Genomic DNA, 72,089 nt, shown 5'->3' on the forward strand with positions numbered 1-72,089 from the left:
AGCAATATCACGGCGGGGAACACCAGAAATGGGTTTCACACATTGTACCCATGTCGGGAATCGAACCCGGGTCTTCGGCATGACGAGCTAACGCTTTAACCACTAGGCTACCTGACCGCCCCACACACTGACTAAGATAGCGGTGCCCTACTAATGACATGATCAGAGCAGCTGCTTGCTTCATGCCTGTATTTTAGTGCTGTGCTGTGAGATAAGACAATGTGTGTTAGGACTGGAAGTTCACTTCAATGACTCAACAACAATGGCTGGAAGCTAGGCCAATCTCACTACACAGTTCGAAATAGACATCCACCCATTGACCCGTGGCCGACAGATTTGTTCTCGAGATGATAGTCTTAAATTTCAGCAGGCCCTCAAGTTTATTTAGCATTATTTAAGTAATGTGATAAACATATCATATTTATAAACAGTAGGATTAGACCTTTCAAATGGTGTTGACAAGCTGATAATGTCCTGATAAATGTAAGGTCAAAATTTAAACTATTGCTAAAAACAGAACACATCTCTCTCCTCACTACCCATGTACCAAATTTCATTGTATTTTGAAAGAACAAGATTGAAAAATGGCCATGTAAAGCTGCAACTGAAAGAAAAAGACTCTACCACATCCCCCGGGTTGTCACCAAGAACAAGAACAGGAGCCCCTTCCACAAAACAATCGTAGCACTACGACAGTCGTAAGTCTATGTTAAAGTATGGGACTTACGATCACCTTAGCACTATAATCGCTTTGTGTAACAGGGCCCAGGCGATCTTAGCGCTACGATTGTCGTAAATCAGTGTTAAAGAATGGGAGTTATGATCGACTTAGCGCTAAGATCACTTTGTGGAACGGGGCCCAGGCGATCTTAGCGCTACGATTGTCGTAAATCAGTGTTAAAGAATGGGAGTTACGATCGACTTAGCGCTAAGATCACTTTGTGGAACGGGGCCCTGAACCCAACTGTACAGAACCCATCAGTGGAAATAGATTTTTGAAACTTTTGAGATGCCCCCTCCACCTACATCAGCACACCTCAGTGTAAATATACCCTCAAAAGAAACTGGGCCAACAGTTCGCAAAACTTCTCCAGCAGTTTGAAATTTGATGACTGATAATGACTGATAAATATCACTGTTGATGTATCAGGAAACCTGAGTGTCCCTAAGTCCAACAGACATCTAGCCACATATAGAGAATCTCATCCAAGTGTCTTTTGATATCAAATATATCAACACGAGTTGATAAAAGTGGGAAAACGCCGAGGCTCGCTGAGGATTTTTTCCACTTTTATCAACGACTACCCGACTGCCCCTGGAAAGCTAACATGAGGCTTATTATCATTGAATATTATTATTGTTAACATGTTTTAGCTTGTTTCTTTAAAATATTGCTCAACAGGATCAGCAAGGATTGATGCAGGATGTTCAACTACCAAGTATGTGACAAGTTGAGTTTTTAAAATCATTATTTTAATTATATAATTTAATTATTATTATTTTCATTTTCTTCAGAGGTATTTATTATTGCATTCAAACCAATAACTGAAACCTTACATTCCTTTGTTGGTCCTGTTATCAATAAAATACAAAACACCAAATAAAAAACATTACTGGATATTGGAAGCATAAATCATATTTACCAGATGTTTTTTATACAATTTTCTGTGTTAGCCATCAGCACAATTTACCTAACAGGATGATCTTATTATTTTCACACATAGATGAATATATTTTCATTCAGTAAAGACCGCCTCCGTGGTCTAGTGGTAGAGCGTCCGCCCGGAGACCGGAAGGTCCGGGGTTCGATCCCCGGGCGGGTCATACCAAAAGACGTTAAAAGATGGTACTTGTTGTTACCCTGTCTGGCGCTCGGGATTAAGGGGCTAAAACAAGGACTGGTCGGCTCGGAGTCAGTATACTGGGTCTGAGTGGGGTATTCATGTTAAACTGCGGCATGGTATCTCAGTGAGCTAGCACTATAAATCAGCATCAGTCCGGACTAGTACAAGCAGCCACACACACACACACACACACACACACACACACGTGCATGCACGTCACTATAAAAGTGCAATAATCTTGGACGCGACGTTAAACCCCATTTCACCTCACCTCCTCAAGCCTCAGCTGTTCATTGTAAATACTGCAGTTGTGGGTCATGCTGTTCAGATCGCCTGAATGGCTTCTATAAGATACAGTATGACAACATGATAATTCATCAACATATGTATAAAAATCGGTGCATATATGCTGTGTTGTGTGTCATAGGTCGTTCAGACTGGTTTTGTATGCTAAGTTGTATATGGTGTGATGTTTGTTTGTTTGTTTGTTTGTTTGTTAATTAAGAGACAGTATCAGAATGGTAGAATGGTCAACAATAACTTTCAATTTATTTACACATGTGCATTTTAGCGATTGTCATTGCTGACTGGTCTGTCGTCACGGTGCATCATTTTGAGAAACATATGACATGCCATCCATAGTTCATGACAGCACACATTAATCATATGATATAATATATAGCACAAACTACTTGCAACTCAGAGTAATGTATTCTCTGTCCATCATGAATGAAAGCTGTAAGCTCTCACCAAAGCCCCGGGATTAACATCTTACATAAATCAGGACAAATAATCCATAATTCATCACAGTTCGTTTGGTATTTTCTTCTTCCGTATTCGACGTAATAAGCGCCCCTCTCTAATAAGCGCCCAGGGCAACATTTGCTAATATATTGGCTAGTGAACAATCCCAATTAGCACCCCTTCCGATTGATCAATGTACACAAGACTTATTTATTCGCGTATAAGACACCCCCGTGTGTTATATGCACACTTAATTATGGGCAATTAATTCTGGAAAAATATATCTGTCGTACATTAACATTTCAGGGTGTCAGCATAAACCACGAAATTTATCTTTTAACTCTGTTGTTTTTCACCAAAATAACATTCTAATAAGAGCCCCCTATTGCTAATTTTGAGAGTGCCCTGGGCGCTTATTACGTCAAATACGGTATATCTTTAAGGAGATATCGCTGTAATGAAATTGCATCACAATGCCTTGCAGAACATTGTGACATCATTGGTTACCATGACGTCACAATCAAATGACATCACAAATCTCTGAAGCTGGATAGCTGTACTTTTCCATTCAAAACAGTGCTTACAGTGGCGTAGCTACCACGTAGCACAAAAAGTAAGTGCTTACACTTTGAAATTGTTACAAAAATAAAATAAAATAAGTAATTTAAAAAGGTACATTAGTGTCTTCTTCATTCAGTCGTTTGTTATAGCTACATGATCGCCTACCAGTGTCAAAATTGACGTTGAGTTAGTTCGATTTTGATGTTTGTTTGTTACTTTTCCTTTACCCTTTAAGCGAACACCAGGGCCCACTTGCAAGCACAAAGCGATCTTAGCGCTAAGATGATCGTAACTCCCATACTTTAGCATAGGCTTACAATAGTCTTAGCGCTAAGACCGCTTTGTGCAAGTGGGCCCTGATGTCATAACTGATTTTCAGTGGTCCATTCATTAGATTTTCACAGCTTTTTTGCCCTTTAAGCCAAATGGAATCTGTTTCGATGGATAATCTAATGTGGTTGTTCTCTTGCTTTGACAATTCATATTTTATTAGGCTATCTGGGATTGATCACAGTAATCAAACTGTTTTATATATACTTAAAATATGTTATGTACAGAACATTGTAAGGATATTTCGTTAAATCTCTGTTTTCGATATGTCGTACTGGCCGACTTGTGTTTGTGTTTGATAAGCATTATGAGTGTTTAAGAAAAATAAGTACTGCAATATGATTGCTTACATTTTAATTTCCCCTAGCTACGCCCTGGCTATTTACTGTTTTAAAATGGAAACTTTAGAAGACTGATTTTGGAACCGATATAGAATCTAAACAGTCTTTTGATATTAAAAATATAAAGGACAAACGGCAATGAATGTTACATAATATGGGGGGGGGAAGGGGGGGGGGGGGGGGGGGGGGGGGGGGTGCAGAATTCGATAGCCCTAAGACCAGTCTCCGTGCATCTGCCCTACCCACGGCCCAAACCCACCCGAACCCCCACCCGAACCCCCACCCTGCCACAAACTACGAGTGCTTAACTAGTCCAATGATTGCACAACACTATTTGAGTAGCCGATAAACCCATTTTAACACACCTTGATTAATACTCGGATGATTACGTACTGTCAACGTATTTCTGGGGCATAGTAAACTTTTTTATGACTGGAAAACACAACTAGGGTTGCTAAAAAACAAGAAACATACACAAGTATCCATGTACCCATTTTCGTGTCACACGAACCTTCACATACGGGTCAGGTCGACAGCCGTATTCGCATATAGGCTTTTGGCCTATCGTTACAAAACTGGGTCGGCGAGTTTCTCCAAGATGCGCCTAATTAAAAAGATCGTCAACACAGTCGAGTCATGCCAAATGGTACATGAAAGTGCAAAACAGCCTAAAGTGAGTTATATATCGTATGACAAATGAATACTCACAAATATTGCTCCGCCACAAAAGGCTTCGAAGCTGTCGTTCTCAGCCATACCCAGAGAATTCTGGTATGAGGAGAGGGGCCGAGGAGAGTTACCTCCCTTCCTGGTTACAATGACATAGCATATCTCACTGAGTAGGGTCTGGAAGATGTATTATGTGTCAAAATTGCAACGAATGTTCCCGATAGTTCACTGCGCAATTTAGAGGCACTTTTGGTATTATTGATGACGGGTTTAGCATTGTCAGCATAATCACTATTCAACACTTTAATTCAGTTTTTCTTCCAAATTAAACTAACACGCCGTGATATAACTGGAATACTGTTAAAAGCGACGTTGAACCCAACTCACTCACTCACGATCACTCATCACCGTTATTAATGGCGATGTGTTATTATGAATATTATGAATATTATGAAAATTATTATTATTATTATTATTATGAATATTATGATTATTATAATAATTATTTATTTTTTATTATTGATGTGATCATTATTAGTCATAGGTCAGGCTCACTGACATGGTTGATGCAAGTCATCGTATCGCGTAGATCGAGGCTCATGATATTAATCACTGGATTGTCTGGTCCAGACTCAGTTATTTACAGACCGCCGTCATATAGCTGGAATATTGATGAGTGCGGCGTTAAACAACAAACAAACAACCAGTATGCTGACTCAGATCGATGTTCATGATGTCAATTAATGGATTGTCTAGTCCAGACTCGTTTATTTACAGACAGCCGTCATTCCGCACTGGAATATTGCTGAGTGCGGCGTTAAACAACAATTAAATAATATCCACCAAGGACAAATATATCGGGGTTGATAAAAATCATATTTGCCCTAGGGTCATATCAAGTCACGAGACAACAGTGTATTGTTTCCGTCATCCGAACGGCATTGTTGACGTCATTCGAATCTTATTGCGACGTAAGGTGGGAATGACGTCACACTAGAAACTACGTCATAGCTGAAGATTGTTGACGTCAATCGACAAATTGTGATTCCGCTGCTGTTGCGACTTGCTGTCCACAAAATTCGTCTCTGTATGTAGTAGACATCGTCTTCGGTAATAAATAGAACATTATATTCGTGTTCATATCATAATATACGACACCCGTGCCTAAATTATTGTACAGAATTATTGTAATACACAACAGGTACATTTTTGTTTTGATTCACTGCATTTGTTTTCATTTTTTGCAATGGATTATGTTTGACATCTTTCACAAGGATTACTTTATATTTGTATCAAACATCCACACAATGGGTCTACAGCCAATATCATATTTCAGTGAATTGAATCTGAGAAAAAGGATTATTTTCTCGTAATGTCGATTATTTTCTCGTTTCTTTCCGTTTTACATTAAAAAACTTGAAATTTCCATTTTGTTCTCGCTGCTCCGAATATTTTCCGGTAATTTCGATTATTTTTTTCGAAATTTCGAGTTTGTAAAATAAAATTGAAAAAGCGAGAAAATAGTCGAAGTTACGAGAAAATAATCAAAGTAACAAGTAAAAAAATCTTAATTTCTATGTTTTCAAAATAAACGAGGGAGAAAAATCGAAATTACAAAAATGTGACGAGTAAAAAAGACCAAATAAACAAATAATTAAATTAACGAGAATTTTCAAAAAATATAATCATGCTACCAATTTTGCAACATAAGGCTTTCGTACCACCACCGGCTTTTTCTGAATGCAACCAAGCCAGTAACAGAGACGACTTCCGGTTGACTTAAACATACCCATCGAGCGTTCATTCCAAACACTGCTTTGTCCCCCAAACAAGACTTGGGGGACATTTCTAAATTTGACGCATCAGTGACCAAAATGATGTCCGATGCAATGTCTTATTTTGACTTGTGCCATATGTTGCCGAGTTTCTTCAGGTAAACACTTGACTTGCCTGTGCGTGTGTTTATGACAGGTGCCTCCAGTGGTGCAGGATGCGCTCATCTTTTCATTCCTATGTGCCAGTGGTTCATACTGTTAGTTGTGGTGTCTTTAGTTGCTGTATACGTTGTCGTATTAGGTAGCAGAAAAATATTGGGCGGGGAGTGCTTATGATGTAGTCGGAATCGTACGATGTGCTCTACTTTTAGAAGTAATTTCTTATGTTTAAGGAAATAGTTTTGTCGCTTTTATTTACAATATCGTGTTCTTTACATTACCCGTGCTCGTGGGTTTCCCCAAAAGTGGTAAACGTCTGAGACCTGCATCACCTCGGGCTTTCCTTCAACATTAAGCTGACACGCAGTGATATAACTGTAATACTGTTCAAAGCGACGTTGAGCAAATTTACTCACTCACTCATCACCGTTTTCAATGTCGAAATGTTATTATGATGATGATGATGATGGTTATTATTTTTATTATTATTAATAATAATATTATCATTATTATTATTATTGATGTCATTATTAGTAACTGGTCAGGCACAGTGACTTGGTTGATGCAAATCATCGTATCGAGTTGATCGATGATCACGATATCAATCACTGGATAGTCTGAAATACTGTTTAAAGCGACGTTAAGCCCATTTCACTCACTCACCCACTCAATCAATCTTTTCACTCACGTTAAAATGAGTTCTGACCCGTTAAGATTCCGGGGTAGAATAGGTCTTCAGCAACCAATGCTTGCCGTAAAAGGTGACTATGCTTGTCGTAAGAGGCGACTAACGGGATCGGGTGGTCAGGCTCGCTGACTTGGTTGATGCATGTCATCGATCCCAATTACGTGGATCGATGCTCATGATATTAATCACTGGATTGTCTGGTCCAGACTCGATTGCTTACAGACCGCCGTCATATAGCTGGAATATTGCTGAGTGCGGCGTTAAACAACAAACCAACCAACCAACTAAAATGAGTTCTTTCACACGCAAGTCGTCAGTGATAGTTACAACCGCGATGTATTGTACAGATAGGGAAATCCATTGTGATGTATTTAGGCCACATGTAAATTGTCACGCCTTTGGTAATCGCTCAATGGCTTCCATTCATGATATATTTAATTGCGCCTCCAGCCGTAGTCCTGCACCATGACCGTGGAATATATTTATTTATTTAATATTTTAGCCAGCTCAAGCTAGCTTTATTCCATTCTGAAATCAGCATAGGGAATTTTTTTATTTTTAGAGTCAAGAAGGATATTGTGTCATATAAGATTTCAGAGACTAAATGTTAGTCTACTCCAGCCGGTACACCTTGTTTTCAGAAAACACATGACCACTGAATTAGGACTCGCCGTGATGTCGCTTGAATATTGCAAGTGCAGTACAAGTCATACTCACTCACTTGTTATTTACAATGAAGCACGGGACCGCCTCCGTGGTCTAGTGGTAGAGCGTCCGCCCGGAGAGCGGAAGGTCCGGAGTTCGATCCCCGACCGCGTCATACCAAAAGACGTTAAAAGATGCTACTTGTTGTTACCCTGTCTGGCGCTCGACATTAAGGGGCTAAAACAAGGACTGGTCGGCTCGGAGTCATTATACTGTGTCTGAGTGGGTATTCATGTTAAACTGCGGCATGGTATCTCAGCGAGCCAGCACTATAAATCGGCATCAGCACAAGCACAAACACACACACACACACACACACACACACGTGCATGAACGTCGCTAAATAAGTGCAATAATCTTTGACGCGACGTTAAAACTAATCTTACCTCACCTCCCATTCATGATATTTAATTGCGCCCCCCAGCCGGTACAGCTTGTTTTCAGAAAACACATGACCACTGAATTAGGACTCGCCGTGATGTCGCTTGAATATTGCAAGTGCAGTGCAAGTTATAGACTAACATATAGTCTCTAAAATGAACATATCGTACAGAAAAAACAGTTGCTCAGTTATCTTAATAAAAATATAATAAAAAGGGAGCCCAGTGATTCTCTTCATTTTCAGAGACTAAACAAGTCTGCAGTGCTATAATTTCTTGGAATTTTACGACACGTGTAAATGATCCTATCACCCATCACTGGCATGCTGGCATGCCATTGAAAGTGTGTGTGACAGGAAAATTGATTGCCCCCACCACATCTCCCCAAACACACACCCCTCCCACTGGAAGCTGCGGGGGGTCAGTTTAGAGGGCAGTAAGTATCAAATGTCCAGAAATCTATTTTGAGAGCGAGCTTGGGTACAAGCTTTGGGGCAGCATTTAGTGTCATCCCCATGGCTAAACAACTTGACCTCTCGAACCCTGATACTGCAGTAATCTAGACTTGCCAAACATTATAGACTTGCATGGGCTGTAGTTGATATATTTGTATCAGGGTCTGTAAGACAGACTATACAAGTCATACTCACTCACTTGTTATTTACAATGAAGCACAGGGTCAACTCCCTCCCCATTAGAGTGCAATACAGGTATATGTTATGATTGTGTTTGTTTGTTTGTTTGTTGTTTTACGCCGCACTCGGCAATATTCCAGGTACATGACGGCGGTCTGTAAGTAATCGAGTCTGGACCAGACAATCCAGTGATTGACAGCATGAGCATCGATCCACGCAATTGGGATAAGATGACATGTATCAACCAAGTCAGCGAGCCTGACCACCCGATCCCGTTAGTCGCCTTTTACGACGAGCATGGGTTGCTGAGGACCTATTCTACGCCGGATCTTCACGGGTCGCAGCGCCTGAGTCGTTGTCGGATCACGTAGAGGACCAGTATTAGGCATGCCCTCCTCCTGCCCTCCTTGGTGTACTGATGAATCCGAGGACCTCAAAATATTCTAATATCGCCCCCCCCCCCCCCCGAAAACCTGGGAAAAGGATTTACCAAAAGTTTTAACTCCAATAGCAAATATTTCGAGGGATGTTCTAAATATAAACCTTGTCGTGTATAGTGTTTAGTTATCCTTTTCAAAGTAGGGAATTGTATGTTTTGAAGCATTCTGAGAAAAATATCCCGTCTCTAACAAACACAAAGAGAATTCCAATCTGATTTAAACCTGGTCGAATCAACAATCAGTCACCAAACATACCCTGTTATCTATACACCCTTACGTAAAAATAATCACCATGCACAGATGTTGCGTGTGTGTGAACTCTTGGGAAAAACCTCTTATGAAGACTTTCACTCCGGCAACAAACATATAAATGACAGTATTCATACATTTACATATGTGTACACCAAAACACTCAATCATTTTTGCATGTAGCATTTCTTCACCATAACCGTCATACAGCTGAAGCTGTTTCGCCCCCTTTCACTCTACCACTCTCAACGCCCCGTGGGTTTCCGGGTTAGAATAGGTCCCCAGTTACCTATGGTGGTCGTACAGTCGACTTTGTGGATCGGGTGGTCAGACCCGAATACTTGGTTCATTGCGTGTCATCGTACTCCGACGGCGTGATCACAACATCGATCACTGGATTGTCTGGTCCAGACTCTGTACAGGCCGCCGTCATACAGCTTGAATATAAATATTGCTGATTGTGGCGTAAAACGACAAACAATCAGTCAGCAATCAATAAAGTGTCAACGGAAGGCCAACATCACCTAACAATCTATCATTAAACGTCTTTTAGCCTTTACGTATCTTTAATAGATACAAGCGACAAAACCCTTTCCATATTCATAGGAATTCTCTGCTAAAAGCAGATGTACGATTCCGACTATATCATGATCATGTGTTCATGAATCACTATGAAATAGTAATGATACTAGGTTTTCGAAGAAAGGTGATAGAATCCTGCCCCACCGGTAGCACCCGTAACAAACACACGCAAAGGCAAGTCAATAGTTCACCTGAAAAAACACGGGAACGGACATCCCTATGAAGCAATACTCTTATGTGATGAACGTTTACTGCATGAAGACAGTGACTGTGATCGATCATCCCAGCAATGGTGTCGCAGGGACTTACCGATGCCTATGTAATTGCGAGTCCTGGGGACTCGGTAATGAATGTTGGGGGTCCCGGGAATTTATTCGGGTACCACCTTAGTGACCACTGTACCAACAGCAAAAGAATATTCAAATTATGTGTGAGGCCTTTTGCTTCTTTCGGAGGGGGTTTTCTTGTTTGAAACGGAATTTTAAACGGACTGAGTAAAGAAATCTGACAAAAATATCATACACATTAAACTTATAGTTTCAATTTAATCATCCCAGCATCCATATCCCTAAGTGAGTGAGTGAGTGAGTATGGTTTTACGCCGCTTTTAGCAATATTCCAGCAATATCACGGCGGGGGACACCAGAAATGGGCTTCACACATTGTACCCATGTCAGGAATCGAACCCGGGTCTTTGGCGTGACGAGCGAACGCTTTAACCACTAGGCTACCCGACCGCCCCTATATCCCTGAGTGTCCAACTGATATAATTTGCGTCCATTCATAATTGTTATGAGTACAGGGCGCAATATTTTGCCCCCAGTAAAAACCCTGGTGTTTCTACAAATTTGGATACCAGAATTCTGATCCGATTCTGAACATCGTTGCCATGTAAACCACACAGAACATGACATTATTTACTATTACTTAATTAAGATTTTTTATTACTTATTTTTTAATGCAGCATCATGACCTCTGAGTTTTTGCTTATAATACCAGTATGGGTTTCTCTGGAATATGCATGTTGTTTTGATGTATTGAAACTTCTGTTAATAGTTTTGGCATTTTCGTGATAATGTTGTTTATAAATAGTTTTATTATTTTGAAAATATTCCCGAAAAAACAGGTGAGCTACAAAGCTTTGTGCATGTCGCAGTATATTTGCATATATCATTATAATACTGATTATTAATCCTAGCTCATTTCCGTAACTCCAGCTTGTTTCCCCTTTTCGCCATATCTTCTGGGTGAGTTCGGTTTTACGCCGCTTTTAGCAATATTCCAGCAATATCACGGCGCCCGACAGGAGAATGGGCTTCACACATTATACCAATGTGGGTTTGTTTATTTGTTTGCTTGTTTGTTGTTTAACGCTGTACTTAGCAATATTCAGCTCGACTCACCGACAGCATTGTATATGTCAGTTAAGTGAGTGAGTTGGGTTTAACGCTGCTTGAACAGTATTACGGTTATATCCCGGCGTGTCAGCTCAGTGGGGAATGAAAACCCAAAGTGATGCAGGTCTCATACATTTACAACATTGGTAAAACCCACGAGCAGGGCGCTGAGAAACATCGAAACATAATCGGTGCGAACCGGGATTCGAACCAACGAATGCCTAGGGAACTCTGCACAGCTAATTGCGGCGCCTTAGATGCCTCTGTATGTGAAAAAGATTGTTTGTTGTTTAAGGCCGCACTCAGCAATCTTCCAGCTATATGACGGCGGTCTGTAAATTATCGAGTCTGGACCAGACAATCCAGTGATTGACATCATGAACATCGATCTACGCAGTTGGGATACGACGACATGCATCAGCCAAGTCAGCAGCCTGACCACCCTATCCCGTTAGTCGCCTCTTACGACAAGCATGGGTTGCTGAAGACCTATTCTACCCCGGTTTCCAGCTATATGACGGCGGTCTGTCAATTATCGAAACTGGACCAGACAATCCAGTAATTAACATCATGAGCATCTATCCACACAATTGGTTGGTTGGTTGGATTGTTGTTTAACGCCGCACAGCAATATTCCAGCTATATGACGGCGGTCTGTAAATAAATCGAGGCTGGACCAGACGATCTAGTGATTGACATCATGAGCATCGATCCACGCAATTGGTTGGTTTGTTGTTTAACGCCGCACTAAGCAATATTCCAGCTATATGACGGCGGTCTGTAAATAATCGAGGCTGGACTAGACGATCTAGTGATTAACATCATGAGCATCGATCCACGCAATTGGTTGGTTTGTTGTTTAACGCCGCACTCAGCAATATTCCAGCTATATGACGGCGGTCTGTAAATAATCGAGTCTGGACCAGACAATTCAGTGATTGACATCATGATCATCGATCCACGCAATTGGTTGGTTTGTTGTTTAACGCCGCACTCAGCAATATTCCAGCTATATGACGGCGGTCTGTAAATAATCGAGTCTGGACCAGACAATTCAGTGATTGACATCATGATCATCGATCCACGCAATTGGTTGGTTTGTTGTTTAACGCCGCACAGCAATAATCAAGCTATATGACGGCGGTTTGTAAATAATCAAGTTTGGACCAGACAATCTAGTGATTGATATCATGAACATCGATCCACGCAAATGGGTACGATGACATGCATCAACCAAGTCAGGCTCACAATATATACAATTTAAGGGACCGACTATAGGAATAGACTATAGATATCTTTGGTATCTCATCTTAAAAATGAATAACTTTGCTCTTTTCGGCATAAATTAATAACATTTGAAACATGTTAGGGGTCACTGTGGTTGAAAGTTCATTTCCTACCCTAGTCTTCATCGAACTAAAATATTTTAACACAAAATTATTCAGCAACAGATTACTTTTCACAAACTGTTTCAGGAATGAGTGATGGTAAAATAGACATAATCAAATTTAACATCAGTTCTTTCAATAATTTACACGTGTGGTACTTAATACATATTGTTCATAATTCTTTAATCATTTTTTTCATAATCATCTTTATGATTAAAATGCATTAAAATATTAAGGCGCTTGGCAACTCATGGTCGACCATCCACTGTATTACATCTCCATTCTATTATGATGAATACCGCTAAAAATTACCATTTACTATTACAAAATCATTTGCGAAATTTGGAACAAAATCTAAGCCATACGACGGAGAGGGGCGTCACAATCAGCTCTACATGGCGAATTGGTGTGACGAGTCGACGCTTAGACCTCGCTAGACAAACCCCACCGCCAATGGCTTTGTCGATTAAGATTATTTATATAAACAAAATTAATGTCAAATCAGGTTAGAAGTGTTGTATATTTCATGCAGGTGTTCACCTGAATAGTCACGTGATGTCATGGTGGCGGGCTTAGCCAATCGGGAATCACTTCCGTTGCACGCGACTCTATGGATCGAAGCAGACGACGCTTACTTGATCAAATGCACCGGTGCATTATAAATTAATTTCAACAAATTGTTTAGAATTCATTTATAATCGAGATTACAATGGGTTTAGACCCCAATTTCCTATGTTTATATTATTCACGCGCTACTTTGAACGCTGCCTTTCAAACTTTGGTATGGCATGTGCATTATGAAGACTTTTCACGAAGAAACATTTTTCAACTTGATTTCCTGGCCTGCCGTATGTTTTCACTCTGGAGAAGACGTTGAACAAAACGACAAGGTAAGTGCAGCAATATGTAATTAAGCATTCTGTTGGTGAACATATAATTATGTAAACGAATAATCACTGTGGCTGTAACGAATCGCAGATGATGTGATGTTATTTTCGATACAAAACAGCACCAGGGCACCAGGCCCGTAAGAGCGTTTGCCTGTCACTGTGCGTGCGTGCGTGCGTGTGTGCGTGCGCGTGTGTGTGTGGAGGGGGGTGGAGGAGATTGTCCAATGTCGTCAATGAATGAAACATGTTATCTAATGTAAGAATACACCATGTACATGAATCATATTGATTCTAAATTCTGTTTATGTTCTTACACCTATGTCGTTGGTGTTTACTGAATGAGATGTTTTACAGTGGTTCATGTGATTAGTGAGAAAACTATGAATGTTTCTTCAGCGTCCGAAAACCCATAACATGGGACTATATGTTGTATCAATGTCTTATGTTTGCAATGTTGTTGGGGGGTTTTCAATAAAAGGTAAGTAAGTACAAGGTAAGTTTTTTTTCAATATGCTTCAACATGGGAAAAGGGTCTGACATTGCACGCTTGTGACAGTTGTCATTGTGTCTGGGGGATGGGGTGCGGGGTGGAGGGGGAGGGGGTGGGGGTCGAAGTTTATGGCAGTATTGCTCCCAGACCCGGCGGGTAGCCGGGTGCGCGGAAGCTATGCCCGATTTTTTAAAAGTACTGATTTTACTTTGAAATTTCACTGCTTCCGCCATCTTTGTTTATCTAACTTGACTCACTACATAAGGTGGTGGCGGGTGCCCCCAGACCCCCCTAGAATTTTCCTCTTTTTTGACAAAACATGCTCACATCCCTGAACATCAATACATGCTGTTTTCTTTGTGAAACCTGCAAACTGTTGGTTTAATATCAATAAAGCTTATTATTTATTGCAATAAAAACGAATTTAGCTTCGTCGATTCAGCAGTCTTAGTCCGACGAGGGTAGTTGTTTGGTCCGCTGTGAGCAACCGCAAACTTTGTACCAGTGTCTAAATAGGGAGGGGTGAGGTTAGGTGTCACGTTTTCCTTCGGAATGTTTATCAACAAATCTTCACAAGGTGAGACTTGGCTAAACCCCTGCACCCATTGACCGACATCTACATGCATGCAAAGATTACAAAAAAATGAATTTAGATTCAGTATATATGGCAATTGGTTTGTTTGGAATTTTGTTTTGTCAAAGATTAATCTAAAATATTTGCTGTATATTATAATGAAATTTGAATTTGCCGCGAATACTGTCGATGCATTAAATGGCCTGAAGAGTAAAGCTAGATTGTTTTTATATTTTGATGTATAGAGCTCGAACAGAAGTTTGTTACTGATCGCGATATAAAGATCAGTTGTCAAGGTCGTCGGTTGTTTTGCAGTTTGATCACTGTGGTGTTTAGTTGCAAAGTTTAGATCTTCAATGGCTCTTTGAATTCTTGAACTTATTTTGTCCAAATGGTTCGAGTTAGAAACAAAATAGAAAAAAATGTGCCTATTAGGAATACTTATAGTGTGAAGGGATTTATGTCCATATAGATTTACAATATGGAATATAAATTTTGAAATTTTGAAATTAGATGCTATTTTATATTAATGTTTTGATCCTCTAGCTAAGTTTAAGAGTTTTAGAGTTGTCGGGGGTAGATAATAGGTCAGATAATGTAAGTAATGTGTTGAGAGAGGTTCCAGTTCTTGCCCTCAGGGCTACCTTTAGGGATTACTTAAGAATGGACTTTCACTTTGTGTGGGTTCATTGAAGTATGAACCTTCATAGAGTGTGGTCCAAACTGAATGCGGTCTAGTGGTAGAGCGTCCGTCCGGAGAGCGGTAGGTCCGGGGTTCATACCAAAAGACGTTAAAAGATGGTACTTGTTGTTACCCTGTCTGGCGCTCGACATAAGAGGCTAAAACAAGGACTGGTCGGCTCGGAGTCAGTATACTGTGTCTGAATGGGGTATTCATGTTAAACTGCGGCATGTTTTCTCAGTGAGCTAGCACTGTAAATCGCCATCAGTTAGTACAAGCAGACACACACACGCGCATGCACATCGCTATATAAGTGCAATAATCTTATACGCGACGTTAAACCCAATTTCACCTCGCCTCACCTAACTGAATGAGTGAGTGAGTATGGTTTTACGCCGCTTTTAGCAATATATATCATGAGGGCGTCTTTTAATGTTTTGGCTCCAGCTCAGAGGCGTGAAACCCTATCCTGATCAGTTCGTCTCGTTTGTTTAGCTTCAGTTGTGACACCTCACTTCCTAAAATAACGAGTTAGTCTTTTAATGTATTTGTTTCATTTAAGACGCGCCCCTTCTTATTATAATGAGTTGTACTTTTAAGTGTTTTAGCTCAAGTTGACATCCATCTAGATCCCTTAGACCATGCAGTTACAGACATTATCGTTTTCAATTTTATGGTTATTGAAATGAATTGGTCTTTTAATGTGTCAGTTTCAGTGGAGGTGCCCCATTTTTTATTAAGATGAGTGTATCTTTTTAGCTCCAGTTAAGACGCGTTACTTCTATAATAATGAGTTAGATTTTTTGCGAAACGATCGTAGCCCTAAAATTATTGGAAAGTTATCGTAAGGAAATCGTATGCCGTCGTAGCCTATTTTCGAAACTATCGTAGGCCTAAGATATCATAAGATTATCATAAATCTAATATAGCCCCATACCTGTCGTAGGTTAATGTTATCTTCAACCAAGATGGCGGCATACTTTGCCATAGATATTTTTCAAACAAATAATCTGCTTTACCTTCAAAGATTGACATTTCATTTTGTTAAACTGTGCGATTCAAATTGACACTTCGAAAAAACACGAAGAACGCATCGAAGATATCACGTTAGAAATGTTCTTAATCGCGACCGCGATCCACATAAGTATGGAGTCGATAGCTTACAATATATTTCTATCCAAGTCCATGCTGACGAAGTGTGAAACAACATACCTTTTCGATAATTTCGGAAGGATTAAAGCGGAAGGTGTCGGCAGGCTCTATAGTAATGACCGTGACCTTATTGATAACTCAGGGGCAGCTAGTCTTATTGATTTAACAAGGAAATACATGTGATCAAAACTGCGTTTAGTATATTTGTATAAAGAGTATATTTAAGGTTTTTCTAGCAAAAGTAATTGAGTTAGGTTTCGTTTTCAAATCAACACCTAGGTTATCCATATTCCTAAAAGACAAATATTTGACAATTGATTAAATATTGTCTATTGAATAATTGCATTCTTTAAAAACGGGTGATTAACGACATAGATGTATTCCATTAAATGTAGCAATTTATTGATATTTTGAGAGCCAGAGTTAAGCACATATTTTCGTATCGTATTTTCGAGAATGAATTTGAAAAATCAAGTAAAAAATGGGTTTAAAATGTCGTAAAGCAGTAACATATTTTGAGCATTGTCCAAAATTCACTTTCCAATATATTTTCGCAGAAAATGTTTATTGAATGAAATTTACTGATCAATATAAAATAGATATTTTCACCACAATAATCTTTGAATTTTGCATTCAATGCACCGATTTTAAAATAATAATTGATGTTGGTCTTTTTAAAATTTAAGTGTACATTTACCCGTTTTATATTCTCAAAATATAGATACTTGAGACTATTCAAACTGGACAAGTACTATTAATTGACCCTCAGCAATGCTTTCAGACAAGCCAAGCGTCACCGAACTACTTTCTGGAATAGATTTTACACATTGACAATGTTGATATTTCGCTTCTCAGCCAGATTTAAATCAAATCAGACAAATCGGTTTATTAGCTCTACTTAATTTAAAAGAATAGAAAAGGACTATATTATATGTATGTTTACGTTTACTTGTAGCGTGCCATGAGACAACATCACTTGACAATTCCAAAAATATCTCCCTTTGTGAACGAAAGTGTCACTTTCAAATTTTGATAAGAATTTTGGATCTAGATAGGTTAAAAACATTACATCATCTAAATACAAATAGCTTGATATTGTATTTAAGTCCTTTGTTTATTCGTGAAATATATATGATATGTATATAACAAAAGAAATTTACATTTTCATTGTAACTCGCTCATGGGTGCGCTGCTTCCTGAACATTTTTTGTTTTGAGTGTTTCCAGGTATAAAGTTAGTGATTTCTCTATAAACTTGACTTTTTACATAAACACAAAAACAAGCAGTATTGAGAAACTGATCCAGCATACATCACATAACATCAGACCTAAACCTGCATCTTAAATGCTGACCGATCATAGGTGCCGTTATTGTCATTTAGAATTACGTACGTCCCTTAATTACTTTCATCCTTGACTTTGTACCGATGTGTTTACATAAAGCTCTGCTCTCTCGCGACAGGATCATTAGAAGTATCATTTTTTGCACATTTTTTTCAATTCTAATAACTATAATGTGGTAACACTGCACTTATTGATTATAACATATTGGGTTTGAAAAATGCCTTTGCATAGCACAACGTTCGCTCGTCACGCCGAACACCATGGTTCGATTCCGGACATGGGTACAATGAGTGAAGCCCATTTCTGGTGTCACCCGCCGTTATATTGCTGGAATGTAGCTAAAAGCGGCGTACAATCATACTCACTCACTCACTTTGCATAGGTGAGGTGAGGTGAAATTTGGTTTAACGTCGCGTCCAAGATTATTGCACTTATATAGCGACGTGCATGCACGTGTATGTGTGTGTATGTGTGTGTGTGGCTGCTTGTACTAGTCCGGACTGATGCCGATTTATAGTGCTAGCTCACTGAGCACCCGATCCAGGAAATATTACCTACTACTAGCACAGAGTTGTTAGCAACTATGACCTGCTACTAGTAGGTACAAAGACGGTCTCTACGTCTCTGGAGACTAACATTTACTGCTACTACTAGCTAACAGTAACAATTAAATAGCATAACCATATTAGGATGTATGTTCACAGGGGCGCATTTCACGCCATATTGGAATATGCAGTGTCCAACCCAGCATTCAGCAGATGGTAGGATGTCTGTCATCATTTTGTTGTTGTTTTTTATCTCCGGTCTAGACAGGCTAGACTTAGATTTAGTATCTTCATACGGTATATGTATTTTATACATCACCTAATAACAATTTTAACAACCAATAGATAGATCTATAGATATATATATAGTAATCCGGTCTTAATAGAAGATCGTTACGGTTTTCATTCATACATGCCATTGTATGTGTATTTGTTTGATAGAACTACACATATTTATAAGAACTGATCGTTACAAAATGTATTGGCAAACAAGGTTAAAATTTGTCTTTGGAAAAATCGTCCCGACGTGGTCAGAAAGAGTTATCCCCCTTGGCCGGCATAGCGATCGGTTTTCGATCAAACATTTATCGGTTAGATCTTGCTTTTTGTTTATCTGTTCTTACTTGTTCGTTGGTCATAATGTTATCTAGTCTTTGTGCAAACATAATTTACAGTCTACAACCATTCACTATGGTACTTTTTATTTTCAGATACTGAGATGGAGAACGTCAACGTGCCTGCTGACCCTGCACATGACGCATGTTTGTATTCTATGTCTGTAGGCCCAGAATGAGTGTAGGACTAACATAGATATATCATCGGGGAAGCATCATATCTCATCTAGATTATTAGTGTTAATTAACTTGTTTTGCTGAAAAGTCTGTGTTCTGGGTTCAAAGTGAGGTCCATTTCTGGCGTTCGCTCCATTGTGAGATAAGGCCCACGCTCTAATTCACTAGTCTACATGCCCTCTTTTTTGTTTATTGTGGTTGTTGTTGTTGTTGTTGTTGTTATGATGAACACTGAGGGAATATGTAGACATATGAGATTAATAAAGGATCATAAAGATTATTGTGCATTGGGCAAATTTATAGTAAACTATACATGTATCATTGATTACCTCCCTTTGCAACCAATATGTCAAGATATCAGTACCAATTTACACATTTTTTTATTCCCAGGGTATCCAAGTGGGCTGTGTCCTGCCACATTCAGGAAATTTGAGGTGCAACCCTTGTAGGAAATCAGGTATGTTGTATTCTACCCCTATTCATGTTGGGAATTACATTAATTTATATTGTTATACTAAGGCTAATTTACTGTTGTATAGATTTAGCACAAGCTAAGCACAGGTGCTGTGAACATTTATCTGTATGCAGTGCCACCATGATAAAGTCAGGGATAACAATAGAGGAATCATCATACATCAAATTAAATCATGGATGTCATGATATGAAATACCACATTTGTAGTATTATCGGTACCTCATTATAGTCTTTCCTCACGGGATCATCAGCTGACACACTGTGATATTACTGAAACACGTACTGTTCTAAGTTGCATTAGCCAACTCAACCATTCACTATGCAAACTCGCTGACCTGATTATATTGTGAAAGTATTACTTTCCCTCAGACCTTAGGCCATTTATTAAGTTATGAGGTGTGAGTTGGTATACTGTAATCAAACTACAGGCTATCATGAATACAGGAATATCCAATTTGAAGTCAAATGAGCTTATGTCATGGTGCATTATCTGTCATCTGTCCATAACTAACTTGTACACTTTCAAAACCTCCTCTGAATCTACAAGGCCTATGAAACTGAAATCTCAGCAATGATATTATCATGGAACTGTTCTGGGTGAACAATACCTTCCAAATGACGTGCTGGTTTTCTTGGGGAATTAGTCAGCAAAGAGCCAGAGTCACAGGAGACTAATCACAATTTTATTTACAAGAACAATTAACAATTTACAATATCTTAGAAAATAACTGAGGGTGCCACAGAGAGTCGGTACACACTCTGGGCTGTGGGAGAGAGGTCTGCTTGGTAAGAGAGTCAAACCCCTTCTCTCCTTAAAACCTGCCTACAGTATGTATTTAACAAAAAATTAAACAATAGAAAGGAATGTGATTGGATGATACACGCTTGGTTGTGTCCTAAGCTAAATGGATGGCTAGACAGAGGGGAATACTAAATCCTGTTTATCCTGTTGGACTGGCACTAATCTTGTTGACATATTTACTGGATGCTTTGAAAGAGATTAGGGTGTCACTATAGATGAGCTTGTGTGGGGTCTAATCCTTAATGCCCTATAGACGAGCTTGTATGGGGGCTAATCCTTAATGCACTATAGACGAGCTTGTATGGGGGCTAATCCTTAATGAGTCTTAATTGAAGTAATGTTATTCTAATATACCCCGGTAGGTGATGACAGATATACTTAAATAAATATCCTTTGTCTGGGAGATGGGATCTTGATACCTTAGGCTAGCATTTATCTAAAAGCTTCAAATCAATTAAACTATGTAGACGTAACTCTTGTCTTATTGAATAGTATGTCTAGAAGACGCGCTCCCATTACCTTAGGCTAGCAACCATCTAAAACAGCTTTAACTGAAACTACTGATATTTTATATATGCATTTTACCTAATGATATTTATTACTTGGTCAACTATAATTATATGAAATGATGTATAAATATTACACCACGATAACTCATAAAAGCACTTGATGTAGATCTAATTATTATAAGATAACTTAGTATAAATGTTATCCCATGATAACTTCCCCTCCGTCTGAAAAAGTTTGGACCCCAAACGTGTAAAAATAAAAATAATTAAGGCTTAGATGGACAATGTATAAAGTTAAACTGGTAGTAGTGAATAATAATTATTATAGAGTCTCTTTGACATAAGGGAACATAATATAAAAATGCTGTCATCAGGGGTTCTGGATGTGGAGTTGGCTTGTCTTGGCACTCTGTACTGGTGGCTTTATGGGTGATGTAGGAGGCCTTGAGTTCCACATCCTGGATTGGGGTTGTAAGGTAGTAGGCTGTGTCCATGGAGGTGTTACATGGAAACAAAGAAAAGAGAGTTAGCATGTTCAAATAATATGTCATATATAAATATTTCCTTAGTTTGTCTGTAATAACTAGAAAATAAAACAAATATGATAATTATGATGTAAAAGATCAGTACATAATTATTACTAAACGGTGTCATGACCAGGAAGGATGTATTGGCGGCAAATTACAAAAGTTTATCATGAAAAAAATAGTAATATCCTTCTACTTTTGGATACAAACATTAGACACATTATATGTGCATGTGCATATAACAAGTGCCCTGATTAGTAACATTAATACGGTATACAAAAGGTGTATATCATCGTTAGTTTTCGTAACTATTTGGTTTGCCTTTTTTTTGTTTTGGTTCATTTCGGTTGTTAAGTTTACTTTATTTGAATTTGGTTTGTTTCGCTTTGATTTTCCTTCGGTTCAATGCGATAGGGTTTAGTTTATTTTGCTTCGGTACGGTTTTTGGGTTCGATTCCCAGTATGGTTTGGTTCGCTTAGGTACGCTTTGGGTTCGATTCCCAGTATGGTTTGGTTTGCTTCGGTACGGTTTGGGTTCGATTCCCAGTATGGTTCAGTTCGCTTCGGTACGGGTTGGGTTCGATTCCCAGGATGGTTTGGTTCGCTTCAGTACGGTTTGGGTTTGCTTCGGTACATTTTGGGTTCGATTCCCAGTATGGTTCGGTACGCTTCGGTACGGGTTCGGTTCGCTTCGGTACGTGTTGGGTTCGCTTCGGTGGGGTTTGGGTTTGCTTCAGTACGTTTTGGGTTCGGTTCGCTTCGGTACGGGTTGGGTTCGCTTCGGTGGGGTTTGGGTTTGCATCGGTACATTTTGGGTTCGATTCCCAGTATGGTTCGGTTCGGTACGTGTTGGGTTCGCTTTGGTGGGGTTTGGGTTTGCTTCGGTACGTTTTGGGTTCGGTTCGATTCGGTACGTGTTGGGTTCGCTTCGGTGGGGTTTGGGTTTGCATCGGTACGTTTTGGGTTCGGTTCGCTTCGGTACGGGTTGGGTTCGTGTCATTTCACTTCGCTTTTGAGATTGGTTGATCAGGTCAATGCTCAAAATTTGTTGTGATACAAATAACTCAGATGATCAGGCTGATGCCATTTGTTCTCAACTGGCGACCCATAGTGAAAAGACTGGACACAAGAAAACATAACAAGATACGGCTAATAGCTGTTTCGTGATTTGCACCGTTTATTCAGGAGATTTTGTATTTTGATCAAGAATATGTGCAATTGGCAGATATCAGAATATATGGGGAGTAGATCACCGTATGGTTGAGTGGTACCACATTCTGTGTAATTCAGATATGATTCACGGTAGAAAAAGGTGTTGATATTTCCAAAGTCTTTATGTGGAAAAATACCCCTTTTGGATTTATAAATTGGTGCTTCCTCTGGATCGTATGGAGGATTATCTTCTAGACAGGACCAATTTCGGAGATCCTGCCAGCTATCATCAAGGTAGCGCTGTATGAGGTGGGGAGGAACACTTTCAAAATAGCATGTGTGGACAGTATCAGGATGTTCTTTATATGAGACCTTGACATAGCAGTCTCCTTGAATAATTTCAATGCCCAGAACTCTTTCTATTTTATGTTCTACTCTTCGTAGGTGTTTGGGAAAAAACGGATGTGGTTTGACATTTAATTCTATGCATGGTTTGGTGTTGTCTTGCTTGACATTTCCTGACATTGTATTCCCTGACAGAACATTGACTGATTTATTGTCTAGTGCTGATTCCTTTTGGTCGAAAAACTTATGATTCTTCAGTGGACGTTTTCGTCGTTTTCCTGACATACTTCTTTTGAGGTGAAATTCTCTCCGAATGGAGTCTGGAATGCTGCTGCCATACTCCCATGTGTTTCCTCTTTCTGGATCCTTCCATTTTACTCTGTAGTAGATTTTGCCATTTGCTCTCTTGGAACTAACAATTGAGTGGATGTCCTCTGGATTGAAGACCTGAGGGATGTCCTTGGTTTGATTACCTGATGTTGGACTTGGAGGTTGTACCTGGCTGTCGTCGGGTTGTTTTCTGGATTTGGGCTGGTGATGCTTACTATTCACTCCTCTTTTCCCTTTATTTACCTTTTCATTTACCTTGGTTGGAGCACTAGGACCTGGTGTGGCATGATTTTCCTTCATGGTTGCCGTGGGACTGGTAGGTTTTTCTGTTGTACTTGAAGCAGGGTTTTTCTTCTTTGTTGGGGTCTTTTGCTTCTGACTCTTGTTGCTCGAAGTACCTGCCTTTGTTTTGGAATTGACCTTCTTACCTTTCTGTTGTGGAGGTGATTGATCAGTAGCCTGGTAAGTTGAACTTGTTGATGGGGAATTGTTGCTGTCAAACTGAGTATCATTGACTGGTTCCTCGTTGTCATCCATGACTCCTGAATCTATGTCACTGGGGTTATTGAGGTATGGTTCTGGAGGATACTGTGGACGATCAGCAGGATCAAAATATGGCTTCAGACGGTTGGCATGGACCAGTGGTTTGTGTATTTTGTCGTCAGAACTTCGGCGTAGTTTGTAGGTATAATTTGGACCTGTATGGATGATATAATAGCTACCATACCACTTTTTGGTTAATTTGTTGGAAAGGCCTTTTTCAACTTTTTGACAGTAGAGCCAAACTCTTTGACCTGGGGCGAATTCTGGTTCTTTAGCCTTTCTATTATATTGTTCTGAATACACCTCCTTAGCCCGAGCAGTGTTTTCAGCTGCGATTGTTCTAGTGATTTCAAGCTCCTCAAGCAAATTGGAAAGATAACTTTTGTTATTGTGGCCTAAATTTTCTTTTGGAATTAATGCTACATCTTGTGGAGCTCTCATTTCGCGGCCGAAAAGCATAACATATGGGGATTTTTGAGTTGATGAATTTGGAGCCATCCGATAGGCCATCATGATGCCAGGAATAAAACGGGGCCAATCATTTTGAGACTTGTTACAATAGGCTCTTAGTGATTGATTGATGTAAGAGTTGAGCCTTTCTACACAGCTGTTTGTTTGAGGATGGTATGGGCTGGTATGGGTAAATTTAATTGCCAAAAGTTCACAAATTGCTTTGATAAGCTTGGACATGAAATTCTGACCTCTGTCTGAAATTAAGGTCCTTGGAGCGCCATACCGACAAAATATTTCTCTGACGAAAACATCTGCTACTTCTTTGGCTTCTTGGGTCCAAAGTGGAAAGGCTTCACACCATCTAGATGAAGCATCTGTGATCACCAAAATGTACTTGTACTTATCTGGTGTTGTTGGCAGGGGACCGAGAATGTCAATGTGCCATCGGGTGAAGACCTCTTCTACAGGTAGTGGACGAAGTGGTGCCTTCTTGCCATGGTAGTGCCTCTTGGTCTGTTGACATACCTCACATGTCTGGACATAAGTAGCAATATCGCTGTACATTTTGGGCCAGTAGTACTTAGGTCTCATGGTGTTGTGCATCCTTTCTTTCCCATGGTGGCAACCGCCAAACTCTGAGTCATGATAGGATTGCAGGACTTGATTTCTGAGGGTTCTTGGGACTGCCAGCTGTTTAATGAACTTGTCTGCGTGGCCTTTCTGTCTTTGTGGAACGAATCGGTATAGGATGCCTTCATCAATTTCAAAAGTATTGGCTTCAATAAGAATCTTTTGACGATCCTTTTCATTTTGTGGAAGGACTTCATCCTCTTTGTAGTCAAAGATTTGGATGAAATCTGGACAAATCCTTTGTAGGTGACGTAAATTTGGATGTTCTTTTATACTTACTTCAACCAATGTGTCTTGGGTAACATCAGCATTTGTAGCATGTAATGCTGCGACAACATTAACTGGTACTGACTGATAATCCTCTTCATATTCAAAGGTGACTGACCAATGTGTTGTCTGTGTGTCTGATTCTAAGTGATTGACAATAGGTGTGCAAATATCCACAGTCTGAGTTGTCTGTGTGACTTGTGTGGATGAATGGGTGTTTGGCAAGATTGTGGTACTGCTAGTTGATTTGCTTTGCTGAGTTGAAGTTACTGAGAAGACTGTTTTCTCAGCATCTTCTTCTGTCTGATCATTACAGTTAATATTTTCCTCATATTCCCTACGTGAGAGAGCATCGGCATTCCCATTGGCTTTGCCGCTGCGGTGAACAATGTCAAAAGTGTAGGTAGAAAGTTCCAAAGACCATCGTCCTAACCTACCTGTGGCATCCTTGATGGATTTCAGCCACTTCAATGCTATATGATCAGTGTAGACTGTGAATTTGGAATTTGCAAGGTATGGACGAAAGGATCTAATGGCTTCAACTAGAGCTAAGCCTTCCTTTTCTGTAATGCTCCAGTTCTTTTCGCTGCCATGAAGAGCTCTACCACCAAAAGCTATTGGATGTTCATTATTCTTCTCGTCTTTTTGACTCAAAACAAAACCTATGCTCATATCACTGGCATCAGTTGCGAGAAGAAATTCTTTGTCAAAATTTGGATAAACCAGAACAGGTGTATTGCTCATAGCATGTTTGAGTGTGTTGAATGCCTGATCACACTCAAGTGACCATTGGAACTTTGGTTTCTTTCCTACTTCTGCCTCTGAATGCTTCTTTAGCAAGGCATTCAGTGGAAGCGCTATGTGAGCGTAATTTTTCACATACTTCCTGTAGAAGTTTGTGAGACCTAAGAAGGAGCGAATCTGCTTTTGTGACTTGGGCACTGGAAAGGTTCTAATTGCTTCAATCTTTTTGTCATCAACTTGAACACCTCCACATGATAAAACATGACCCAGAAAAGATACTTTGTCCGTTGCAAAATTGCATTTGGATGGCTTTAGTGTTAATTTTGCCTGTTTCAGATAGTAAAATACTTGCTCTAAATGTTGAAGATGCTCTTCAAAGTTTTTGCTGTAAATTATCAAATCATCAATGTAGATCAGCGCAACCTTAAAAAGCAATTTTCGTAGCACTTTGCTCATGAGCTGTTGAAAACAAAGTGGAGAATTTGTCAAACCTTGGGGCAATCGTTTGAATTGATAAAGGCCTTGATGGGTGACGAAAGCAGTTTTATGCTTTGAATCTTCATGTAATGGCACTTGGAAGAAGCCATTAGCAAGGTCTAAAGTTGAGAAGATCTTAGCTTGTGCATTGGCGATGTTATCAACAACATCATCAAAAACAGGAAGAGGCCATGACATTGGTAAAGTGACAGAATTCAACTTTCTGTAGTCACAAACAAATCTATATGAGCCATCACGTTTCTTGACTAGGATAATTGGAGCTGAATACATAGAAGTTGACTCCTCGATCAAATCATACTTCAGAAAATCATCTATAAGTTCTTCAGTGACTTTTTGGAGATGAGGAGATTGACGATATGGTCTACTCTTAACGGGTGGGTGGTTGCCAGTGTTAATGGTATGATGGTGCAGGTCAGTCTTACCTAAATCTGCAAGACTTGTTGAAAACATGTTTCTATTTTGTCCCAAAAATCTAAGTAGTCTGTGTCGTTGGTCTGGAGTCAGTTGTGTATTGGTCAAATCAAATCCCAACTCCTGTGCAATTTTGACATAATCCCTGGTGTCATTGTCTCTCTTCTCATTGTCAGTGTTAATGGTACTGATGAATGGTTGGTCAGAGCCGATTTCAAAAACAGAGTCTTTGTCAATGTAACTAAATTTGCCTACAACTGTACCCTTGTCAAGAACCTTTTCTTCTTGGGAGGGATTCATAAGCCTAAATGTAGCAGTCTTGCTTTTTGATTTAGAAAGAGTTCTACCGCCTGCTACATTAGAATGAGCAGTGAGGGAAGCAATGGGTTCAATGAGGATGAGGGAATCCTCTTTGGTCTCTGATAGTCTGACCTTGAAATGAATTTCACTCTGAGGGGGGATGTAAATCTGATCTATTGTTTTTGCTAATCCACTAATCTCACGCACTGAATTGGCTATGAAATTGATATATTGCCTATCTGAGGTGCTGTTGTTGAGTATCAAGGAATGACAGCTATAATCTAAGACTGCATCATTGTCATCAAGGAAGTTCTCACCTAGTATCACTGCCTTCGGCAGTGTAGGCAGTACATAGAATCTTTGAGAAAATTCCTGATCCTCAATGACAAAATCTAACACAACTGAACCTAACACTTTATGCAATTCGCCGCCAACACCTTTTACCTGTGGAAAGGGTGAGTTTCCAAGAGTAAGGTTTTCAAAAGCTGTGCTCAGAAAAGCAGACGAAATACAACAAATGGATGCCCCTGTGTCTACTAAACAATTTGTTGTTGTTGTGCCAAATTTTGCCTGAATTACACTTTTGGCAAGGGGCGTAACTAAAGACACTGTTGGAATTTCACTTTCAAAGTTACTTTCCATACCAGACTCCATATTTGCCATGACACCTATTAGTATGTACCGTACTAAATTAAAGGATGACAAGAAATCAACAATGTATTACTTACAATATTTGAAGACTTTTTCTTCCTTTGTTGGTGTCTTTGGAGGAGTTGGTTGTCTTTAATCCAGTGTTGAGGTCAGAGGTTGATGCAGCTTGCTTGTTATTCCATCAGATGATCACAGTTGGACATGTCCTCCAATGGGTTCTTGTAGCTGGTCGTAGTTAGTTCCTGGACTCTGTGGTTCCGAAAACGATGATTCTCCGCCAAATTATCATGGAACTGTTCTGGGTGAACAATACCTTCCAAATGACGTGCTGGTTTTCTTGGGGAATTAGTCAGCAAAGAGCCAGAGTCACAGGAGACTAATCACAATTTTATTTACAAGAACAATTAACAATTTACAATATCTTAGAAAATAACTGAGGGTGCCACAGAGAGTCGGTACACACTCTGGGCTGTGGGAGAGAGGTCTGCTTGGTAAGAGAGTCAAACCCCTTCTCTCCTTAAAACCTGCCTACAGTATGTATTTAACAAAAAATTAAACAATAGAAAGGAATGTGATTGGATGATACACGCTTGGTTGTGTCCTAAGCTAAATGGATGGCTAGACAGAGGGGAATACTAAATCCTGTTTATCCTGTTGGACTGGCACTAATCTTGTTGACATATTTACTGGATGCTTTGAAAGAGATTAGGGTGTCACTATAGATGAGCTTGTGTGGGGTCTAATCCTTAATGCCCTATAGACGAGCTTGTATGGGGGCTAATCCTTAATGCACTATAGACGAGCTTGTATGGGGGCTAATCCTTAATGAGTCTTAATTGAAGTAATGTTATTCTAATATACCCCGGTAGGTGATGACAGATATACTTAAATAAATATCCTTTGTCTGGGAGATGGGATCTTGATACCTTAGGCTAGCATTTATCTAAAAGCTTCAAATCAATTAAACTATGTAGACGTAACTCTTGTCTTATTGAATAGTATGTCTAGAAGACGCGCTCCCATTACCTTAGGCTAGCAACCATCTAAAACAGCTTTAACTGAAACTACTGATATTTTATATATGCATTTTACCTAATGATATTTATTACTTGGTCAACTATAATTATATGAAATGATGTATAAATATTACACCACGATAACTCATAAAAGCACTTGATGTAGATCTAATTATTATAAGATAACTTAGTATAAATGTTATCCCATGATAACATTCTAAAACATGAGGCCATTTACAAAATATCACTTTTGCATATTACACAGCCATTTCAGATGTGGCATTATGAAACTTGATATGTGTTATGGGGTTTACATTGGTGTATTTTTTGCTTGATCTGGGAGGAACATCTTAGATATTTACCACTTGATGAGACCCACCAGCGTGGAAATGGTGCTGACAAACCAAGGAAAATAATCATGGTAATTATGGGATTTGAACCCATTGTCATAGATTTCTGGCATATGAAAGGGATGCAGCTTAGTCTCTGAAAATGTAAAATATTGATAGAAACATTTTATATTCATTTTAGTTTAAAGTAGACCCAGTGAGATGGGCTGGGCTGAAGGGAAAATAATATGGTTCAAGGACTGTGAGACAGACAGGGATGCAACTCTGCCCAGCAAATTGAGGTGGCTTCTTGGATGACTGTATTACCTGTGCCTTCTATGGCCTTAAACTTTCACATACCTTATGAAGTTTGTTTGTGTTTTCAATATCTTCTCTGAAAATCATATTTTCAATAAGCTGAGATTTTGTGTATTTGATCCCACTAACATGATGCCAATACAACTTCAAGCTGTCAAGACATGGCAACCATATTGAACATATACTTTTCACCCTTTAGAAAGCCACTTCTGCATTTACATTATGAAATTTGATATACAGTAATTATTTAGTAAACCCAAACACAGTGTCATATTTTGCAAGTTTTTCTTATATTTGGAACTGCAACATTTTGTCTTCATGTGCTGCTGCAGCAGTCATGATGAATGTGTTCTTTTGACTCGTTTCATTACCAATTATTATCCCCCACAACATGTTTTGCGGGGGTATTAAAATGGACATGGTCAGTCCTTGCATTCATACTTCTGTGTAAGATTTTGAAAAAACGTTTACTATTTTCTTCACCAATCATGGTACATGGATAGGCCTAGTGGTGACCTGGTGCCTGTTGATAGTTTTGGATTTTTGTAAAATGTATCTTTTTAGTTTCCATGGCAACAACTTTGACTGAAATAGGAGGGTAGTGATCGTTCTTGGAACATACCTTAAAAATCTACAATATTTCTTCACCAAACTTGACACACAGATCGGTCTAGTGGTGAACTGGTGCCTTTTAATAGTTTAGGATTTTTTTTAAATTAATATTTTGAGATGCCACAACTTTGACTCATACTGAAAATGAGGGTAGTGCTCCTTTCTATGCAGATTAATTTTTTTTTACAATATTTCCTTAACAAGCATGGCACATAGATAGGTCTAGTGTTGAACTGGTGCCTTTTGATAATTTGGGATATTTAGTTTCCATAGCAAGTATTTAATATTTAGAGGATAATGGTGAATTTGTCTTCTTGCATATACTGTCATCCTTTTAATTGGTCAAGATGCTGTGAGAAAGTCTGTTCTGTAGATAAATAGTTTTGTTTCTTTTGCTTATTTATTATACCTTTGTATTGCCTTTTTGTTGTAATAATATATTCCGTGAAAAAGTACAGGGAAGCTACAGAGCCATTTTAACACCTATACCCAGGGAAGTTTGTTCGAACAGTATTTCTGTCAGTCATGTGTGAGGACAGCCAAAAGGTAATGAAGGGAAAAATTATTACATCAGAGCTACAGATAAGCAGCGTATTTGTGTAAAATACCCCCCAAAATTATTTAAAACCCAATTACTTTCCATTAACTTGTGTACAGAAACGCATGCATTAAATGAAAAACTCAAATTATTAAAACAGCTCGCGTAAATGCCCAATGAAGCTTTTTCAGCATGCATACAAAGGAGCTAATTTCTGAAACACAATTACAAGCTTATTTACTTTCTCAGTCAAACCTATGTATTTAGAACATTATTTCATTTTTTTGAAATCTGAAAATGTTCACTAATTTTGGGAAAGACCCAAGAGAGTGATGAAACGATGAGTGAAAAAATATTGGTTACCCAATGAAAAATGTAATAACCCAATTAAAATAGAAACCCTAGAGTAAAAACTGAATTGCTCAAAAAGTTATCTGGAGCTCTGTTACATGAGTCAGTTTAATGGCACCAATACAATGGGCACATCTGGCCTCCATTAGGTTGAATCTGGTAAACTGTGTCTGTGATTTTTTGGGGTGACGACATTGCAGCCATATTGAATGTTATTTTGACCAGGTACTCATGTATCATGGTGTTATTCATTTAACAGGCTGTAATACTATATTTCAATCTCCAATGTGCTATGTTTCAGTGATCATATGTTCCATTTGGTCATGCCATCATCTTTCACCTTTTTGTGTCCTAATAATGGAATGTACCAGTAAGTGTAATAACCTTGTACCTGCAATATTTCCTATGAATCTTTTTGGAAGTGAAGCTATGATTGGTTATATATGTGTGTTATCATGCACTCCAACAATGGTATAAAATAGATCTACTGTTCTTTTCAGATTTCAGATTCAGATTATCATGCCATGGTCATACCCTTTGCATGCACCCTTGTATCTAGATTACAGGTATACTTACACTGTTTGGATTGTTACGGACATGATCCAAGTAATTCAGTCTCAAAAACGTAGTCACAGTATTTGATTCTTAACATTCCCAAAGGGCAACTATATGGAATGTCAGTTTTGTGTGACTTGGCTGATTTGGTGACATTACACCCCAATTACATGGATAGTTGTTAGTGCTATCAACCTCTTGCCTGCCTGGACCAAGCACCATTAATTTAAGTGGTCATAAACAATTCACTCGTTTTTCCTCATTTGTCAATCATTATTAAATATTCATATCATTGGGTGTATCTGAACATTTGTTACTTATTTCTGCATAATCTTGTTAATCTATTTATGATGACCTTTACCAGTATTTAATTCCCTAAAAATAAATTCTGATCAGTTTCAGGCCCATTCAAACGGTTCGTAGTGAGGCATTTTTTTGTTTATCCTAGATAACCTTAGCAATGTTGTCATGAAGAGGTTGATGGATGTTTATTACACTTTTTTAACCTTCATTTGCAAAGGTATTTTTGTAGCTTCCAATTCTGATTTGTTCAACTTTAAGAACTTTCTTCTCAGAAACCAAGGAAACTAAAACTTAATGACACCTGGCATGTGTAGCACCACAATGGGACTCGGATTAAGTTATGTGGTTGTCCCAGTGTTTTATTTTACAATTTGTTCATTCAGTTCTGTGGTGTCATGTGTTGTGTTTATTCTTACGAAGATTTTTATTCTTTGTATACCATGTTCACAGGTTTCACTGTCCAGTTACAAGAAGCCTGGTGCAAATAACTTGTTTGGTCCAGTTGCACCCAACAAAGGTAACATTGATCGCCTCGAAACGTAGGATTCATGTCTGCATGTCGTTAAACAAACTGGTTGTAATATAGCATAGACTATTTTTCCAGATAAGACAAATATACAAAATAAAACAAAATACTTTTTGAATACAAACAACATGGCCTGCTTGTCTGGTGTTTGTCTTCCTGACACAACTATTAGCTCACCCAGGTGAGCTTATGCCATACCGTGGGGTCCGTCGTCCGTATGTCAACAATTTTTTCAAAAAACTTCTTCTTTTGACCACAAATTGACAATTAACGAAATTTGACTGGAAGCATCCCTAGGTGGTGAGGATTCAAAATTGTACAAATGGTGGGGCTGACCCCCCAAAGGGCTGGGTGACGGGGCCAAATGGGGGTAATTTGGCTATATTGCTTTAAACGACTTCTTTATTGGAACTGAGAGATAGATATCAACCATATTTGGTTGGAAGCATTCTCCAATGCTGGGGATTAAAAATTGTACAAATGGAGAGGGCTGACCCCCCAAGGGTCAGGGCCAAATAGGAGTAATTTGGCTATATTGCTTTAAACGACTTCCTCTCTGGAACTAAGAGATAGATATCAACCATATTTGGTTGGAATCAATTCTCAAATGGTGGGAATTAAAATTGGAGAAATGGAGGGGCTGAAATTGCTTCTTGAAAAACAATTAAGAATGAAAATAAAAAAAGAGAAACTACACTCTCCAGGAAGCTGAAACTTAACTTTGTAGAAATGATGATGATCACTTGTAGCTTACACAAAGCGAAGGTTCAAATAAGCTTATGTCATGGCTGTGTTCATCTATACTAATGGAAAAAAGTAACTGCTGTGTATTAAGTAGTGTAAATGTTATGTTATTGTAAATTACAACATAATATTTGGTCTTTTGTCTCATCAGTGTTTTATCATAACAAATTCATTGACAAAATCCATTCCAGGTAATTGGAGACGGGAGAGACACGCCCCCAAAGAGGGGTGCAACTTGTAGGCGGGCACTATCCTGCTGCAACATGACGTTACGTCCCTGCATGTGCACAAAGGCAAGAACATGATCTCAAACGATGTCCTCATAACAATGATGAGTTGTGTTTTCCCATGAGTTGTGATGCCACCCCATACCATTACACTTCCACCCCAAAACTGATGATGATAAGTAATGCAAGAGTTGCTAAAACATTCTCCAGTATGCATGTAGACCTTTGCACGACCATCAGAGCTGTTCAGATGAAACCCTCACTCATTTGTGAACAGTGTACTGTCCCTGTTTTTCTTCTGAACCTCAGATGCTGTCTACACCAAGTGTGACTGATAGTCCCGTGTAAGCAAAATAAGGCATATTGCTGAATGTTGGGACCGGATGTTGTGCTCTCTCAACCGGTAATGTACAGTTCTGCCATTAATTTGTCTTAACCCAAGAATTGTCCGATTATTAATGTGGCAGATAATATTTGTGATTCGATGAACATTAAAAATGTTTGGCAACTTCGTTTTGCGCATTTCGTGTTTGCAACATGTCATCAAGCCGTGACAGCATTATTAATTACAGTTGAACAAAAAGAAAAAAGATTTTATTAGACCCAGAGAGCTAAACAATCATTGTGTGCTGTTTACATTATGAAAACGCGTGTAAATACCTTGCTCCCAACAAACATGCAAACACACAAATTATGCGCAGTCCATAAACATTTGCATGCAAATTGTGAATCACGACCTTAAAACTGAGGAGATGTCTTCATCAATATGCTACCGCTAACCAAAGATCTGAGGACATCCCATTACGGGTCATGTCGGAACGACCTTTCGCGATCATTGACCGACCAATGAAATGACTGAAATCGACATTTGCCAATCAGAAGGTAGCTATCTCGAGGTTTACTGCACTAGTTTCAAACTGGCGACTACGCCTCGAAACATATTTTGACGTATTCTCAATTAAATAGATTTATAACTGACCAAAACAACATTCTGGAATGACTTATAGATGGCCTAAATTGTATGGATATAATCATAAAACCCGTAACTGTCGTTCGGAATACCCTCTGTTAAATATTTCGAGGATGCATGATTAGAAAACACATTTTGACTGTCACTTTCAGGATCTGGTAAGTGATGCTCTGATTGGTTGGATGAAAGGTCATGCTGACGTGACCCATAGAGGGATGTCCTCAGATCATTTTTTAGCGGTAGCGAGAACTAAGATCTGATTTTAATGAGATTGAGTTTTGTTGGACTTTTTATTAAGAAAAGTTACCTTTTTCTGCTAGTATGTATGTCGTTAACGATTAAACTTTCAACATCTCCTCTAGAGCTACAAAGCCTATGAAGCTGAAACTTGGCATGAATCATCCAAACAATGATGTCAGAATTGTGATTTGATGTTAAGCGTGTCGCTATGTAACAGCAGCGTATAAAATTCCCGGAAGGGCAACTTTGCAAATATTCCTGTCCAGATAAAATGCTTCCCATCCAGAATTTTCTACACTAATGAACAAAAGTAACAAAATGGTGAACATAAGAAAAGTACTGTTGATTGTTAGTTCTCAGAAAATAACAATAAACTGATGGATTGTCAACTTAGTTACTTTAACTCTTTGAAATTCATCAAATTCCAAGTCTGATTGACTGCCTCTATGGTGTACTGGTAGAGTGTCTGCTCGGAGAGCGGAAGGTCAGAAATTCGATCCCTTGAAGCATCATTCCAAAAGACGTTAAAAGATGGTACTTGTTGTTACCCTGTCTTGCTCTCGGTAGTAAGGGCTAAAAGAAGGAATGGTCCACTCGGAGTCAGTATACTGTGTATAAAATTTGTATGCATGTTTTGTTGAAGTATATATTTTTTCGAAATTCATGTCTAACTGTATCAGTCTCCCTCACAAAATGTTAGAAATTTGGTTGTATTTTAAGAACCTTACACTTACATACTTTGAAAATAACAAAATCAGATCAAATTATCATCTGTTATCACATTTTCCTTCACACGAATATCCAGATACAAATTGTGTGTCTGTGTCCAGAAGCCAGAAATCTTTTACCAAAAAATAAATACATATCAGTTTCTGGATGTGAATTACAAAAAGTACACAAATTATCATCAGATATTTTCATTTTTGTTCAAGAAAATATTTGTGGTAATAACACCATCTTAATTTTGTATCCTGGACACATTTAACTGGCTTGAGAAAAATTCCTTGCCAGTTGAGATAACTGCAAATTATAACTTCCCATTAAGTTTTGAATTTAAGTGAGACAACATGATATTAAACTATAATATCTTTACAGGCATTTTTAATGGAACATAACTTGATGTTGCCATGAACCTAAAATAAATGTATGCTATACCCACAAATGATCAACTGTTTCCTGATTGGCTGATAATAGAATGGGAGGGGCTTGTTTTTCATTATATTGGGTTTAACAATGTCACTGATTTTCTATTGTTGTCTTCCTGTTTTTTTATGTAAGTAATTAAAGAAGGAGTCTATGAAGTTGTTGATATTGACATATTTATTTAAAAGAATTGACTCCAATATACTTTTAAACTAATGTGGGTATAAATGTAAAAATTAGGTGTACTACGTGGATTTATTTATATTGAAGTTAAATCATAAGTTATTTTTCCATGAAAAATGTTCAATCAATGGTGATGACATCACTTATGTGAATATTTTCAACCTTTTCAGGGCAACTACCATGCTGTAATGAAACTTGATGGTATCAGTTTACACCAACGCTAAACTACATATACAGCTCCCAATACAGTGTGCTTTGAGAAGGGAGAGCAACTATGCCCTGTACGTTTCTGGAAAGAAGAAGTGTTGAGAAGAAGAGTTCTGTGTTGAAGTCAGCATTGGCATCCTGAGTAGTGAAAAGATCAGCAGGGAGTAGCATCAGTTCGCTACTGTGTGGAGGGACAGTGTTTCTCCCTATACTCATGGACAGTACTGTACATCTAAACATATGATTCATATTATAAATTGTTTCATAATGTGAGGTGGGTTTTTTTCATTCATAATATCAATTATCATATATGGTGAATTTAGCATCTTACAAATATACTGTGCATGGAATTTCTTCACTTACACTGTTTTCAGCATTTTGAGGCAAAACTCTTTTCATGTGTTACATTTATGTTTATTGTTTCCTCAACAATAAAGAACTAGCAAAATGATGAATTTTGTTTGTAGTTGATTGATTATGACAAGGATAAACAGTATTATGTAGGCATGAATGTGTTCATGTATTCATCACCGAACGACATGATGTCAAATGGCTGATTGTGTTAATGTGCCCAATGTCATGGGTTTTGCTGATCTTGTCAGCCACTGATTTGCCTTGTCCACAAGACATTTACCTGCCACCATGCTATAGCTTACATTACAATCCTGGCAATCCATGCTACAGATTATGATTTTACATCCAAACAGATGGTAAGTTAGACAGTACCAAAATAATGATGTCACCATATTATCTCAACAGAAACATGAATCGCGAGGTGCTTTGGTAATGGTTACTACCCAATATAGGTCCGACAGTGACATAAAGCTGCATTATTCTTGAATCAGATGCTAATGTCGCTAAATCTCAACAGAAACATGAATCATGAGGTTCTAGGGTTAGAGTTTCCACCCAATATGTGTCCAACAGTGATGTAAAACTGGATTATTCTTGAATCAGACGCAGATGTCACGAAATCTCAACAGAAACATGAATCATGAGGTGCTAGGGTTAGGGTTTCCACTCAATACATGTCCGACAGGGATGTAAAACTGCGTTATTCTTGATACAGACGCTGATGTTATGAAATCTCAACATAAACATGAATCATGAGGTTCTAGGTTTCTACCCAATATATGTCCGACAGTGATGTAAAACTGGGTTATTTCTGATACAGACGCTGATGTTCTCGTATCTCAACAGAAACATGAATGATAAGGTGCTAGGGTTAGGGTTTCTACCCAATATATGTCCGACAGTGATGTAAAACTGGATTATTCCTGATACAGACGCTGATGTTCTCGTATCTCAACAGAAACATGAATCATGAGGTGCTAGGGTTAGGGTTTCTACCCAATATATGTCCGACAGTGATGTAAAACTGGGCTATTCTTGAATCAGACGCAGATGTCACAAAATTTCAACAGAAACATGAATGATAAGGTGTTAGGGTTAGGGTTTCTACCTAATGTATGTCTAATTGTGATGTAAAACTGGGTTATTTCTGATACAGACGCTGATGTTATCGTATCTCTACAGAAACATGAATCATGAGGTGCTAGGGTTAGGGTTTCTACTCAATATATGTCCGACAGTGATGTAAAACTAGATTATTCTTGATACAGACGCTGATGTTCTCGTATCTCAACAGAAACATGAATCATGAGGTGCTAGGGTTAGGGTTTCTACCCAATATATGTCCGACAGTGATGTAAAACTGCGTTATTCTTGAATCAGACGCAGATGTCACAAAATTTCAACAGAAACATGAATGATAAGGTGTTAGGGTTAGGGTTTCTACCTAATATATGTCTAATTGTGATGTAAAACTGGGTTATTTCTGATACAGACGCTGATGTTCTCGTAACTTAACAGAAACGTGAATCATGAGGTGCTAGGGTTAGGGTTTCTACCCAATATATGTCCGACAATGATGTAAAACTGGATTATTCCTGATACAGACGCTGATGTTCTCGTAACTTAACAGAAACGTGAATCATGAGGTGCTAGGGTTAGGGTTTCTACCCAATATATGTCCGACAATGATGTAAAACTGGATTATTCCTGATACAGACGCTGATGTTCTCGTAACTTAACAGAAACGTGAATCATGAGGTGCTAGGGTTAGGGTTTCTACCCAATATATGTCCGACAATGATGTAAAACTGGATTATTCCTGATACAGACGCTGATGTTCTCGTATCTCAACAGAAACATGAATCATGAGGTGCTAGGGTTAGGGTTTCTACTCAATATATGTCCGACAGTGATGTAAAACTGCCTTATTCTTGAATCAGACGCAGATGTCACGAAATTTCAACAGAAACATGAATGATAAGGTCCTAGGGTTAGGGTTTCTACCTAATATATGTCTAATTGTGATGTAAAACTGGATTATTCCTGATACAGACGCTGATGTTATCGTATCTCAACAGAAACATGAATCATAAGGTGCTAGGGTTAGGGTTTCTACCCAATATATGTCCGACAGTGATGTAAAACTGGGCTATTCTTGAATCAGACGCAGATGTCACAAAATTTCAACAGAAACATGAATGATGAGGTGCTAGGGTTAAGGTTTCTACTCAATATATGTCCGACAGTGATGTAAAACTGCGTTATTCTAGAATCAGACGCAGATGTCACGAGATCTCAACAGAAACATGAATGATAAGGTGTTAGGGTTAGGGTTTCTACTCAATATATGTCCGACAGTGATGTAAAACTGGATTATTCCTGATACAGACGCTGATGTTATCGTATCTTAACAGAAACATGAATGATAAGGTGCTAGGGTTAAGGTTTCTACCCAATATATGTCCGACAGTGATGTAAAACTGCGTTATTCTTGGCTCAGACGCAGATGTCACGAGATCTCAACAGAAACATGAATGATAAGGTGTTAGGGTTAGGGTTTCTACCCAATATATGTCTAATTGTGATGTAAAACTGGGTTATTTCTGATACAGACGCTGATGTTATCGTATCTCTACAGAAACATGAATGATTAGGTGCTAGGGTTAGGGTTTCTACCCAATATATGTCTAATTGTGATGTAAAACTGGGTTATTTCTGATACAGACGCTGATGTTATCGTATCTCTACAGAAACATGAATGATAAGGTGCTAGGGTTAGGGTTTCTACCCAATATATGTCCGACAATGATGTAAAACTGGGTTATTCTTGATACAGACGCTGATGTTCTCGTATCTCAACAGAAACATGAATGATAAGGTGCTAGGGTTAAGGTTTCTACCCAATATATGTCCGACAGTGATGTAAAACTGGGTTATTCTTGATACAGACGCTGATGTTCTCGTATCTCAACAGAAACATGAATGATAAGGTGCTAGGGTTAAGGTTTCTACTCAATATATGTCCGACAGTGATGTAAAACTGCGTTATTCTTGATTCAGACGCAGATGTCACGAAATCTCAACAGAAACATGAATGATAAGGTGCTAGGGTTAGGGTTTCTACACAATATATGTCCGACAGTGATGTAAAACTGCGTTATTCTTGAATCAGACGCAGATGTCACGAAATTTCAACAGAAACATGAATGATAAGGTGCTAGGGTTAAGGTTTCTACTCAATATATGTCCGACAGTGATGTAAAACTGCGTTATTCTTGGCTCAGACGCAGATGTCACGAGATCTCAACAGAAACATGAATGATAAGGTGTTAGGGTTAGGGTTTCTACCCAATATATGTCTAATTGTGATGTAAAACTGGGTTATTTCTGATACAGACGCTGATGTTATCGTATCTCTACAGAAACATGAATGATTAGGTGCTAGGGTTAGGGTTTCTACCCAATATATGTCTAATTGTGATGTAAAACTGGGTTATTTCTGATACAGACGCTGATGTTATCGTATCTCTACAGAAACATGAATGATAAGGTGCTAGGGTTAGGGTTTCTACCCAATATATGTCCGACAATGATGTAAAACTGGGTTATTCTTGATACAGACGCTGATGTTCTCGTATCTCAACAGAAACATGAATGATAAGGTGCTAGGGTTAAGGTTTCTACCCAATATATGTCCGACAGTGATGTAAAACTGGGTTATTCTTGATACAGACGCTGATGTTCTCGTATCTCAACAGAAACATGAATGATAAGGTGCTAGGGTTAAGGTTTCTACTCAATATATGTCCGACAGTGATGTAAAACTGCGTTATTCTTGATTCAGACGCAGATGTCACGAAATCTCAACAGAAACATGAATGATAAGGTGCTAGGGTTAGGGTTTCTACCCAATATATGTCCGACAGTGATGTAAAACTGGGTTATTCTTGATACAGACGCTGATGTTCTCGTATCTCAACAGAAACATGAATGATAAGGTGCTAGGGTTAAGGTTTCTACTCAATATATGTCCGACAGTGATGTAAAACTGCGTTATTCTTGATTCAGACGCAGATGTCACGAAATCTCAACAGAAACATGAATGATAAGGTGCTAGGGTTAGGGTTTCTACTCAATATATGTCCGACAGTGATGTAAAACTGCGTTATTCTTGAATCAGACGCAGATGTCACGAAATTTCAACAGAAACATGAATGATAAGGTGCTAGGGTTAGGGTTTCTACCTAATATATGTCTAATTGTGATGTAAAACTGGGTTATTTCTGATACAGACGCTGATGTTATCGTATCTCAACAGAAACATGAATCGTGAGGTGCTAGGGTTAGGGTTTCTTCCCAACGTATGTCCGACAGTGATGTAAAACTGGATTATTCTTGAATCAGACGCAGCTGTTACGGAATCTCAAAAGACAAAGAATCGTAAGGTTCTAGGGGTAGTGTTCCTACCCAATATATGTCTAATTGTGATATAAAACTGGGGCGAAAAGTGACAAGAAACTGCTTTATTAGTCACACAGACCCTACTTATTAATTTCTGCCTTTATGGTACTGCAATTTTGCTGGAGTAGAGTGAGAGAAACTTGGGTGCACAGGTGTCCCAATTGTCATGGTTGATGGAACTTGATGTATTGGTCATGGATTAAAATCCAGAATATGATCCTTCGTTTCAGCACCACAATACCTCATGTGGTTGCATAAATTTGTGTCTCACTTTCAAATCACACTGCCACATGTCCATCTGTTCAGCTTAAGGTCACTATTCTCCAAACCAGTGATCAGAATGGATCCTCACATAACCAATCGACACAACTCTGCAGTGTTGAAGCATTTTAGACCATTAGGCCAACTTTTCTCTCAAACAGCATAAAACATCCACACTATTGTGACGACAATCTCATTAAAATCAGACCTTAGTTCTTGCTACTGCTAAACAAAGATCTGAGGACATCCCAGTACGGGTCACGTCAGACCGACCTTGTGCGAACTTTGACCGACCAATAGAATGACCAATCAGAAGGCAGCTTTCTCGTGCTTTACGGCACTAATTTCAAATTGGCGACTACGCTTCTAAACATATTTGGACAAATTCTCGATTACAAATTTGAAAAATAAACAAAAGAACATTCTGGAGTGGCTAATAGATGGTCTAGATTGTATGGATTCAGTCGTTAAACCTGTAACCATCTTTTGGAATACCCTGTGTTAAAAGTTTTCGAGGTTGTATGATTAGAAATCACATTCTGACTGTCACTTTCATGATCTGGTAAGTGACGCTCTGATTGGTCGAATGAAAGGTCGTTCTGACGTGACTCCTAATGGGATGTCTTCAGGTCTTTGTTTAGTGGTAGCGAGAACTAAGGTCTGATTTTAATGAGATTGTGGTGACGGAAACACAACTAGTATCACATGTATTCCAATACTTTATTCTATTACAGAAATCATTTTTTTTATACTATATATACATCAGTAGTGAAAACAAAAAACTTCTGAATACCATATTTGTGAAACTTATACTTTAAGATGGTGTCAGTTATCTTCAACTTGCTGAATATGAACTTTAACATTTGGTCATGACAATATTAGTGTTGGAATCAAGAGTGCAGCGTCCAGTTCATGACATCACTTTAAAGCAGATATCTGAAACCACAAAAAACTGAATCAAATATCTTATCTGGAGCTCTGTTAAAATACTGTAAAATTTGCATTTCATCTCAAACCTCAAATAAAATATTTCAAACATTTCAAATTCACACATTTCTCAGCCCATTTATACACTTTATTAACAACAATTAGTGAAAGCACACTTTCAAGATTTATTTTCTGGCATATTTCTCAGCAATGGTGCCCCAAAACTGCTACCCTTTTGATAATTCCAACCCAATAAGTACATAGAAAGTTGCATGATCAAAAACATAAGAACAAAGAGTTGAAGGCAAGTGTTTTAAGAAGCACATAGTATTTCAAATAAAAAATATGACTAATCTTAATCAAATAGATTGCAAACATATGTCCTAAGTCTAGATGATACAATGGACACTTCTCAAGAACATCTGTGCATCCTTACAACAGGACTAACTTGCATAATTTCAGAGCAGATTTGTTGATATGCTATTTCCGATGACCTAACAATGCATTTGTGGGGGAAGTATTTAAATGTATGGGACCCATGTATTTTACCTGAAGTTTAACCCAATCTGTGGTATTTCATGAAGGGTGTTTTAGCAAGGGATGACTGTATTTATGTTTATGTTGCAACATTACAAAAAGAACCAACATCAGATATTTCAAATACTTATCTTGAACAAATATACAGTTTGGAATCCCAATAAAATTCACATTTCTAGAACTGAATTGCCGCTCTGATAAAGGGTACTTATATATTTTATTATGTGGCTGTTTTCTCAATATCATTTTCATTTTAACACTTAGATCAATTCATAACATTTAATACACTCCTGTGTCACCATTTACAGTGTTGATATTTTCCATTCATCACTCCAATTTACCGGTATATGCATAAAACCAAAAGGACTAAACAAAAATGCAGTAAATGTAGATAAGGGGGCACATGTGAAGTATGTGCAGTTAAAGTAACAGCAGTTAAAAAAATAATACTATGCCCCAAAGTACAATGTAATATAATTTAGCATTGACGACAAATTCAATATGGTTGACATGGTGGCCATATTTAGAATCTAGATATTATCACTGTCATCTTGTTACAATAACAAGCAACTAACCAAGTCACTGAACCTGACCACCCAATCACTTAACTCATCCCTTATAACAAGGATAGGTTGCAGTGGACCTATTCTAACACAGAATCACCACGATGGACTGATTTTTGTGATTCTGGGATTTCTGGGATTGTCATTGAAGTAAAAGTTTTAAACAACTGAAGGTTGATGCAAACTAACATTAGCTGACTTCAACGCTTGGTACCTGAACACATAACACATCTACAGACTGAATTTGGTTAAAATATATCAACATTGGTCTATGTTTTGAGTCGTTATATCCGCAGCCATGTTATTTTCGATCACCTTAAAGGAAGATAAATTTGAAAGTGACTATTCAACATAACATGTCTTTACACACATGACCATTCTATTTTATGTTGTAATTTAAATTTCATGTCCATTATTCATGTGTTCAATCATTTTCAGATGACTTTTGGACCCCACAGCCCCTCAATACCTGAAAAGTTCATGGTGAATCTCAAACCTGAACTGTGTTCAGATAACAGCAGTTACATGGGTGATTTCTGACCTGCTGACAGATTATTGTTCAGATCAACATTTGCTTCAACTCAGACACCCACCTCAATGCAGTTATGTTTGCGATTTCGGACCTTCTTGATTTTGACTGATTTTAGTGACTTTTTGCCTAGTTTTACATTTAATGTATATTTTATAAAAATAAAAGTCCAAACAAAGGAAACAGTGGATAAATAACACATAACTTACCCAAAATGTTGAAAAACTTACTTTTCCACATAAATTTTTTAACCAGATGTTATTCTTCCACCTTATTTGATTTGCAAATTTCCATGTCAGACAAAGATCAAGCGGTGTCATAGGATTCCTTTTCACTTGATCAGGAGGGATGCTGTTGTGTGCCAACTGAAATAAAAAATATGACGATGATAATCAATGCTACTCCATAGTCATACAGTCATCGGGGCCTTGGTCTATAATTCAGGGTACGATTTCATTCTGTCTTACCACCTGTACCAGGTGCAACAAAGTGAACTAAGCAGGTTGCACCACCAAAATTTTCTGTTATTTTGAATTTTAAATAAATTCAAAGAAAAAAAACCTTTGAGAATGTGCTCCAGAATTTATTTTGAGGTGAATCTGTACATGCCTTTTCATATCATGATATCGAGTAAACAACCTTAAACAGAAGTCTCAAAGTGTCTGTTGTGATTGTAACCTCATGAGTGACTGTTCTATTGGTAAATGTGAAGAATGAGTCCTGCAAGTTCAATGTATTCAGACCACCTGTGTATTTCACTATTTTCATGAACTTTTGTTTCCTGGATTCGAAAAGACTTGCAGCCAGTTCTAAAAGAATTCAGTTTTCCACTTATGGTTGGAAATGTTACCTGCACTGGGTGAAACCTAACCTCATCTAAAAGTTACCGACACCTAGGCCTACTTGCACAGAACAATCTTAGCTACAATCGATCTTAGGCGGCTACAATCAATTTTACAATCACCATACAATTGTCCTATTCCACTTGCACAAACCCATCTTAGTGTGATTGTAAGCGGCTCATCTAAGATTGAAATCTTCAACGGTGGAGGTACAAATATCTTAAACTCGACTCCTGTCTACAGTTGTCTGCAAATGCGTATAGCTTGCTGCGTATACAATAAGTGGAACTGTTCACGACACAACATGTACCTCCCTCCATGGCACCTTGCACAGTTTCAAAAAAGGTGCCAATTATTTGAAGGAAACGATTACTAGAATGATGGCATATATTTTTGTCGGCATTAATAGTGTCATGATTTAGGAATTGTTATCTGTTGCAACTTGAGAAATACCTACTCATGTTTTTTTATCAAAAGTATTGAAATACGAATAAATATATTATTTAGTGACACAATCATTATGAAAATTAAAATAAATAATACTAAAAATATTTTCTAATAACATAACACGGGGGTGCTTTTCGTAAAACCCTAAATATATCCTTCATGCTTTCATTTCGTTGCTGTGACAAAGGATGTTATGTGTACCTTTTCAAAACACAGAAAGACGCAGGATTTCAAGAATGCATGGGAAATAATAATAATGAATAATGTTTCGAGAAAGCAGTTGTTTAATATATATTCACTTGGTATTAATTATATTGATAATTATTTTTAAAAGGTGTAAATTTTACTTTTGCTATTTATGGGATATTTTACACAAATTTCAAATGTCTCATCATGTGTATTTGCTTGTTTAATAAATACTTTTCATTTCTTTCTAATTCAGATTTTAAAATCCCTCGTCCCCTGCCAACTCGATTTTAGATTTAAACATGTTTGACTTCATCTAATATTTATTTGTAGATTAATTTAATGATGAACTAAAGACAAAATAACTGACACGAATGGGACCGAAAAGAAATATAGGGGGAGCTCAGCGATTCTACAACATTGATACACTGGGTAAGGTAGATTCTACGCTACATACTTACACAAAGGGAAACCACTCTCATCTAGAGTATAAACTATGATTAGCTGCCCTTGAGTTATCGAAAAGGTCACGGACGTTACTAATCGCTTGCAGACAACTTTTTATCATTGCCTTGATTAGTGAAAAGGTATGTTGTTTCACACTTCTTTCAGCATTGAGTCCGGTGGGTGTAGTACTTTTACTTTTAGCTATCGATTCGATAGTTAAGTGGTTCACTATTGCAATTAACAATATTTCTGACGTTAAATCTTAAATTAAAGTGTTGATTTGAATCATAAAGTTAACAAAATAACGAGGCAATATTTGAACATAAGGCAGAATATTTATGTGAATTAGATGAGGTCCTGCACGCCATTTTGTCAAGTTTATTCAGGGACCACAACGATCTTAGCTACTTAAGATTGGTTTGGACCAATTGTAATTTTCGCTTGTAGCTTACAATGATCATAGCCTACAATCCCTTTGATCAATTGGACAGCGATTGTAGCCGAAGCCTAAGATCGTGATCTTAAGGATTTACAATAATTGAAGTGCTAAGATTGTTCTGTGCAAGTGGACCCAGCAATGTTTTTACCTGCACTGGTGGGGCTTGTATGTAGAGAAATCGATCCCTGTAATTGAATGTGATTATGGCTATTAATGTAGTGTTTAAGTAATAGTATAGACAAATTAAAGCCTTAATCATGTTAATGATATTTAACATAACCCTAAGGTAATGATTGTTCTCTTCCTGTCAACATTAACAGATTTCTACATTCAACTGTTTATTACTCAAAATTGTGTATTTTGTGTAAGTTAATAGGCAATATAATCAGAAACCTGTTATCAGGATGAGTTGGTTTTTCAAACACAGAGATCCGTGAAAAACGTTGGACAGTGACCATCATACATAAGGGCAATGTGTTGAATTGGAACCCCTTTGATCACATGTGTCTAATGGTACGCTCTCTGATTGGGTGCTGCCTAACTTCCTTCTTTCTTACATGTCATTCACTGGATATAGATAGATCATATTTGAAGATATTGATGAATTTCAATAATTTCAATTGTCATACACACTGGTATACCATAATGACATTATAGATGGAAATAAATACCTTCTACAGCAATTTAATATCATCTAACAGTTCTGGAATAGCTAAATATGCAAACAAAAGAATCAACATGTTTTTACACTATAGATGACTTACTGTACAATAACTTACATGTCTGAGAAGGGGAAGAAAACAACATTTTAAACATATGTACCATGTTGGTCATGCTCAAACTCAGATAAAAATTTTGAATACATTTCTGGTGACTTTATTCCTGGAACCACACAAAAAATGACAGCTTCATAACAATTGTAGGTTATTAAAGAAATGTAAAAATAAAGCATCACTGGATTCAAGGATTACATTAAGGTTAAAGTTCATAAATGTGCAAATTATTGAAATACACACAACAGAACCCCGTGCAACATTGTCACCATATATTGAATTACATGAGCAGTCTGTGCCCCAAAATGATGGGTCAACTAGTCCAAACAGGATTTTAGTGTTGACAAATTGACTATTATTAATTTGACTTACTACATCGAGCACAATGTTACTAGACTTGCGTTTCAAACTTGGGGGCTTTTCAGGAAGGATTGCTCAAGCAAAACATGTTATGTGTTTACAGTATAAAGAATTAGTACATGCATTATAGTATACTTTAAAGTACCAGACAACAGGCTACCGCTTGCTACTTGAATTCCGAAATGAAAAGACGTTGATCCTTCATTGTGTTCAGTAGTATACAGTGCAGAGTCTGGTGAGTCCAGTAAAGAGTCAGAATATAATATAGCAGTTGCCTTATTAGTCTAAAGCAATTTGTTATCTGCAAATATATTAAAAAATATTGGACATTACTATTTAATTGGATTAGGAATTCCACAGAGATTAGATAAGTACGTAAAACATAATTTTAACAGTATGATTAGAGAATCAAGATGATATTTTTAAGATTAGAAATTGAATTTGTCCCCAGTTTTAAGAGGCTTGGGTAAACCTGTAGTGACCAGGCTCCATGGTCCAAGTGCACAACATTCACAATGTAGGTCTAAACTAAACAGGGGGCCCTAGCACTTGACCTTACATCTTCCACAAACAGCCTGTCAGCTGAAAAGGAACATAGCAGTTTTCTTATAATGTTCAATTCTTCCAATCCAGGTGCAAAGAGTTTTAATATTTATAATATTAATAAAAAACCATATACTTTATGCTGACATCCCTAGCACCGGTTAAAATGATGGTGACTCGCTTGTATTACTTTTCCCATTTCTATTAGATTGGAGACACTTATTTCAGAATATGATGAGCAAACTTGACTCTTGTCAGGTAATATTATCAATACACCAGGTAGGCACCTTGCACAAACATAACTTGAGAAAGACAGAGACGAGTTCAACAAAAAAAATACCACAACAAGGTAGTGCACATTAGCTCTGTTGTGAGGAAGATACTGATTTTACAACTAAAGTGGACACTTTCTAGCACATTTTACATACATACATAACCTGAAGATACCATATTAATTGTGTTACGACAAAGCATGTGCGGATAGTTGTGGGAACCTTGGTTTGTGTCTCTTACAAACTGATACAAACAGTCTGTATTCATAATAATCAATAAAATAGCACATTATAATACTAGAGTATAAGATTATTTAAAAAATTGAACTGTATAACTTTGTTTGTTTGTTGTTTAATGCTGTACTAAGCAATATTCGTGCTTTGACAGCTGCCTGTAAATAATCAAATCTGGACCTGACAATCCAGTAATTGACATCGTGAGCATCAATCCATGCAAATGGGATACGATGACATGCATCAACATGGTCTCTGAGCCTGACCCCTCAATCACGTTAGTCGCCTCTTATGACAAGGATAGTCGCCTCTTAAAGCAAGCATGGTTTGCTGAAGACCTTTTCTGACCCTGATCTTCACTGGTAAATGTGTATAACTAAACATGCTGAAGTAGTGCCCATGATCATGTGGCACTTGCCACCAAGACAATGACAAGAACTACAGTAACAATATTCCCTCTATTTGGGTACAACACAAATTGTCTAAAACACTGAGAAATAGGCACATTTGCTCTTAGTCCTTATTAAAGTGTGCTGGTACTGTACAGACAAATCTTATTTTGGAATGTATCAGAAATAACAAGAAAATGACAAGGACAAATGCAGGCCAGTAGACAAAGTGAAAAGAAAAATATACAATATATAAAACACTGCCAAACAGATCACTATTTAAAAACAACACTATGTCATTTTTTGTATGTACAAGGACATTATAATTGGGGATTCAATTATACTTACTAAAACAGGATGTTGCCAGCAATGTTCACTACGGTTCATGATATGGTATTCTCAGTTCTGTCCATTGCTCATAGGCAGATGTAGTGTCTGCTACTGTCAACAAAAACATTCCAACATTACACCCTACACTAAATTGTATGAGTTAAATGGAGATATATTCATCAATAAAATGGTATTTTGCCTTCAGACATTTAGTTATCAGAGGATTACAGTTAGTTAGATGCTGTAGGCCTAGTCATAATCTTAAAATATGACAACACAATTATTCAGGTATAAATGGATAAATTTGAGTTTGTTGACAGAGGTTGCAAAGAAACAATACAGATGTAGACTGACCAGTGTAATTAACTAACAGTTGGGGAATGTTGATCATGACTTGTTATAAAGTCTATCAATCAGCCTCTCTACTATCAACAAACATTCAGGCCTACAAAACAAACACTTTCACCAGCCCTTTGAGAATACCAGGGTCACGTGATGGTGTTTTGGAGCATTTTCAGTTGTTTGGGACTTCAGAGCTTGAATAAATTTTCTGCCTCCGATGCATACTGCTGAAATGTAAACAAAATACGACATATGATAGTATATATATGTAAGTACTAATTACTAGTAATTACTATACCAGTTGGACTAAAAGAAACGAGCGATTCTGAAAAGGAACGTGACCCAATCGTCTTTGGATGCAAGTGATTCGCGTCAAAACTTGGGCGCTTTATACCAGGCAACAACTCCAATACAATGTACGATAGGTAGTACTGTAGGACATACTGTTTCGGTAAAGCACTCTTTCTTTTAGAATAAACGGCATTTATGATGCGTGACCCTGCTTGTGCACGTCGACGTTGTTTCTAGGGACGCAAAGAAGGCTACCTGTAGAAAACACGCACGACATTACGTTCCCATTTGTGGCAATGGTAGGAATATTGAAGAGTATTTATTGTTATGAAAACACCCACGTTTGTTGTGCTCTATTTAGAGAACTAACTAGCCTAAACTAGGCCTAAGTTGAGTGGAACAGATGACGTGACCTTACACAAAATGGCGGCGGATGAGGATGCATGACGAGATCATGTGACCAGCTGGTGATGTAATTATCAATGGTTACCGTATAATTTTCTTCATGATAATGTAGATTCTATTTGTAATTCCAGGTGACTGGGAACATACTGGAATGGTGGTTGAAAGGTTTGCATGGCGCATTTCACCATTACGAAGCTACTTCTACATCTAGAACGCTAGCTGGTTACAGGCTGAAGTTGCTCTGCGGTAATCTATTTATTTTTCTGTTGAGACAGAGCCTGGCTTGCATACCGTCGACGTAGACTCGTTGACCAATGAAAATCATTTTAGACATGCTCCTTTGCCGTTAGTTAGTAGTAGCAGTAAATGTTAGTCTCCAGAGACGTAGAGACCGTCTTTGTACCTACTAGTAGCAGGTCATAGTTGCTAACAACTCTGTGCTAGTAGTAGGTAATATTTCCTGGATCGGGTGCACTGAGATGCCATGCCGCAGTTTAACATGAATACCCCACTCAGACACAGTATACTGACTCCGAGCCGACCAGTCCTTGTTTTAGCCCCTTAATGCCGAACGCCAGACAGGGTAACAACAAGTACAATCTTTTAACGTCTTTTTGTATGACGCGGCCCGGGATCGAACCCTGGACCTTCCGCTCTCCGGGCGGACGCTCTACCACTAGACCACGGAGGCGGTCACTTTGCATAGCACACGAATGCCATTTGTGTTAGGGTAGTCATTGTATCATTTATTATAAGAACAAAACGTCTACATATTGGACATATGTAGCATTGAACGGACTGTCACTCAAATAGTTGCGTGTTAAACAGTGTGACCTGACAATGTGATTATGAATTCCGTGTCACTACTCCATGTTGTTGTTGTTGTCAGCAGCTGGGACATACCATTGGCACCACTGGAAAACACTCCGCTTTTTCAATCTCTAACACAAATGAGTATCTGATCTTAAACTTGAGATATCTTATCTTTGAACGTAAGATGTTAAGATTAATCGTATCTCAGATCGCTTCGAAAATCTAGACCGTGGTCACTAATGTTTCAGCCCAAGTTGTCCTTCCGTCCGAGCTTCTGTACGGCCCATAACTTTTTAACTATGCACCCTAGCTTCACCAAACTTTCTACACACATTTACCACAATGAGTACTTGTGCCTTTTGCTAGTTTGAAGATTCTGAATTTTTTAATTTTTGCCGTTTCCATGGACACATTAAGAAACTTAAACTTTTAGGGTGGGTGTTTTGTACGGCCTATATCTTTTTAACTATGCACCCTAGCTTCACCAAACTTTCTACACACATTAACCACAATGAGTACTTGTGCCTTTTGCTAGTTTGAAGATTCTGAACTTTTTAATTTTTGCCATTTCCATGGAAACATTAAGCAACTTAAACTTTTAGGGTGGGTGTTTTGTACGGCCTATATCTTTTTAACCATGCACCCTAGCTTCACCAAACTTTCTACACACATTTACCACAATGAGTACTTGTGCCGTTTGCTAGTTTGTAGATTCTGAACTTTTTAATTTTTGCCGTTTCCATGGAAACATTAAGCAACTTAAACTTTTAGGGTGGGTGTTTTGTACGGCCTATATCTTTTTAACCATGCGCCCTAGCTTCACCAAACTTTCTACAAACATTAACCACAATGAGTACTTGTGCCTTTTGCTAGTTTGTAGATTCTGAACTTTTTAATTTTGCCGTTTCAATGGAATCATGGTGAAACATACATTTTGGGTAGAGTTTTTGTACGATCCATGTTTACAATATTATGAATCCTAGCTTCAGCAAACTTGCTACATTAACCACCATGATTGTTTTTTTAATCTTTTATGAGATTCTGAAAGTTTTCTCTTTTGCTGTTTTCATGGAAACATGATGGAATTTAAAAATTTTGATGACTGGTTTTGTATAGCTAATATATTTTCCAAAATTGTTTCCACTCATGTAGATCATCATAAGTTCCTGTGCTTTGTGTTAGTTTGAATTTATGAATTCTTTACCATATCTGTTAAGGCTAGATGGAAATTATTAATTTATTGATTTTCTTATATGATATCATGGGCGGATACAGCTTTTTTTAAAAGGGGGTGGGGGGTGCACGATTAAGATCTATCTATTGTCTTTGGTGGTAATTTATACAGAAATAAAGATTTTTTTCGAAATAAAAACGGGGGGGTGCGCACCGAGCCAATGGGCATGAACTTGAGGCCCTCATTGCCCAAAATAAAATCCAACCACTAATAATAGCTTTACAAGAAACACGACTTTCAATTCATCCGGAAAGACAGATTATCCGGATTATCCTGACCCCCAGATAGGAGGTTAAGGGGCATTCACACGGTACAACTTGTTGTATGCAATTAGTTGCATGAACTGAAGTTGTATAGAACTCGGCATTTACACGGCGGCGAGTTGCATACAACTCGGGTCTCGTGAGATCTCTGACAAAAAGCTTGTTATTCACTACATTATCGCTGTAATCGTGATTGCCGAGTTAATGTTCAGACGCATAGCTTTGAAAAATCAATATACCATTAAAAAACCGAACCCTTTAATAACATCGACTTAGAAATTCTGACAAGTTTCATAGAACTCAATACCACTATCCACACCATTCATTGTGGGACACAAACAATTACACAGATACATATGGAAGACTATTGGTAGACTGGATAGATAGCAACAACCTATATTTCATTAAATGACAACCATCCCACCCGGTACCCAATAAATCATCTTCAAAATCCAACAGCAGTAGGCATAACAGTAACTAATGGTAATCTTTTTTAAAAAAAGAAATAGCTGGGAAGTTCATAATGACACCTGGGGCAGCGACCACTGCCCCATAAAAATTTCATTAAATATGGCCCACATACCCACCCATCCACCCCAACGGAACCCCGTCGGACTTTCCCCAGCAAATAAAATTTAATTTAAAAACAGCTAACTTGCAACTGTTTAGGAAACTATTTACAAAACTATGCAACCAAACAGACTTAGACCAAATACATGACACAAACATGGACACATTTAACATAAAAAATCTAACTAATAAATTACATGAAATAGCCTTAAAATGCATCCCCACTAGCTCCACAAACTACACCCACAACCCAGTCCGCCTGGTGGAGCTCTGAAAATAAACAAAACCCAGAAAATTAAGAAAAAAGGCCCTTAATAAATCAAAGAGGGGCCGTTCAAAATAACTTTTATTCATAAACCTTAGAAACAAAACAAATCAATTCATCAAGGTACCCCCCAAAAAAGCCACTGGCAATCTCTTTGTAATCCCTTGAAAATTGGCAATAATACTATGAAATTGTGGAAAAAAATAAAGCCATAAAAGGTACTTAAGAAAACCAAGTTAAACAAACAATAAAGACCTATTCCCAAATAAAGAAAACGCTAATGTTATTGCTGCCCATTTCGCCAAAACAAGCAGCTCCACCAACTACCCCCCCCCCCCCAAAAACAAACAAAAACAAACCAACAACAACAACAAAACAAACCCCACCCACCCAAAAAAAACCCAAAAAACACGACAACAAAATAACACCTTTACAAATCAACCCACATACACAAAAAGACCAGACCACACCCACCTACCTATCAACAAAATACTCAGCTACAGGTCTCGACAACATAAGCTACATTATTTTTAAATAATATCCTCATCAAAATTTACTTTTACAATTATACAACAAAATATGGACAACAGGCACAACACCATCAACATGGAAACATGCAAAAGTAGTACCAATCCTGAACCAGAAACCAGGACGACCCCAAAATGGGCCCAAAATCGTATTAGCCCAGACTAGAGTGGCTTCACACACAATAGACAACTTTAGACCACGTTTTACATTTGGAACAAGACATTAGGACAGCACAACCTCAAAACCAATATACACTGGCCATATCTATAGACTTAAGCAAAGCTTCCGATACGGTTTGGCATAATGGCCTTATTAAAAAATGAGAGAATAGAGCCATTAATGGGAGAATGATACATATCATACACTCTTTCCTAACAGACAGAAATATCACAGTTAAATCCCATGAAACATTATCAGATACCCACCATAAGACAATGGCACCCCACAATGTAGCATATTGTCGCCGACATTATTTGATTTCATGACTGATGACATTTTCCCAAATACTATTAAAAACAATAATATATCATCAGGAAAATTTGCAGACGACATTTCCTTCTGGACATCCTCAACTTCATAAACCTAATTAAAACAAAAATACAGCCTGCACTTAACAGTATTCAAAAGTGGTCTACCAAGTGGGGCTTTCAAATAAACAATGAAGAAATCATATTTCAGAAAGAAGCAAAGTTTCTAGGAGTCACATTTGACCAACATCTCACCTGGACTCCCCATACTTCAAAACTGGTCAATTCTTGCCAAAAAGACTTAAACCTAATGAGGGTCATCAGAGGCAGCGACTGGGGCTCAGAAAAACAAACACTTCTTAGTTTATATAAAACACAAATACAATCAAAAATAGATTATGCCGCTCCGGTCCTAAGGGGCATTACAAGTACAAATCATATTAAACTAAAATCTATATAATACTGACTCCGAGCCGACCAGTCCTTGTTTTAGCCCCTTAATGCCGAGCGCCAGACAGGGTAACAACAAGTACCATCTTTTAACGTCTTTTGGTATGACGCGGCCGGGGATCGAACCCCGGACCTTCCGCTGTCCGGGCGGACGCTCTACCACAAGACCACGGAGGCGGTCAGATAAGAACGATAACATACAACTAGGTATCCATGTAGATACAAACCAATGACCCCTAATTATGATTATAAAAAATATATTTATACTAATACTGCTGAACTATTAGCCATACTTACAGCCCTCCGTCTAGTAAAAACCCTTAAACAAACAACTTTATAACTATTTCAGACTCTCTTGGCTCATTAAAACAAATTCAAAACAAATAATCCCAAACCCGACCCGGCTTAATAAACAACATCACATATTTCTACTGGATTAACTCTCATGGTGTCTGGACGTCAGTCAGCCTGCATACCGCTCAGTGCCGCACTGTGATGACGTCGCTGTTTCAAAAACGTATACATTGTATCAAAAGTGTTACAACGTCTTTATTTCTTCACACAGCGTAACCAAACTGTATAACATGCAACTCGAGTTGATTGTCTTTCCAACAGTATCTAAAGTCACCAAATCCAAAAGATATATGCACTGCCTAGCCATCGATAAAAGTGCTGGTATTATAAGTTTCCAACTTTTCTACATTAATCGTAATATGGAAGCACCCGAATATGGCAAGCAAAGTCAAGTAAGCGCCCTTGTTTGAAATCTAAATGTCAAACAATTCATATCACTGGCAAGTACATGTCCTAACAGTGATAGACATACGACATTTATGTTGAAGTACACATTCACTGAGAATTTTCCGTAAGTTATATTTACCGATAGAAAATCCCGATGAAATTGTGCGAGTTTTTGACGTCAAAACAAAATTGACGGAAGTGGTCGTGATTAATATTTATTCATACGCAGACGGTTTCAAAGATTATGTCACAATACGAATGACAGTTTGGAATGTATATCTTGAAGAAATCCCGGTTACGTCCATGTATGTTTCAGTGACCGTGCTCTTTTATTATTGATTAAAACAACTTCGAGGTAATACACATCGTACATTTTCAATATCGGGCGTCATTATTATTTCTTAATAAATAACAAGACAATACTAACGTAATACCACCCAAGAGTAAGTACATGCAGATTCAATCAAAATTGTTGAAACGTTTTCATTGGCAGCAAATCTTCATTTTCGATCACTCGCAACTCGGGCGACATGGCATTGTTTCACTATGACCACCAGAAAACATACATCCTCGTCTCAGCTAGTATTTCGCACTAGGCTGCCTTACTTAGACCTTTGCTCAAAATATACTTGTATGGCCAGTCCATGAAATACCACTTTTTCTTTCATTTATTCAGTTGATTTTTATAAATACGACTTTAGAAGTGTATTTACACCTTGCTAGATATGTACATGTACATTTAAGGACATTCGTGATAGTTTATTTCCACTAGTTTCCCATTCAATCCCATTCTACTAAAGGAAACGTTTGAAACAGATAATGATCGTAGGTCAATGAAAGTAATGGAATTATTTGACATAAAAGGAAAAATATATTCTTAGTATTGAACTTCGAAAATTTAACCAGCAAAACCTTAATATAAATGGTTTTCAGTTATTATGTCTTTCCTTTTTTTCTTAATTTTGGCCTAGATAAACTACAGCTTGGAGGGAAGATATATAAATTAACATGGTGAAAAAAGAACCACAAGAATTATTTATTTTAAAAAAAATATCTATTTCATAATAAGGATACAAAACAAAGTAATTACTACTATGTCACTGATCGAAGTATTTGGTAATTTAGATAATGCGGAGTGAAAAAAGACATAAATAAACCTATATAAAACATCAAAACAAATCACATTTACACTGAAAACATTTTGTCTTTCAGAAATCGATTATCTATATATTGTGAGTAGATCTAATTACTTTTACTGTTGATGTTATAAATTGAACCATTCGAGATTCTAATAGATGAAGATAAATTATTAAAAATCTAGGTTGTTTAATATTGGATCCATTTTGACAGCTTTCTCACTGTACTCAACTAAATGCACATTATTTTTTTGGAATAACAAGCCTTCAAACAGATATGAAAAGCACATGTCAACATACCAAAATTAGATAACTGCGCCAAATATTCTAACACTGTTTATTACTTGCCCGTGAAGAGATCACCCGTTTAATAAACATACAGCTTTATTACACATTGTGTAATACCAAAACGCGTGCTTATGTACTCTCGGAACACGTTTCACGAACAAATATTGAAAGCTCTCAACATCCCTTGGCTTATTCAACGACATTGCGTGTGGAGTTGATAGATCACTGAGAGGAGCTTATGCACACTCGATGACCTCAGCAACCTTGTTGCTAGGCTGACGTCACATGGCATTGTTTCGCCGATGGATCTTGCATCAAAATTCCACAAATTACGTCATCGGGTATTGTGACGTTATTGAAAACTTTGAAGGTGCAAGGCCCGTTCCACAAGGCGATCGTATTGGAGCGCAACGACAGTCGTTGGTCTAAGTTAAAGTATGTGAGATGCGAAAGTCTTAGCCCTACGATAATTTTGTGAATTCTAAAGGTAGACCCGTTGTATGGTATGAAATTCATACGTTTCAACTTTTGACGTGTTTGAAGTATTATTCTGTTAAACTCAATTGGACTATGTCGTGGATCATGTAGGTGTCAGCCTATTCATACTCCACAGTATAATTCAAAAATTTATAAATGGCAAGTAATAAATAAAATACTAAACTCGCTCCCATGTAAAACCAATTTTATGAAACTCGTGAATAGTTGTGGTATCTAACTCGCTTTCGCTCGTCAGATACCACAACTATTCACTCGTTTCATAAAATTGGTATTACACGGGAGCTCGTTTAGTATTCTATATTAATCAAATGATAAGCGGTCTCATTCACTCGTCGGTCGCCGTAGACATTTTCCACCCGTGATGTACTAGATATGCTTTCTACATCAGTCAAAGGGAATATTGTTATTTGGAAAATGAAACCACGTGTATCCATTATACTCCAGCAATATACAACTCCATTATCAATTTCATCCTTAATGCTAAACTCACGGACAAATCTTCGAATACCCCAAACAAACTCTGCTTCAAAATTTCATAATGTAAACAAACTTTTTCCCGACGTCCGCGCGCGAAATTCCACTTATCCATAACACTAACGTAGAACATCAATGTCAATGTCAACTGTCAATGTCAAGGACACAATAAGACCGCTCACAGCCATCATTCGCTTCCCTACCTCGCCACTACGACTTCCCTAGCTCTTATTCCCTTTTTGTTTCTTTGGTAGGCCACATATCTAATTACAACTTATCTGTAAAACATTTATAACTCATCATGCTATACTTTATACGTATATACTTTATGTATAGAAAAAGCACAGTAAAGTTCTAACTCTCAGGCACAATATAGTATTAATTAAGTAAGTGGAGTAAGATTGAACACAGTTTTATCATCCAAAACTGGCTCCCACAGGAGATATCGCTTGGGTGAGATCAAGCGTTATCTATACTGTAGATATCGCTGCAATGAAATTGCATCACAATGCTTTGCAGACCACTGTGACGTCATTGTTACCATGACGTCACAATCAAATGACATTAAATGATGTTGGATGATAAATAAAATCTCACCCACGTGTCTTTTGATATCAAATATATCAACATTCGTTGATAAAAGTGAAAAAAAACTCGGCAAGCGTCGGAGTTTCCCCACTTTTATCAACTCGTGTTGGTATATTTGATATCAAAAGACACTCGGGTGAGATTCTCTATTTAATTGGCTAGCGCCTTCATCTCGTACCACGTACGAGTCTCATCAGGCCATAACTGAATAACGGACATGAACATATAGTTACGTGACGTCATACCATTGAGGAGAACTATGACGTCACAATACCAAGGTGGCAATGGACAAATAACTTACGCCTTTACATTTAACTTAGGCGCGTATTTATGAATGAATTGTTGCTCCTTTTGAAACAATGTAGGTTCATGATAAAAAGTTAGCTTATATAGCTAAAAAGTTGCCGCTTCCACGAGTATTTAAATATTCACTGAGTGGAATCGTCCGGTTGTGTGGCTGCTTTATTTGTGAACGGTGAAGATTCATTCTTCTTTTTAATTTAAGTTCTGTCTTTTCCGATATACTTTTCATTGCATCCACTACAAACAATCAAGTAAATAACATTTCTAGTATCACAAGTCATATTTTGTTTTACAGTAGATTTAGTATCCTTTGTAATTTGGACTGAACAGCCTTCAATTATATTGCTGCAAGTAAGGCAACGTTTGTCACCGCACTTAGAAACCTGTGGAGTGATGACAACAGAATCAAATTTAGAACTTGTCAATTTTTTCTAAGATTTGCTCAATATCTTCTCCATTTTAATACTTTGATTCAAAATAGGCAGGTATCGTTGAACCATGGATAATGTTTTTTTCATGATTAGGGTTGAAGGCAGATACTAAAGTTAAATTATTCCCCATATTATTTTCTTCAGACTATTCTCTCAGTTTTAGTTGCTCAATACTTAGCGCCTTCGGTATGCTTTCTTCCATTAGCTTCGCGGAATAATTTTGATGCAGTAGGAACGTCTTAAGTTCAACAAGGCGGGTAGATTTAATATCATTCCCGGAAACATGGTACAGATAAGTCTTGCGAGACAGTAAGGGATATTACGTTGTGTGTGTGTGTGTGTAGTGGGTTCTGACTGTGTACGTGTGTGTATGATCCAAAATCCAAATATTGGTGCGTATCAGTATCTTTATAAAAGGTATCAGTTTGTACAAATCTCCCCGATATTAAATTGATTCTTACATCGAGAAGGTTAAACTGGATTCGCTTTTTTCCATAGTGAAATTGAGTGACGCATAAAGTGAATTTAGAATTTCATGAACAGCTGTAAGTTGACTTTCACTAGTTTTAAATATGATAAAACAGTCGTCTAAAAACCTTTTCCATGAATATTCAATTTGTTCTTTCATAGATTCACCAAGAGTATCTCTCACCTTATCATAAAACATATTCTCTAAAAATCCCAATACAAGGGTTGCATAAGTAGGGGCTACCTTAGTACCCATGGCTACTCCTTTCTTTTGTGAATAATAAGATCCATCAAAATAAAACATGTTATTGGTAATAACAAACTTCAATGCATCAATGATAAACTCATCCGAAAATCTATCTGGTATATCATGGCGGTATCTTTCAGCCAGAATCTGATAGCTTCCAGTCCGAGCTCAGTTTCAATATTACTATGCAAACTAACAACATCAAAACTAACTAACATAGATCCTTCTGGTACCTCAGTAGGTAGCTTACAAAAAATCAATGTCATCAATTTACACGTTTACATAAAGGCTTAAGAATAATATCTATGAAATTGCTAAGACGCTGAGTACAACTCTCGGGTCCTCCCACAATAGGACTAAATGGTAAATCCTCGGGATTTTCAATAGATGTAACTTCACAATTTTGATCATTAATTTCCCTTTGAATACATTTACTTTTATGTACTTTGGGTAGGCCATAAAAATTAGCGGTCTTAGGTTCAAAATTGGTAAGATAATCCTTTTCTTTGTCTCGAATTTCGTCATCATACTAATATATAATATGCTATAATATTGATCATCATTTAAAATGGACATTATCTTTCTTTGATAAAATGATTTATTCATAATAACAATAGCACCTCCTTTATCGGCTTCTTTAATAACGATGTCTGTATTATTTTTAAGATTAGTAAGGCCTTTCAATACACATTCAGATAGGTTTTGTTTCGTTTGTTTTACATGAATAGGAGCACTTTCAAGTCTATCACAAAAGTCTTCCAAATATTTTTCTCTCCCGCGTTGTGGTATAAATCTGGATTTATTTTTCATCAGACTTTCACCATTTTTCTTATTGTCTGTGTCATCATCCCATTCAACGTCGTTGTCCTCTTCAGGTTCAAAATATTCAGTCAGTCTCAGTTTTCGAGTAAAGTTCTTTAAGCCTGTTTTGATAGCCTCCGGATTGGGCGTAGGTGTAGGTGTAAACTTTAAACCTTTTTTTGGTAAACTGACTTCATTTACACTGAGGGATGACAAGACAGGTTTATGATTTTAGGATCTTTTATGTGATTCCCAGCCTTTTCCACCTTGGAAGTCTTGGCTTTTAGTGGAAACTGCCTCTTCCTAAAAATATTTCTTGATTGCATTGCCGATGTAGGTAAAGTTGTCACCATCACGCCTGTTTCCAAACGATTTGTCTTTATACTCACGTCCTGGTCCGTTGGGACCTCGTTGTCAGCCTTATGTTTTAATATTCTTTAGTTTATCCCCACCGTTGTATCCATTACTGATGCGCCTTCGTATCTCTTCTTGTGAAAGGGGTTGCAGTTGTGAACGAACTGGTTCAGAATTCCCAACTGCAACTGCATCGGCAAAGGTTTTCCCGCATGTAACAACCTTTGACTTATTGTGTTTTGTCTTAGACGTTTTTAACTGGGATACTTGATTCCGCATCACATCGTGTTTATTAACAGACGCAGGAAGGATGTGATCTGTTTGCTTCTTATTATTGAAGAAAATGTTCCCATATCTTTCTTGATATTTCAGCAACCAGTTTTCTTTTTGTCGCCACTTTGTACATGCGTTTTCTTCAACTTTGTTGCAATCATCTTTCCAGATTTTAAGAAGCTTATCAAGTACATGCCCTGAAAGTCTTCTATGTAGCAATTCCCGCATATGTTCGTCTGTGTCATCAAACTTACGGCGATAATTATCCGCGTTTATTTGCATCTATTTGCATCAGCTGAATGTTGCTTCGAAATCTCTATACAGCTAGCTTGATACGAATATCTTTTGCTTCATCACTCTCCCCTCCTTTTGGTCGAATGCGATATTTAAGAGGGAGCATAATGTGCTCTTCATTCAACCACGTTTCATACATTATGCAGTGGTTTCTCACATTTAGATAGTTCCAAAAAGCTTTACTCCGTGCATTACGGATAGATTTCCATAGATTAACTTCCTCTGTCTTTTTGCGTCTTTTCTACCGTAAGATTCTGTATTTCTGCAATGTACGGATTTTGAATGGCCTCACCCCATTCATAACAGACTTCAGGATATCCAGCTGAATCCCGTGAATTCGGCGTTTCCATACGGGTGCCTACGTGTTCACCCTTCATTCCACCATGCATTTGGAATTTACTCGATTCTGATTGGTCAATCAGAGGCTATTAAATCACAATAAACCCCCTCTGATTGAAACAGCTGGATTGACGGCCGCATCACCGCGGAAGCTAATATTCATAGAATAGTACTATTTTCAGTCATTGTCGGTAGGCATATTTAAATAATTATATCTACAATTACAGGTTACAAAATGCACAGATGCGGTTACTACAATTTAAAGGATGTGTGGCAATACTATCGAGCAGAAAAACACGACAGAAATCAACAAAGGGAATGTAACTACGTTTTGGAGACAACAGAGATCTTGGAATTTGGGCCCTTTTCTCTATACGACTGTGACGTCATATCTCGTGCGTCACAATGTGCGATATGACGTCATAATGGTGACGTGCAATGTAGAGCGAAAGCCTTGCAAAGCTTGCTTTGTTTTCTTTAGGAATGCCCACCTCATGTTAGCTTACTATGTTGCCCAGCTCATATGCTTTTAATGGCTGTCATAAGTTCGATTGAAGTATTACCATGTAAACAAACTGCTTGAGTATATACAGCACCATATTTTGTTCGGTTATTCCGTAATTCAGATCGATAACCCACTCAAAACACTAAACTCAACCCATGCCGCTTCACTCAGTCTATTTGCTAACACCAAAGAGTTCGCGTTTTATTTAGTCATGGTAGAATGGAGATAAACATACTGTTTTCAATGTAGAACTAGGTTACCTGTAGATGTAACCGCACTAAATTTAACATTTCAAACCTCACGCTCACAAGAAAGTGTTTTAGGTCAATAGGGGCTGTTTTAGTTGACATTATATTATCATATTATAATTTCGCGTTTTAAATTATTAACAGCCCCTCAAAATTCATCAAACCATTTATACCCTCTCTTGTAATACTAACTTACGATATCAAACATAAACATGAAAACATTATAGACATCGGTCTTATTAGATAGTTTCCCCCCCTTCAGTTATAGTGTTTTGGGTATGGTGATTCATCTATATTTATAATATTATTCATATTGATCATTCCCCACCTACCCCTTCTACCAAATAGGGGTGGTCGGGTAGCCTAATGGTTAAATCGTTCGCTCGTCACGCCGAAGACCCGGGTTCGATTCCCGATATGGGTACAATGTTTGAAGCCCATTTCTGGAATATTGCTAAAAGCGGCATAACACCATACTCACTCACTCATTCTACGAAATACATTAACTGTAAAGTAGACGTCGAAATCCAGTCGAGTCCAGGTTCAGCTACAGTTGCGATGCACCACTTCATATAATGAGTTGGTCTCCGATGTTTCAGGTCCAGCTGTGAGCATCACTTCATATCAGTTTGTCTCTAATGTTCCAGGTCCTGTTTTGAGCACTAATCCATATTAGTTGGTCTCTCATGTTTCAGGTCCAGTTGTGAGCACCACCTCAAATAATGAGTTGGTCTCTAATGTTTCAGATCCAGCTGTGAGCACCACTTCATATCAGTTGGTCTCTAATGTTTCAGGTCCAGCTGTGAGCACCACTTCATATCAGTTTGTCTCTAATGTTCCAGGTCCTGTTTTGAGCACTACTTCATATTAGTTCGTCTCTCATGTTTCAGGTCCAGCTGTGAGCATCACTTCATATAAGTTGGTCTCTATTGTTTCAGATCCAGCTGTGAGCACCACTTCATATTAGTTCGTTGCTATTGTTCCTGGTCCTGTTTTGAGCACTACTTCATATGAGTTCCTCTCTTATGTTTCAGGTACAGCTGTGAGCACCACTTCATATTAGTTGGTCTCTATTGTTTCAGATCCAGCTGTGAGCACCACTTCATATTAGCTGGTCTCTAATGTTCAAGGTCCTGTTTTGAGCACCACTTCATATTAGTTCGTCTCTCATGTTTCAGGTCCAGCTGTGAGCACCACTTCATATTAGTTGGTCTCTATTGTTTCAGATCCAGCTGTGAGCACCACTTCATATTAGTTGGTCTCTAATGTTCCAGGTCCTGTTTTGAGCACCACCTCATATTAGTTCGTCTCTCATGTTTCAGGTCCAGCTGTGAGCACCACTTCATATCAGTTTGTCTCTAATGTTCCAGGTCCTTCTTTGAGCACCACTTCATATTAGTTCGTCTCTCATATTTCAGGTCCAGCTGTGACGCACCACTTCATATCAGTTTGTCTCTAATGTTCCAGGTCCTGTTTTGAGCACTACTTCATATTAGTTCGTCTCTCATGTTTCAGGTCCAGCTGTGAGCACCACTTCATATTAGTTGGTCTCAGGTGTTCCAGGTCCTGTTTTGAGCACTACTTCATATTAGTTCGTCCCTCGTGTTTCAGGTCCAGCTGTGAGCACTACTTCATATTAGTTCGTCTCTTATGTTTCAGGTCCAGCTGTGAGCACCAATTCATATTAGTTGGTCTCTATTGTTTCAGATCCAGCTGTGAGCACCACTTCATATTAGTTGGTCTCTAATGTTCCAGGTCCTGTTTTGAGCACTACTTCATATTAGTTCGTCTCTCATGTTTCAGGTCCAGCTGTGAGCACCACTTCATATTAGTTGGTCTCAGGTGTTCCAGGTCCTGTTTTGAGCACTACTTCATATTAGTTCGTCCCTCGTGTTTCAGGTCCAGCTGTGAGCACCACTTCATATTAGTTGGTCTCTATTGTTTCAGATCCAGCTGTGAGCACCACTTCATATTAGTTCGTCTCTTATGTTCCAGGTCCTGTTTTGAGCACTACTTCATATTAGTTCGTCTCTCATGTTTCAGGTCCAGCTGTGAGCACCACTTCATATGAGTTGGTCTCATGTTTCAAGTCCACTTGTGAGCACCACTTCATATTAGTTGGTCTCTCATGTTTCAGATCCAGTTGTGACGCACCACTTAGACAAAGCAGATTATTTTTCCAAACAGATTCATATTTTCAATGTTATGGTGTAAACTCGGTGGTACTTTAACTCCATATAGTTTCTATGGTCACAGTGACTTTGACTGAATGTAAGCATGTCCTTCTACAATTGTACCTTATACCTAGACGACCAAGGTGCCTGGACATGGGTTACACATTACAACTGTCCGTGGTCACGTGGGCTCCATTCTGAGAAAGCCATGCGATGCTGGACTTTCTCTGTGAAGAATGTGGGCAGTAGATATAGGGGTGTATTTTGCTGGTCCGAATGTTCCGAGTAGCAGGGAAAGTATAACCTTCCGCATTCATGGTGAAGTGTAAGAATGAGTTGCGGGTGCTGTCCACACCCAATGATACCCCAGTTACCGTAGAAAGGCAGTTGTAGTGTCAGCTGAGGTCGTCTGGAGGTCTGATCTCTAGATCACATATACTGATAGATATTAAAAAGCTCTCAGCTTCAGGTTAAAATAAAGAGATATGCTATCTCTGTTTGATCATTAATTTAGCACAATAGTCATTGCAAAAATTTGGAGTTATGGACCTCTGTGGTGTGTAACTTTTGTAGAGGTTAATAAACAATTTGCGTATCACTACCAAAGGATCATTGTAAAAACAAAATGAAGACTCTATAGTCTATATTGAAATGTACCACCTCCTGTAACGATGATTTAGTCTTTTAATGTTTCAGATCCAGTTCAGACGTGCAGAATCCTATTTTAATGACTTGGCCTCTAGTTTTTCAGCTGCAGTTGTGATGCACCACTTCATTTAATCAGTTGCTCTCTAATGTTTCATCTCCAGTTGTGACGCACCACCTCATAAAACCCGTGAAGATCCGGGGTAGAATAGGTCTTCAGCAACCCATACTTGCCCTAAAAGGCAACTATGCTTGTCGTAAGAGGCGACTAATGGGATCGAGTGGTCAGGCTCGCTGACTTGGTTGATGAATGTCATCGATCCCAATTGCGTGGATCGATGTCCATGATGTCAATCACTGGATTGTCTGGTCCAGACTCATTTTTTTACAGACCGCCGTCATATAGCTGGAATATTGCTGAGTGTGGCGTTCAACAATAAATAAACACTTCATATAATGAGTTGTTCTCTTTTGTTTCATCTCCAGTTGCGATGCACCACTTCATATAATGAGTTGGTCTCTAATGTTTGAGCTGCAGTTGTGAGCACCACTTCATATTAGTTGGTCTCTATTGTTTCAGGTCCAGTTGTGAGCACCACCTCATATAATGAGTTGGTCTCTAATGTTTCAGGTCCAGCTGTGAGCACCACTTCATATCAGTTTGTCTCTAATGTTCCAGGTCCTGTTTTGAGCACTACTTCATAGTAGTTGGTCTCTAATGTTTCAGGTCCAGTTGTGAGCACCACCTCAAATAATGAGTTGGTCTTTAATGTTTCAGATCCAGCTGTGAGCACCACTTCATATCAGTTGGTCTCTAATGTTTAAGGTCCTGTTTTGAGCACCACCTCATATTAGTTGGTCTCAAATGTTTCAGGTCCAGTTTGAACACCACCTCATATAATGAGTTGGTCTCAAATCTTTCAGCTGCAGTTGTGAGCACCACTTCATATGAGTTGGTCTCTAATGTTTGAGCTCCAGTTGTGAGCACCACTTCATATTAGTTGGTCTCTCATGTTTCAGGTCCAGTTGTGACGCACCACTTCATACAATGAGTTGTTCTCATATGTTTCAGATCCAGTTGTGACACGCCACTTCCTACTTGTATGAGCTGTATTTTTATGATTTATGTCCAGTTGAGACGCATCACTTAGACAAAGCAGATTATTTTTCCAAACAGATTCATATTTTCAATGTTATGGTGTAAACTCGGTGGTACTTTAACTCCATATAGTTTCTATGGTCACAGTGACTTTGACTGAATGTAAGCATGTCCTTCTACAATTGTACCTTATACCTAGACGACCAAGGTGCCTGGACATGGGTTACACATTACAACTGTCCGTGGTCACGTGGGCTCCATTCTGAGAAAGCCATGCTATGCTGGACTTTCTCTGTGAAGAATGTGGTCAGTAGATATAGGGGTGTATTTTGCTGGTCCGAATGTTCCGAGTAGCAGGGAAAGTATAACCTTCCGCATTCATGGTGAAGTGTAAGAATGAGTTGCGGGTGCTGTCCACACCCAATGATACCCCAGTTACCGTAGAAAGGCAGTTGTAGTGTCAGCTGAGGTCGTCTGGAAATCTGATCTCTAGAGCACACATACTGATAGATATTAAAAAGCTCTCAGCTTCAGGTTAAAATAAAGAGATACGCTGTCTCTGTTTGATCATTAATTTAGCACAATAGTCATTGCAAAAAATTGAAGTTATGGACCTCTGTGGTGTGTAACTTTTGTAGAGGTTTATTACAATTTGCGTATCGCTACCAAAGGATCATTGTGAAAACAAAATGAAGACTCTATAGTCTATATTGAAATGTACCACCTCCTGTAACGATGATTTAGTCTTTTAATGTTTCAGATCCAGTTTAGACGTGCAAAATCCTATTTTAATGACTTGGCCTCTAGTTTTTTTGCTGCAGTTGTGATGCACCACTTCATTTAATCAGTTGCTCTCTAATGTTTCATCTCCAGTTGTGACGCACCACCTCATAAAACCCGTGAAGATCCGGGGTAGAATAGGTCTTCAGCAACCCATACTTGCCCTAAAAGGCGACTATGCTTGTCGTAAGAGGCGACTAATGGGATCGAGTGGTCAGGCTCGCTGACTTGGTTGATGAATGTCATCGATCCCATTTGCGTGGATCGATGTCCATGATGTCAATCACTGGATTGTCTGGTCCAGACTCAGTTATTTACAGACCGCCGTCATATAGCTGGAACATTGCTGAGTGTGGCGTTCAACAATAAATAAACACTTCATATAATGAGTTGTTCTCTTTTGTTTCATCTCCAGTTGCGATGCACCACTTCATATAATGAGTTGGTCTCTAATGTTTGAGCTCCAGTTGTGAGCACCACTTCATATTAGTTGGTCTCTATTGTTTCAGGTCCAGTTGTGAGCACCACCTCATATAATGAGTTGGTCTCAAATCTTTCAGGTGCAATTGTGAGCACCACTTCATATTAGTTGGTCTCTAATCTTGCAGGTCCAGCTGTGAGCACCACTTCATATCAGTTTGTCTCTAATGTTCCAGGTCCTGTTTTGAGCACTACTTCATATTAGTTGGTCTCTGGTGTTTCAGGTCCAGTTGTGAGCACCACCTCAAATAATGAGTTGGTCTCTAATGTTTCCGATCCAGCTGTGAGCGCCACTTCATATCAGTTGGTCTTTAATGTTTCAGGTCCAACTCTAAGCACCATTTCATATCAGTTGGTCTCTAATGTTTCAGGTCCTGTTTTGAGCACCACTTCATATTAGTTGGTCTTTAATGTTTCAGGTCCAGTTTGAGCACGACCTCATATAATGAGTTGGTCTGAAATCTTTCAGCTGCAGTTGTGAGCACCACTTCATATGAGTTGGTCTCTTATGTTTCAAGTCCTCTTGTGAGCACCACTTCATATTAGTTGGTCTCTCATGTTTCAGGTCCAGTTGTGACGCACCACTTCATACAATGAGTTGTTCTCATATGTTTCAGATCCAGTTGTGACACGCCACTTCCTACTTGTATGAGCTGTATTTTTATGATTTATGTCCAGTTGAGACGCATCATTTAGACAAAGCAGATTATTTTTCCAAACAGATTCATATTTTCAATGTTATGGTGTAAACTCGGTGGTACTTTAACTCCATATAGTTTCTATGGTCACAGTGACTTTGACTGAATGTAAGCATGTCCTTCTACAATTTTACCTTATACCTAGACGACCAAGGTGCCTGGACATGGGTTACACATTACAACTGTCCGTGGTCACGTGGGCTCCATTTTGAGAAAGCCATGCTATGCTGGACTTTCTCTGTGAAGAATGTGGTCAGTAGATATAGGGGTGTATTTTGCTGGTCCAAATGTTCCGAGTAGCAGGGAAAGTATAACCTTCCGCATTCATGGTGAAGTGTAAGAATGAGTTGCGGGTGCTGTCCACACCCAATGATACCCCAGTTACCGTAGAAAGGCAGTTGTAGTGTCAGCTGAGGTCGTCTGGAAATCTGATCTCTAGAGCACATATACTGATAGATATTAAAAAGCTCTCAGCTTCAGGTTAAAATAAAGAGATACGCTGTCTCTGTTTGATCATTAATTTAGCACAATAGTCATTGCAAAAAATTGGAGTTATGGACCTCTGTGGTGTGTAACTTTTGTAGAGGTTTATTACAATTTGCGTATCGCTACCAAAGGATCATTGTGAAAACAAAATGAAGACTCTATAGTCTATATTGAAATGTACCACCTCCTGTAACGATGATTTAGTCTTTTAATGTTTCAGATTCAGTTTAGACGTGCAAAATCCTATTTTAATGACTTGGCCTCTAGTTTTTTTGCTGCAGTTGTGATGCACCACTTCATTTAATCAGTTGCTCTCTAATGTTTATCTCCAGTTGTGACGCACCACCTCATAAAACCCGTGAAGATCCAGGGTAGAATAGGTCTTCAGCAACCCATACTTGCCCTTAAAGGCGACTATGCTTGTCGTAAGAGGCGACTAATGGGATCGAGTGGTCAGGCTCGTTGACTTGGTTGATGAATGTCATCGATCCCATTTGCGTGGATCGATGTCCATGATGTCAATCACTGGATTGTCTGGTCCAGACTCAGTTATTTACAGACCGCCGTCATATAGCTGGAACATTGCTGAGTGTGGCGTTCAACAATAAATAAACACTTCATATAATGAGTTGTTCTCTTTTGTTTCATCTCCAGTTGCGATGCACCACTTCATATAATGAGTTGGTCTCTAATGTTTGAGCTCCAGTTGTGAGCACCACTTCATATTAGTTGGTCTCTATTGTTTCAGGTCCAGTTGTGAGCACCACCTCATATAATGAGTTGGTCTCAAATCTTTCAGGTGCAGTTGTGAGCACCACTTCATATTAGTTGGTCTCTAATCTTGCAGGTCCAGCTGTGAGCACGACTTCATATCAGTTTGTCTCTAATGTTCCAGGTCCTGTTTTGAGCACTACTTCATATTAGTTGGTCTCTGGTGTTTCAGGTCCAGTTGTGAGCACCACCTCAAATAATGAGTTGGTCTCTAATGTTTCCGATCCAGCTGTGAGCACCACTTCATATCAGTTGGTCTTTAATGTTTCAGGTCCAACTCTAAGCACCATTTCATATCAGTTGGTCTCTAATGTTTCAGGTCCTGTTTTGAGCACCACTTCATATTAGTTGGTCTTTAATGTTTCAGGTCCAGTTTGAGCACGACCTCATATAATGAGTTGGTCTGAAATCTTTCAGCTGCAGTTGTGAGCACCACTTCATATGAGTTGGTCTCTTATGTTTCAAGTCCTCTTGTGAGCACCACTTCATATTAGTTGGTCTCTCATGTTTCAGGTCCAGTTGTGACGCACCACTTCATACAATGAGTTGTTCTCATATGTTTCAGATCCAGTTGTGACACGCCACTTCCTACTTGTATGAGCTGTATTTTTATGATTTATGTCCAGTTGAGACGCATCATTTAGACAAAGCAGATTATTTTTCCAAACAGATTCATATTTTCAATGTTATGGTGTAAACTCGGTGGTACTTTAACTCCATATAGTTTCTATGGTCACAGTGACTTTGACTGAATGTAAGCATGTCCTTCTACAATTGTACCTTATACCTAGACGACCAAGGTGCCTGGACATGGGTTACACATTACAACTGTCCGTGGTCACGTGGGCTCCATTTTGAGAAAGCCATGCTATGCTGGACTTTCTCTGTGAAGAATGTGGTCAGTAGATATAGGGGTGTATTTTGCTGGTCCAAATGTTCCGAGTAGCAGGGAAAGTATAACCTTCCGCATTCATGGTGAAGTGTAAGAATGAGTTGCGGGTGCTGTCCACACCCAATGATACCCCAGTTACCGTAGAAAGGCAGTTGTAGTGACAGCTGAGGTCGTCTGGAAATCTGATCTCTAGAGCACATATACTGATAGATATTAAAAAGCTCTCAGCTTCAGGTTAAAATAAAGAGATACGCTGTCTCTGTTTGATCATTAATTTAGCACAATAGTCATTGCAAAGATTTGGAGTTATGGACCTCTGTGGTGTGTAACTTCTGTAGAGGTTTATAACCTCATAAAACCCGTGAAGATCCAGGGTAGAATAGGTCTTCAGCAACCCATACTTGCCCTAAACGGCGACTATGCTTGTCGTAAGAGGCGACTAATGGGATCGAGTGGTCAGGCTCGCTGACTTGGTTGATGAATGCCATCGATCCCAATTGCGTGGATCGATGTCCACGATGTCAATCACTGGATTGTCTGGTCCAGACTCAGTTATTTACAGACCGTCGTCATATAGCTGGAATATTGCTGAGTGTGGCGTTAAACAACAAATAAACACTTCATATAATGTGTTCGTCACAAATGTTAAAGCTCCGATTGTGAAAAGCCAGTTCATATAATGAGTTGTTCTCTTTTGTTTCATCTCCAGTTGCGATGCACCACTTCATATAATGAGTTGGTCTCTAATGTTTGAGCTCCAGTTGTGAGCACCACTTCATATGAGTTTGTCTCTATTGTTTCAGGTCCAGCTGTGAGCACCACTTCATATCAGTTGGTCTCTAATGTTTCAGGTCCTGTTTTGAGCACCACTTCATATTAGTTGGTCTTTAATGTTTCAGGTCCAGTTTGAGCACCCCTTCATATCAGTTGGTCTCTAATGTTTCAGGTCCTGTTTTGAGCACCACTTCATATCAGTTGGTCTCTGTTGTTTCAGGTCCAGTTGTGAGCCCCCCCCCCCCCCCCCCCCCCGTCATAAAATGAGTTGGTCTCTAATGTTTCAGGTCCTGTTTTTAGCACCACTTCATATTAGTTGGTCTTTAATGTTTCAGGTCCAGTTGTGATGCGCCACTTCCTATAATGAGTTGGTCTTAAATCGTTCAGCTGCAGTTGTGAGCACCACTTCATATTAGTTGGTCTCTATTGTTTCAGGTCCAGTTGTGAGCACCACCTCATATAATGAGTTGGTCTCTAATGTTTCAGGTCCAGTTGTGAGCACTACTTCATATAATGAGTTGGTCTCTA

The 72,089-nt window shown here is 38.4% G+C and overlaps 1 protein-coding gene across 13 annotated transcripts; it reads left to right on the forward strand.

Moving 5' to 3' along the window:
* The first annotated feature begins 18,554 nt into the window (after positions 1–18,554).
* On the forward strand, positions 18,555–36,703 carry LOC125377840. Of its 13 annotated transcripts, none has more exons than XM_048391878.1 (7): positions 18,555–18,615; positions 19,274–19,324; positions 19,745–19,811; positions 31,456–31,524; positions 32,106–32,124; positions 32,463–32,529; positions 36,216–36,703. In XM_048391878.1, the coding sequence occupies exons 2-7, from the start codon at positions 19,316–19,318 to the stop codon at positions 36,267–36,269; spliced, it is 285 nt and encodes a 94-aa protein (XP_048247835.1). In that variant the 5' UTR covers positions 18,555–18,615; positions 19,274–19,315; the 3' UTR covers positions 36,270–36,703. The 13 variants fall into 13 exon arrangements, 6 of the variants coding, with proteins under 6 accessions (XP_048247835.1, XP_048247832.1, XP_048247830.1 ...); XM_048391875.1 differs by lacking the exon at positions 18,555–18,615 and adding an exon at positions 18,634–18,779 and having other exon boundaries at positions 19,755–19,811; XM_048391873.1 differs by lacking the exon at positions 18,555–18,615 and adding an exon at positions 18,952–19,153.
* The last annotated feature ends 35,386 nt before the right edge of the window (positions 36,704–72,089 follow it).

Source organism: Haliotis rufescens, unplaced genomic scaffold (genome assembly GCF_023055435.1).
Source record: "Haliotis rufescens isolate VD_foot unplaced genomic scaffold, xgHalRufe1.0.p SCAF_100, whole genome shotgun sequence".
NCBI classification, from domain to species: Eukaryota; Metazoa; Mollusca; class Gastropoda; order Lepetellida; family Haliotidae; genus Haliotis; species Haliotis rufescens.

What these genes read in the sequence shown, in the direction of transcription:
- LOC125377840 (XM_048391873.1), top strand. Translation starts at nt 18,986, where the DNA reads ATGTGTATTTGTTTGATAGAACTACACATATTTATAAGAACTGATCGT. An exon ending in CAACCCTTGTAGGAAATCAG is followed by an intron (nt 19,812 to 31,455) that starts GTATGTTGTATT and finishes GCTATGTTTCAG; the next exon opens with TGATCATATGTTCCATTTGG. An exon ending in TCCAGTTGCACCCAACAAAG is followed by an intron (nt 32,530 to 36,215) that starts GTAACATTGATC and finishes CAACCTTTTCAG; the next exon opens with GGCAACTACCATGCTGTAAT.